This window comes from Hyperolius riggenbachi, chromosome 11, assembly GCF_040937935.1.
Source record: "Hyperolius riggenbachi isolate aHypRig1 chromosome 11, aHypRig1.pri, whole genome shotgun sequence".
Classification (NCBI taxonomy): domain Eukaryota; kingdom Metazoa; phylum Chordata; class Amphibia; order Anura; family Hyperoliidae; genus Hyperolius; species Hyperolius riggenbachi.
Genome location: NC_090656.1, coordinates 255,508,016 through 255,580,104, shown reverse-complemented (window position 1 = coordinate 255,580,104; position 72,089 = coordinate 255,508,016). Strand labels below are relative to the sequence as shown.

General features: G+C 44.7%; 1 protein-coding gene across 2 annotated transcripts; it reads right to left on the bottom strand.

Moving 5' to 3' along the window:
• Nucleotides 1-13,282: 13,282 nt before the first annotated feature.
• On the bottom strand, nt 13,283-62,416 carry LOC137538756 (receptor-type tyrosine-protein phosphatase H-like). Of its 2 annotated transcripts, XM_068261067.1 has the most exons (7): nt 62,361-62,416; nt 44,413-44,431; nt 20,237-20,464; nt 19,563-19,841; nt 17,143-17,391; nt 13,947-14,222; nt 13,283-13,716 (listed from the first exon to the last, which is right to left on the bottom strand). In XM_068261067.1, exons 1-7 carry the CDS (start codon nt 62,412-62,414, stop codon nt 13,712-13,714), a joined length of 1,110 nt encoding a protein of 369 aa, XP_068117168.1. In that variant the 5' UTR covers nt 62,415-62,416; the 3' UTR covers nt 13,283-13,711. The 2 variants fall into 2 exon arrangements, with proteins under 2 accessions (XP_068117168.1, XP_068117167.1); XM_068261066.1 differs by having other exon boundaries at nt 13,283-14,222.
• Nucleotides 62,417-72,089: the final 9,673 nt, after the last annotated feature.

Genomic DNA, 72,089 nt, shown 5'->3' with positions numbered 1-72,089 from the left:
GCCCTTTTGTAGTGGAATCAAAAACCTTGTAGCCTAACACCTTGTAGCTGAATAAAAAATATAGGCTACAAAGGGGCGCCCTACTGTAGCCGAAAACCTTGTAGCCGAATAAAATATGGGCTACAGAGGGGTGCCCTTTTGTAGACGAAAACCTTGTAGCCGAATAAAAAATATGGACTATAAAGGGGTGCCCTACTGTAGCCGAATTAAAATATGGGCTACAAAGGGGTGCCCTTTTGTAGCCGAAACAAAAATATGGGCTACAAAAGGGCGCCCGCTTGTAGCCTATATCAAAACTCGGGAGCCCTTTTCACCACCTTGTAGCCAATATTTGCAGAAATAACATTGGTGTCTATGGAGGAGCCCTTTTCAACTGATCCCGAGGTACCAGTCTGCTCTTAGGTAAACCACAGAGTTGGGTGTTACAGTAGTCAAGAGACAGGATAAGATTAGAGCATGTACAAGCATTTGTAAGCAGTACTGCAGTTGGTACTGCCTTAGTCTCAGCAGCTGGTGGCAGTGACTAAGAAGTTGCTGACGGGAATGGGAAAGACCAGAATAGAGGAGCCCTCATCTAAACAGGTCATGATGACAGATGATGATGCTAATCTGAGTGATACCTGATAACAAATTATACTGCGTGTTTTCATCTTTTCCTGCTCAGACTGGTTTTCTCTTTGTTGCTCCACAAATACCAGCATTTGTGTCATCAGTCTTGCTGGTTTCATGTGATTCTCTGCTCAGGAAAAGTTCTTTTTCATTTCCTGGGTAAAGGAAAAGCAACTTCACTCAAAATCAATTTCATGGCAAAAAAAGGCTACTTTTGCCAAGTTAGTTTTTGGCAAAGTGGGAGACCTTTTCAGATGCTTGACTCTTCAGTCTTAGAAAATGCCACATTTTACCGGGCATTTCAGTAGAATACATCAATAAAATGGCGTCAGGAAATTTGGGTGCAGGGAGAAGCCAAAAATGTCTCACCCTGCTCCTGCAAACGTCCCAGAGAGGTTATTTACTGTTCCCTTTCCTGGCCACCATGTACACATGTAGGGGAAAGATGCAATTTGGCTATTTGGCTGCCAAGTATTGCTAGCGGCCGAATTGCACAGTTTTTCTCATAATTTGGGCTCCATCTTTTGCTTGTGCCCAAATTACCCTCTGAGTGCTGCTGTACACGTAATTCCCATTACAGTCTATGGTGGCGGCACTGGATGTCCAAATATCCGGTGCCCTCATTGTCTGCCTTGCTCTCAGTCTAGCATTCTGGTACATGGATAATTTCTCAGTTGACAATTTTTTCGTGCGGGTAAAAAGCCAGGGAGCTCTAATGGGGATTGGTCAATGGCCAGTGACTAGTATAAATACCAATAGCATCAGGCAAAGAAACTGGGTCAATAAGGATGGTCCAGGAGTCATCAAGCTGGATTCGATCCCTCTTGAGGCTCTAGAGCTCTTCATCATTATAGAGCACTGCTATGGGGTCATTTTAGATGCCTATGACTATTTTTATTGTAAGACAAAATATGAAATAATTTAAAGGGGAACACACACAAGTCTTTTTTGAGGTTTGGTGTTACCAAAAATTTCATTTCATTTCAATTTGCAGCCATCTAAGAAAGTCTATATTCCATGGTAACAGTACTCATTCTGGAGTACAGACTGCCCAAAAACTCCCACTTTTCTGTAGGGTAGTTGATAATAATAATGCAAACATTTGTATAGCACTTTTCTCCTGTCAGACTCAAAATGCTCAAGAGCTGCAGCCACTGGGACACGCTCAAGAGGCCACCCTGCAGTGTTAGGGAGTCTTGCCTTGAACTCCTTACTGTATAGGTACTGACCCTAGTCAGGATTCGAACCCTGGTCTCCCATGTCAAAGACAGTGCCCTTAACCAGTACACTATCCTGTCACTAGTTGGCTGTAAACGCTTGACTAGCATCAAATTGATGGCGCTTCTGTCTGATAGGAATAGATGTTTAATATCCACAAAAAATGTTTTACCATTAATTCTTGCAATATACATAGGTTAACTAAATGAACGGTATTGTTTTTAAAAAAAAAGCGTATTTTTTTTAAATAATAATCCATTTTAAGGTGGCCACACACAACACAATAAAATCAGCCAATTTAACAGCAATTCAATAAAAACGATTGGTTGTCCTGAAAAACTGAATGCTTTTCTTTATCTTGAGCAAGAAATCCGAACTGATTTCCTCTTTTTTTTTCTATATAAGTCGATAGGGAGTGGTAGATTTTTCTGATCAATTTTTATGAAAACTGAATGGTGTAGGGTAGATTGTCAATTTATTAATGTATAGACCCAAGCAATTTGGTCAATTTATTAATGTATAGACCCAAGCAATTTGGACAATTTATTAATGTATAGACCCAAGCAATTTGGACAATTTATTAATGTATAGACCCAAGCAATTTGGTAAATTTATGAATGTATAGACCCAAGCAATTTGGTAAATTTATTAATGTATAGACCCAAGCAATTTGGACAATTTATGAATGTATAGACCCAAGCAATTTGGTCAATTTATGAATGTATAGACCCAAGCAATTTGGACAATTTATCAATGTATAGACCCAAGCAATTTGGACAATTTATTAATGTATAGACCCAAGCAATTTGGACAATTTATTAATGTATAGACCCAAGCAATTTGGACAATTTATTAATGTATAGACCCAAGCAATTTGGTCAATTTATTAATGTATAGACCCAAGCAATTTGGACAATTTATTAATGTATAGACCCAAGCAATTTGGACAATTTATTAATGTATAGACCCAAGCAATTTGGACAATTTATTAATGTATAGACCCAAGCAATTTGGTCAATTTATGAATGTATAGACCCAAGCAATTTGGACAATTTATCAATGTATAGACCCAAGCAATTTGGACAATTTATTAATGTATAGACCCAAGCAATTTGGACAATTTATTAATGTATAGACCCAAGCAATTTGGTCAATTTATTAATGTATAGACCCAAGCAATTTGGACAATTTATTAATGTATAGACCCAAGCAATTTGGACAATTTATTAATGTATAGACCCAAGCAATTTGGACAATTTATTAATGTATAGACCCAAGCAATTTGGTCAATTTATGAATGTATAGACCCAAGCAATTTGGACAATTTATGAATGTATAGACCCAAGCAATTTGGACAATTTATTAATGTATAGACCCAAGCAATTTGGACAATTTATTAATGTATAGACCCAAGCAATTTGGACAATTTATCAATGTATAGACCCAAGCAATTTGGACAATTTATGAATGTATAGACCCAAGCAATTTGGACAATTTATCAATGTATAGACCCAAGCAATTTGGACAATTTATGAATGTATAGACCCAAGCAATTTGGACAATTTATGAATGTATAGACCCAAGCAATTTGGACAATTTATTAATGTATAGACCCAAGCAATTTGGTCAATTTATTAATGTATAGACCCAAGCAATTTGGACAATTTATTAATGTATAGACCCAAGCAATTTGGACAATTTATTAATGTATAGACCCAAGCAATTTTGACAATTTATTAATGTATAGACCAAGCAATTTGGTCAATTTATGAATGTATAGACCCAAGCAATTTGGACAATTTATCAATGTATAGACCCAAGCAATTTGGACAATTTATCAATGTATAGACCCAAGCAATTTGGACAATTTATGAATGTATAGACCCAAGCAATTTGGACAATTTATCAATGTATAGACCCAAGCAATTTGGACAATTTATTAATGTATAGACCCAAGCAATTTGGACAATTTATTAATGTATAGACCCAAGCAATTTGGACAATTTATTAATGTATAGACCCAAGCAATTTGGACAATTTATCAATGTATAGACCCAAGCAATTTGGACAATTTATGAATGTATAGACCCAAGCAATTTGGACAATTTATCAATGTATAGACGCCAGCAATTTGGACAATTTATTAATGTATAGACCCAAGCAATTTGGTATATCTGCAAAACAATCAGAATAACATATGCCAGAATAGCTCCATAAGAATCCAAACCAATGGGCCAGGGCCAAAATAAACCAATATGAAACCCAGGACAACCATCCAGGTAGTCACGAGCCGGACATATGAACACTCAGTGTTGTGTGTGGAAATGTTGATAGGATAATTTTTTGTACTTTCCTACTTGCTGTATTTATTGCACAATTGAGATTGTGAGATCTCAATTGTGAAGTTTTTGAAGCAGTTAAAGAGCTGGACATAAAACTCATAGATCTACGGGATTATTCTTTGGGTACTACTCCAAGCCATATTTTATGTATTGATCTGTGGATGAGAAAGACAGCTTTATTCTCTATCGTAGAGCCAGGGATTCCTAGTGCTGGTCGCTAAAATTAAACAACGCTTTACATTGAAGATAACAAACAAAAATACAGTGTAGTCTTTCATATGTAAACACGTTAGGCTACTGTGAGAACGCGGAAAAGCCGCCGCGTGTGTTCAGAACTAGGCGGCTGATTCCGCGTCCAACGCGGCGGTTTGCACGCGTAGGCCTACATCTACTACTATGGCTGAATGCGGAGAAACCACTGCATGCCCTGATAGCGGTACGGCTGGTTCCGCATCCAGCGCAACGGGTGGTACACAACACATGGCTGGTGTGGCTGGGACTGATAGTCCACACAGGTTCAGAAGGACGCGCGCGCTGAGAGGCAGAACTTAAATGACAGCCAGAAGGGAGTCAGCTGACCAAGCCGGTCAGCTGACGGCAGTACCACTTCCCATTGGTCCAGCACTTAGGGGAGGCGCTGGAGAGCGCTGTGCTATATATACTGGGTGCTGGTCATTCACTGGTTGTCTGCCGTTGCGATCACTACGTGGAAGCACTCAGACCTTTTGTTAGATTCTGTGTTACCAGTTGTTATATCCAGACTAGTTCCAGGGTGTTGATGATCAAGGACCTCACACCCAGATTAGGGACTTTTATTACCATTCTGTTATACTTCAGACTAGTTCCAGGGTGTTGATGATCACGGACCTCACACCCAGACTAGGGAATTGTATTACCATTCTGTTATACTTCAGACTAGTTCCAGGGTGTTGATGATCAAGGACCTCACACCCAGATTAGGGACTTGTAAGTATAACCATTCTGTTATACTTCAGACTAGTTCCAGGGTGTTGATGATCACGGACCTCACACCCAGACTAGGGAATTGTATTACCATTCTGTTATACTTCAGACTAGTTCCAGGGTGTTGATGATCACGGACCTCACACCCAGACTAGGGAATTGTATTACCATTCTGTTATACTTCAGACTAGTTCCAGGGTGTTGATGATCACGGAGCTCACACCCAAGACTAGGCATTGTTTATTATCTGTTATGACCTTCTGCTTTCCTGACTACTCTTCTGATTACTGATTCGGTACTTCGCTATATCAGTTATTCTGTTGCCAAACTCTGCATGTCTTAGGATCACTGTATCTGTCTCCTGTCTTTGTACTTATCTGTCCGTGTGTTGCCGACCTGGCTTGCCCGACCTCGAGAGCTATCTCTGCTATTAAGAGATAGTCTCCAGACCAGATAGTGACATCCACCTTCAGGTGTCACTCACTCTTTGGCCTTCCCTATCTTCAGCCTGACTCCACCCCTTGAGGAGTCTCAGGCTGCTGAAAGGTTCCTGTGCTCTTAAAAGCAGAGTCTCTTTACTGTCGATTATCACCTGCTCAGCAGGTGCATTACTCAAAGTATTTACTGTTGCACCAAAACACTCATATCTCTCCGGTGTCCAGAGGTTAGTGATATATCTGATTATCGGTGATACTGCAGATCATCAATAATCAGGTATATATCTGTATTCTTGGTGATACTGCAGATCACCAATAATCAGACCCTCTCTGTGTTACACCGATCGTTACAGCTACAAGTTATGCAGGCTGCTTGTCAGTAGTGGAGGAGGACCTAATGAGCATGCAGGTCAGAATTTGTTCAAAAGAACTTTTTTGCTACTGGTACGCTCACTAAAGGTGGCAACTTGCCACAATATTTTTTTTTATATATATTTATTTTCAGTATGAAAATTAAAATAATTTTTCTGATTGAAACATTTAAAAAATCTGACACTTCCTGTTATGAAAAAAATATATATTGAAAACACTGAAAAAATTACTTGGGTCTATATAAGGAAATGGGCAATCTACAGTACCCTTCCAGAGTTCTCCAACCCTGTACTCAAGGCCCACCCAACAGGACAGGTTTTGCAGGAAACCACAAACATGCACAGGTGAGGTAATTAGTGTCTCAGCAGAGCTGATTAACCACCTGTGTGGATTTCTAAAAAACATGCACTTTTGGTGGGCCTTGAGGACAGGGTTGAGGAACACTGCCCTATACCATTCAGTTTTCATTAAAATTGATCAGAAAAATCCACTAGTCTTGATCTACATGTATTGAACAAAATGGGAAAATCAGATTTCTAGAACTATTGAAAAAACAACTTTTGTTTACTGTACAACCTATAATTTTTATTGAACTGTCATAAAACTGGATCATTTTATTGTATCGTGTGTGTGGTCACCTCTATACAAAAGCTTGAGGATATCATTGTCCTGGTAAACAACGAATAAACAAAAAGCATACAATACTAAACAAAAAATAACTCTAGTATAAATAAAAAAGAACAAGAAAATGAAATAAAATCAGGCAACGTGACCTACAGGCCAAAAGATGGTAGCATCAATCCATGAGCACAAAATGACAAAAATACAAGTTTTATTCAAAGATGCAACTGATCTTAAACAGTGGAATGCAAATAAATTCCCCGCCCCAAGCAATCAATTGCCAAATATTAAAGGAAGTCTCAGGGTCTCTAAAGGAAGGTCCAAGATAATAAGTATGGATGCAAATTCTTTGCGCAGAGGAATATATCCAGGTTCTCTGACCCCCGGTAGAAATGGGCTTGTGTAGAAGTGAAAAATAGAGATCTCTGTAGCCATCTGGAGCGTCAAACTACAAATGAAAAAAGAAGAAAACAATGTTAAAAACAAGAGAACACAACGTAGAACCGTAAAAAATAGAATGGAAAAGTATAGGAATGGCTAGAAAAAGGAATAAACAGAAGACTGGTATGGATGACGGTGTGTGTGTAGAAGTGGAAGACGAGAGGGAGTGAAGGATAAGGAAAGAAAAGGGGAGAGGTGGGGAGGTGAGAGGAATGAATGAGAGGAATGAAGAGGGGGAAAAGAAGAAAGGAAGAGAAGAAAATAAAAATAAAAGTGTCATGGCAACACAAACCAGAAGCCGAGTGACTTCAAGCATCTCACATGAGTGATGTCTTTGTGCTCCTCAATGCCATGTGTAGAGTGATTCAGACCTCAAGAGAGCTCAGAATATCTCTACCATGTGTGTACTATGTACACGTTGTAAAGCAACAACAGAAAAGTGTAAAATATGGTTAGCTAAAGATGTGAGAGTTCTCCTGTCTACTAAATATCAGAAATTAGAAATGTTTTGGATGCAGTGCCAAAGAACCTGGTCTGGACCAACATACAGTTTATAGCACTTTAACATCTATCCCATTCCTGGTACAGCAATTCATTTGCACAATTTTCTGGTAGGACTCATGTACTTGTCAATAGATTACTATGGGGGAAAGAGACACCCCAAAAAAGTATAAAATTATTTAAAACCAATAAAAAATAGAAAGGATTTATTCAATGGCTTTAGACAATGGTGATGCGTTTCGTTGGCTGGCACCCACTTTCTCAGGTCAAATTTGTGCCAAAAGCAATAAATAGTGAGCCGAGCTGGGAGGTGCTCGGAGCTCAGCTCATTATTGCTTTTTTTAAATCATTTTATACTATTTTTGGGGCCTCTTTTCCCCATTGGAGGGCATAGCTTTGGCGCCTAACACTGTTCACCAGGTTTGTGGCCAACACGCTTTTTACCAAAGTGACCTGCAGAAGTATCCGGGATACCCAAGTGGAGACAGGGCTTCTCCACATGCCTTAGCGGTTGGTTGCTTTCACAAGCTGCTTACCTTTAGGAGTAACTTTCTGACTCTCATATTACCGTATTTTTTGGCATATAAGACACACTTTTTCTCCCAAAAAATGGGGGGAAAAGGTCCCTGCATCTTATATGCTAAATACAGGAAGTCCCCAATTTGTGAACACCCGCCGATACGAACCATTGACCCGCCGCAACATCGGGGACTCCCTGTACTTTCCACTGCACTGTTTGCTCCCCCTCCTCAGCCCCGTGTATAGGTATGGAGAAGCAGCAGCTTGACTCACCTCATCAAGGTTCTAGCGACGAACACAGACCTCTGCTCTCCCACATGGGTCCCCCTAGTGATGGCTTCTGCAGATCACGTCATCAGCAGAAGCCATCACTAGGGGAGCCGTGCAGGAGAGGAGAGGTCTGTGTTCACCACTAGAGCCTTGATGAGGTGAGTCAAGCTGCTGCTTCTCCATACAGGGACAGAGGAGGCCAAATGGGGGACACACTGGGGACAGAGAAGGCCAAACAGGGGACAAAAGGGGACAGAGGAGGCCAAATGGGGGACACACTGGGGACAGAGGAGGCCAGAGAGGGGACAGAAGGGACAGAAGGGAAAGAAGGGAATAGAGAAGGTTAAACAGGGGACAGAAGCGGACACATTGAGGAAAGTGGAGGCCAAATGGAGGACAGAAGAGGACACACTGGGGCAGAAGAGGACACACTGGGTACCCATGGGGACAGAAGGGAAATGCTAGGGGCAGAAGGAGACACAGGAGGACACAATAATTGGAGGATAACATCTTTCCTTTGAAAGTGCCCTGATGATACCACAGGGGTCCCACCCCTCATGTCTGGTATCAGGGCGCTGGGTAAATCGAGACATACCTGAAAATGTTAATAAATCTGCCCTGACCTGTACGGTTCTGTGAGATAGAGCCCATATATGGGTAGATATGATTTCTGGTCCCCAGGACAAGGGGAGGGCTCATCTCCTCTTCTAAGGGGGTGTGTGGCTCCCCGCCCTCACTCCCTTCTACTGAATCAGGGGCATAAGAATGGCAGAGGACCCAAACTCAGTGTCCTCCACCCTGAAACATCTTGAACATTCTGCTGCCAGCCAGAGGACACATGGCTGGTGGCCATTTTGCTGAACTTTGAATGAAGCTCTGAAACAAAGGACACATGGGCTAGCGGCCATCTTGATTGGCCATCTTCTGTAACCTGGAACAAAGAATTCTGCTGAACTTTGATTGAAACCAAGAACGTTAAGAACTTGAAACCGTTTTACTTGGACTTGATGATTTTCCCACAAAAGGACATATTTCCACAAACCATAAGTATTTTCTCCCTTTTTATTTCATACTGCCTATTACTGTCTTAATAATTGTTGATTTTAATAATTGTCTGTATATATTAATTATTTATATTGCTGTGAATAAACGACTTTATCCAAGTCATTCACTGTCCGCTACCCTGCTTATCAGCACACACAGAACTGATCCCGGGTCTCTGAAGAGACGCTACTGTTTGTTTGTTGTTGGCTAGACAGAATACCGTGTGTTTAACCGTTTTATTCGCAGGACTAGTCAGTCAGTAAATCGGGTCCACTGGCCCCTACCAGTGGTGGTGGCAGATACCGTGGAATCGTGTGTACGTTGTAATTACCCGTATCTCACAGGCTCCCTTCTGGTTTGTCTGCGGCTAATTCTTAGCGGTTTCTGCGCATTGACTGCGACCAGAGTTCGCACGATCTGTGCGCTGGCACCGCTTAGAAGGCCAATTGCGGTCAGCCACTAGGGCTCCTGTGACAGTGATACAAGATACACCAGGTGTATTTTTTTTTTACCCGTTTTTTTTTAATTATAAGTAGAATGAACCTCACCAATTTATGAGTAGACCTAATCCGCCTCTGAAAAAGGATAGTGGGTAAGGTATTTCTGCTCCCCCCCCCCCCCCCCCGGATACCACTCCCTCAGGATAACCATGGACCTGTAAGATTAAGAGGCAGTCTGTGAAAGAGATGAACCTTCTTCTTAGCACATTTTCCAAATTCACAAGAATTGTCCAAACTGAATATTATTTCCTCAAGTTCTAAATAGAAAAACTATGTTAGTGCAGCTTTGATCACATCGGAGTTATCTATCGACTCGACTCTCGTAAACTGGGATATTATTTATTACAGGAATGTCACTGCTTCTCAGCAAGAAGAGAGCGTCAATGTCAAAATAATTAGATTAACGTAAACCTTCATGTTTTTCTAAATGAAAAGTTACATACTTACCTCAGGAGTTCCTTCACCTGGCAGCAATTCCATGACACACACGACATACTGCACACACCTGCAGTATCTTTCCCCCCTAATATAATGGTGGCATTACACGTTATAAATAATTAAACCTTTTCACATAATTATAAACAAAATAAAAAATGTAATCACGAAAAATGATAGCTGTTTAGGTTTTTCAGATGAAAAGCTGATTGGATGTGTTGTAAAAATCAGATAGAAAAATATAAAAACTAAATGTTTTATTCAATAGGTTTTCAGCCTTTTTTAATTTTCTGCAAAACGTGTATGATATATATTGGTTAAATTTTTCAAATTATTCAATTAAGTGATAAAATTAATCAGGTTTTCCTGGCCACAAAAAAAAAACAACAAAAACAATAAACTGAAGCGTGCATGGCCATTTTAATACTGACCCTTTCAGTTATTCATTCCTACTGGCACCACCCCATTTTACACCCAAAGTCTTCACAAAGTCATAATTCTACACTATAAAAGTGAATACACACATCCAATTTTGATTGACCAATTTTCACTGCAGTGGTAACAGTGTGTCTCAGTGGAAGGGAAAATATGTAAGTACCCTTGACTTTGTCTATCGGTTAATTTATTAGCTAGTGTCAAACAAATTTACTTGTGAAGTATTTGGTCAGGAGGAGCCCGGACACTGACCACTTCCTGCATGACAACCTGTCTGCCCTGTGGGCTGCAATCTTCTCACCAGATCCGGGCCGAGGCAGAGGCTGGTTGGGCTCCAGCCTCTGAGCGCATAGCTGCAAGGGCACAAAGAGGGGGGCCCCAAATCTATATCTAATTTCTCCCTCTCCTCTGCCCCCCTCCTGCAAGTTGTCTGGAGCATTTATCGCCCCCTCCCCTCCCCTCTTCCACCCCACACAGCATTCTGAAGCACAGCGCCGCAGTGGGGAGGATTTTAGGCAGTCCACACACAACCACCTCTCCTAGGTTCCAGGCGCTGGATGTTCCTTCTGTCTGCCCTGCAACACTGCTGTTCTGCTTCAAGTTCAGAGCGGTGGTGTTACAGGGCAGACAGGCGGAACCTCCAGCACCTGAAACCTAGGAGAGGGCAGTGTGCGTGGGCTGCCTATAATCCTCCCCGCTACGGCGCTGTATTCCATAACACTGCCAGGAGGTTGGGTGAGGCACCGGTGGTGAGTGCACACTGCTCAGCCTGCAGGAGTGGGGCCGACGATGAGAGGTAAAAGTTAGATATACATGTCAGCCCCCCCTTTCCCTGCACTTGCAGCCATGGGTGAAGAAGAGGGGGGGGGGGCGAGAGGAAGTTTTTGTCATCATTAATGTTGCCAGGGGAAGGGAGGGGAAGCCTATTTGGCAATTGGGGGGGGGGTTAGCACATCTGGCTATTGTAGTGTGGGGGGCACATTTTGCAATCTTAGTCTCTAGTGCTGGAGAATCTTGTCCCAGCCCTGCTTCTCACACAGATTTACACTGTCCTTTCCCCCTGACCGTCTGAACATTGAGGATGATGCAATCCAGGCAGCTGCAGTAGCCTCTTCCACAGAGCCTAAACAAAACTGACTCTGTACTTTACAGATTTTGGTCATGTAATCAAAATAACCACGTTTTTGGTAGCTGCAGATCACTCTTTTCACAAAAACAAGGTCATGGGAGCATTCAAATTACTGACCTATTACATTGTAGTTTTAGATCTGTTTCTGGAGATGGCCTCTAAAAGGAAAGGGAAACAGATTTTAAAAAAGTGACATAAATAATATAACAAAGATAAGGAAAACATGTTTACTTACCCATCATCATAGATTTTCCAGCTTCTCCTCTCATGCAGAAAGGTGCTGATGAGGGTGTGTATGGCGAGGCCATCCTAGATCAGTTCTTAAATGCACAATGGATGCAATAAAAACAGGCTGGAATGCACAATTTTGTATACTGAAAACTCCCTTTTCCAGTAATGGGGAGCTTTTATTTGGATATCATGGATGTTGCAAGCCAGAGTACCTGCACAGCGCCTCTGGTTGGTAGAAACCCGCCTCGGCCTTGAACCACCCTACCCTGGAGTGATGGGAAGGAAGCAGGTATGCTGTGCAGGGTGGCCAAAGAGGACCATGATGACCTACTACCACAAAGAACATAATAGGTTATGGATACGGCTTACCAAGTAGTCTGGCCATTACTGGAAACTGACAGAGATACACAGCTATGCCAGTCACTTCGCTGTGCTCGGGATATCATCATGGCTTCTATCTCTGTGATGTCCCCATTATTTTACATGTCGATGTAACATTTGTGTAAAGTTGTTTGTGTAAAGCATTTTCCTATATGGTGACGATTCCAATACTCTCCTGATCTAGAAAAGCCTTGCACTACTTAAGATCTGGAAAATGTGTGTCTTTTTAAAGAAAACTTGAGGCAAGGAAACTCTTCATATTTGAAACATACCTAAGTAGATGGAAGGGTCTGGATACCAGAGAACCTTTCCAATCTTCGGCCAGTCCCTTCGTTCCTCGGCTGTGCCCCGTTGTAGACATTTGACTTGCCAGGTCGAATAGCACTTTGTTACTCCTTAGCAGCCTTCAGCCTTGTATGTATCCTAACCTGGAGTGAGTTTCTTCATTTCAGAACAGGGCTGAAGCGATGCCAAGGATGGATAAAACTTGATTACAAGCAGATTAAATAGAAAAAAGTTGAGGTGGCTTACCTATCAAAATGAAATAATCAATTGTAAACAAGGTATATTTTATTTTGCACAGGCAACGCATTTCAGAGTGAGAGCCGCTCCAAGCTTTTTGGCATCTAAACTGCAGAACTGTTATTGGCCTGAGAAAGAGGGCTTGTACTCACGAGACCATTGCCAGTGCAAAACAAAATCTACCTTGTTTACAATTGATTGGGTCGTTTTCAGAGTTAAGCGACCTCCACTTTTTTTATATTTTATCTGCTTTAATCAAGTTTTATCCATCCTGGGTGCCTCTTCACCCCTGTTGTGGTAGTCTAACCTCCCCTTTTAAAAAGGGGGGGGGGGTTTACAGTCTACAGTGGCATCGCCACCTGCAGGACCAGTTCCTTTTCAAGATTGTGACCACACAGCTATTCCTGGAGGTACCCAAATGGAGACAAGCTAGCGTTCGCCACCTCCTTCATGTGGTTGGTTGCCCCATTTTGCAACCCACCTTTGGGAGTATATTTCCTCTAAGCGTTATTTTCTAAAAACACCAAATGACGAATTGCACTATTAGGCTCCCGTTGTCTCTGTGTTTTTTCCATGGTGTCCATCACCCAATCCTTTTGTCCTTCTTCATTTTAGGTTACCTTTAAAAGCATGTTTTCGTACCTGTGCCTGTTATAAAAAGTGGGATAGGATTGTGTCATGTTGATGATAATGTTCGGGGTAACGTTGTTCTGCCCATCATCCACTCACACTGTTCCATGGCTACACTAGAGGTAAAAAGCATATTGTTGACCTTGGTAATGGGAAATGTGTTTGTCTGAAATGGTTTTGAAGTTATGTGTGTAGTTGGTGGTGTTCTGAGTTAAAATTTGCATTGCTGATTACATTACTTTACATACTGTACATTTATCACACTGGTTATTTCTTCTAAAACACGCAGCCAAAACAGTGTAACCTGTCAGTTAGTTTTAACCTAATTTGGACAAAATGAACTTACGTATGAGCACCCATCTACTCACAGGGGTGCTCTGATACCCCTGCACACCGACTGTTACCACGGAGATGGTGTAGTTAGTCCCAGATGTCAGGTTCTGCAAGGTGATGCTTGTTGTGTAACAGGTCACCGTCCTCGTGTTGGTGAGTGACATGGAATTCCAGTATGTTACATAATAGAATTTTGTCACATTGGTCATATTTACTGGTTCTCCCCATGACAACGTGATGCTGATTTCTCCAACTTCCGTGAAGTCTATACTGCTTGGTGGGGAGGGATCTGTGCAAGAAAAAGAAAAACATAAACCATCAACAAAGGACGTATAATTGGAACAGCAATATAATCAAAATATCAACAAAGTAGATATGATTTGAACAGTTAAAGGGATAACTAAAGCGACATGGCTAAATTAAAGTTTTTTCTTTATTTGCTGCATAAAGTATCTGGAACACGGAATGTGTCCTTCTTTTCCCCCTGGTTGCCTCCAACTGTGGCGAAAAGTGTCCGGACCGGGCGCGGACCCTCCCCTGGGTTGCCATCCTTGCCCAAGAAGCAGTACTGCGAATTACATGCCGCGCCTGCGCAGCTTGGCAGGCTGCACCTAGAAACCCTCAGCCACCATATTCACACTCCCCGGCAGTCTCCAGGACTCCAAGCATGTGCGCTCACATCGCTGGCAGCAGTGCATCTGAGGCTGCACCTACTTAGCATGGACAGGATGCACTGAGAGAAAAGACTGGGCAGCCTCATTTTATACTGCGGCGAACTGTGCAGGCATGGCATGTAATGGACAGTACTGCTTCTAGGTCAAGTATGGCAATCCAGGGGAAGGTCTAGACACTTTTTGCTGCAGTTGGAGGCAATTGAGGGGAAAAGGAGGATGTGTAACCCGTATGAAACCGCTTGTACCAGGCTCTGGCTGAGTGGAATCCACTAGACACTGACTCAGATGAAATTATCAAAGATTTATTCACAACCGAACAGTGGTCAAGTCAATTGTTGTCAACCAAAACACTTCAATGTCAACACACTACTCCCTTGCACATCAAAGGTCAAAAGTACACAATATCTATGCTTTACACCCGGTGCACCGGTAATACCTGTAAAAGGAAACGGTTTGTTACACAGAAATTATAGTGAGCTACAATAGGTCTTCTTGTACAACAATCAACCACTTTACAGCGTGGGCTGGGGAAACGGTTGGTCTACTGAGCAATTCAGTCCAGTACCTAATAGTTCTCAATACCTTGCCACCAAGTCCAATCTATATTGCTCAGCAAAACCTTGGGGGAAACTTGTGACAGTTCGCAATATGGCACTGAATGGATGACAGTTAGATGGTTGGTCCATTCAGGACATTCACCTTGCTCCAAGATCTTTTAGACTCTTTAGTTTAATACCTCCCCTTAGGATTGGGCTCCCCAAAATAACAAACAAAATAACATATAAATCAAATAATCAAAAAAGCTAAATAAAGATAAATGAAATAAAATATAAAGTGACCGATGCACCCCTCTATACCATCAACACCACCCTCCTACAATACAACTTTCTTTAAGTGCACTTTGATGTTAAGGCTGAATAAGCTCTGAATTAGAGTTGATGCAAAGCTTGTAATCCAAGTAGGTTAACTCTGTATCTTGACCAGATTACAGTTTACTTTCTCTGTAGCACACTTAAGTATCACAAGATGCTAGGCAACTCCTTCTCTTCACTTAACTTGATAATACTGACAGGTTCTCTTTAAATATCAAACTCTTTGTAATTATGCAGAACACATTAACATATGACGTTTAACTCTTGACTTGAAATGGACTTGAAAGGGATAATGTCTCTATATAACAGGACCTCAGGCAATTAGGGGCTGTGTCAGCTTAGCAGGGAACTTTGGGTAGAAGAGAATGTCTTTCAGTGACAGTAGGGCATGAACTTTTTATAAGCAATAGCAACTTGTCTCACTTTAGATCTGCATCTTTCTTCTGCATAAATAACTGTATTCTCAGCACAAAGTCTCTGTGCCTGTACAGCACTCTTACATAGGCAGTCTTTAGCAATAGCACTCAGAGGTACAATCTGGGCCTCTCCAGGTTCTAGTTTGCTATCTTCAGCAAGTGACGCTGGACACTAGCTACTAACTGTACACACTTTATGGCTTAGATGTGGCTCTCAGGCCTATACTCATCTGATTGTGAATGTCTTTAGGTAGAAGTTTAGTCCGGGTCTGCCGCTCTGGCTCCGGGTAGTGTCCTGGCTGACCGCCACTGTCCTTACTGTGTGGCCGCCGGGTCCCCTTAGCTTCCGGGCGAATGCTATGGCCTTTCTCTGCGCTGGTCTGGACTCCCACCCTGCACCGCTGGCTCCTGCTCAAGTCCTCTCTCCTCCACATTCCCTCTCGATCTCCCGCTCTCTGGCTGGTTCCAACCAGCTACACCCCATCAAGCTCTGCCCCCTGCGCCTGCACTGTGTGTCTCTAACAGGCTGCGCGGGGCTTGGGGAAAGTCCCAGCAAATTCCCCTAATTTGCACACTGTGGTCGCTTGGCAACTGTCTATGCGACCTTCTCTTCACCTACTGGCCCTTCTCATGCGTCATTTTAGTTCCACCAACTTAGCTGCTCAGTGCTGCCATCTTGTGTCCTTTTTACAAAAAGCAAGTCTGCAACAAAAGTTAATATTAGCAGTTTCTGTAGGCTGACATAGTATCTCTGCCATTTAAGACAAAATTTAGACTTAACTAGTAAAATCACCACACACATAGGGATACATGAGTAAAGTTCTGTATCCTTTTTTTTTTTTTTGGGGGGGGGGGGGGGGGGGTACAGATGCAGTCCCTGTCCCAGATGCTTTATACAGCAAATAAGCTAAACACATTTTTTTCAGCCCTTTTGCCTTGATTATCCTTTGAGCAAATTGATCCTGAGGGATGATGTCATGGCTCTACAATGGGTTCTTCACAATGCAGAGTGTACCGATAACTGGCGAGCACCCTCTGTTTAGCAGTGTGATGTAGGAGGGGCAGGGTGATGGGGGAGGGGCTGGGTAAAGGCACAACCAACAGTTGGGTAGAACCCACATGAGTCTAGCTGGAGATCCTCCTATTTTTTGCTGGAGCCAACTGATAATTCCGTTTTGGTGAAGTCAGGAAAACGATTAGCATACAGAGAATAACTGAAATAATCATTGGACTCTGATCGTACTTACACGTGGCCTGTGCCACTGTAGTGATGTCACTGCTGCAGTTCCCAGTGACTGTCTGCACAGTGACTGTATATTCTCTGCCTGGGTATAATCCTGTGACAGTCACTTGTGTAGCGCTGGTGTGTATTGTGCTATTTACATCTCCTGTTATATTGACAATATAATAATCCACATTTCCTGCTGGGGTCGTCCAGCTCGCCACCAGAGAATCCACCGACTGGTTCACTGTGATGGAGGAGACTTGGCTGGGAACTGGAAAAATGGGGGGAAAAGTTTTCAGTATTGGAGAAATGTCTTATTCCATACTTAGCACATGAATAATAATAATAAACCAGTTTCAATTTCTATAGTGTAGTTATGAGCTTTATTGTAGCATAAATATTCACCCGTCGCACTATTCCAACCAGTTAGATGCAACCCTTCTTCCTTTTATCATCTTATACTTACAATTAATCCTAGTTTTGTGCATATTGAGGGGGCGGTCCCCTAAACACCATGGGTGATGCTGTAACACTGGTTTTGTGTTTTTTAGCAGTCGAATAAAGTAAAACATTATTTGGCTGCAGTGCCAAATTTTTCCTGCTGCTGAGGAAGTGTTTCCTCTCAGCGGGGATGAGCAGAAACTATGCCAGTGAGAATTTACAGCTCGTAGTTTGCATCTACGCATCGTAGTTCGTAGGTGGAGTTTCAAAACTACGCTTACGAATTTACGCGTAGCTGTACTTTGCTACGCGTAAATTCGTAAGCGTAGTTTTGAAGATCCACCTACGAACTACGATGCGTAGATGTGAACTACGATGCATAATTCGCACTGGCTTACGCCCACTATGCGTAGTTAACATGTGTATTGCGTCTAATTTTCCGCGTGCGATGGTATGCTCACAAATTTACGCATTGGAAAGGGGAATGTACACATAGAAGAGTTCCCGGTATAAGCTTTTTAAAGGAATAAATGCGTAAACTTTTCTGCATATGGGCATAAGCATCCGCATAACTACGCTTCACACTACGCGTAATTGCATATTTTAACGTGTAGTCTACGAAATGCATACGAAGTGAATATTTGATTTCAAAGCCGTAGTTTGGCAAAGCGTAATTGCATAAAACTACTTGTAGTTTCAGTGTAGCGAAGTTGGCTGACTACGACCATTCCTGCATCTCAGCCTGGCAGGCTAGGCAGGGTATGCAGAGTGAGCGGCTGGAAGCTCTCATACATACCTGTACAAGTTTGCCGCTCGGTCCTGCTGCCACCTCAATAGTGAGGGTCCCCTTTTACCCCCACCAACAAAGTGACTAGAAAAAGATTGATAGAGGAGCACTGGCAGTCAAGTGTACTAAAATCGTAGTTTTATTGTCATTTCATTAAATTCACTTAATAAGCAGTGTGCATCAATTTGCAACAAAAATCCATTCACCCTTCACTTATTCATAAATTGAGCCCCTAAAAAATAGTAAAAGTTTATGAATAAAAATCCTTTACAAAATACATGATGCAAATTATAAATTATAAAGTATTAAATTATAGCAGATTTACTTACCTAGGAGCTTATGTGTCCCTCGGCACAGCTCGGCTGTCAGCCGGTCTCCTGGGGTCCCTTCCGTAGTGGCTGCTAACCTGGGTAGGGCGCCAGGCCGTGGCTTCTGCGCATGCGCGAGCGCGTCGACGCCCATCCCTACAATACCCATATCTATACGCCTAACACTACCCCTATCTGCGCGACTAATGCTGGGCATACACGGCTCAATTTTTCATCTCGATTCTGTGCCTCGATCGTTTCGTCGATTTCTTTGGTCAATTCTCTTATCTTCCACTTGTTTTTCTTATCTTTTTCCATTCACTGCAATCCGGAATCGAGCGGTGAAACGATCGGGCAGGAGATCGGACATGTCGGCAATTATCTATCGAGCCATCTAAATGGCTCAAAAATGAACCATGTATTCCCAGCATTACACCAACCCCCTCCCCTAGAAGTTATGTTGGGAATACACAATGAGATTTTTCAGTCGATTTACTGTCCGATCTTATTTCTGATCGATTTTCCCGATCTATTTTCTTATCTTTTCTTATCTATTTCCATTCACTTCTATGAGAAATCGATCAGAAAAACGATCGAAAATAAGATTGGACATGTCGGAAATGATCGAACCATCTATCTGCTGAAAAAACGTATGGTGTATTCCCAGCATTATAACCTCCTTCTCTGCTACCTTATCGTCTAACACTAATCATCAAGGCTCAGCTACTGTACCTTTTAGTCAAACCTCCTTCCTCTCCCCTCACACTAAACTGCTGGCCATAAAGTACTAGGCCAGCCCTGCCAATGAGTGTAGCTCCAAAATAAGGACCTGCCACCCCATAGCCACTAAGTTGCATTGCGGTCCATAGAGGCGCAAGGAGGGAGCCATTCTCCAGCAGGACTCACCTGTGCAGGCAGTTATGGATGTTGGCTCTGAGTCGGTGATTTTATCTGCAGCTATGGTGTACACCTTGAAGGTGTAGGTCTCTCCCGCTGTCAGGTCTATTATTGTAGCCGATTCATTGGTCACAACTGTCCCATAATTGACCTGTGTAGATAGCGATGTGAGGTAGGTTTCCACCCTGTAGGTATAAGTGCTCTGATACTCCTCCGGCTGGCTCCAGTTCAGGGCGATGGAGCTGGTGGTCTGGCTGGCCACCTGCAGCTGCTGCACAGGCGTGGGCACTGGGCAAGAGCAAAGGGAAAAAAATATTTATATGTGTAGAAGAACAACAAAATGTATTATTGTAATGCTTTTAATGGTTTGGTGAAAGGGAAAACCTTGGGGCTATGGATAAAGACTCTCTAGAGTGATTTAACAGTTCCTTACTGCACAGTAGCACAGACCTACTCGGGCTTCAGTGGAAAAAGCCAATCCCAACCTACTGCACATGCACGAGCTGTCAACAAGGGCTTGTCCACGGTTTTCCAGAGGACACATAGTTGGATTGGGCCGGTGGAGGAGTAGAAGGTTAGGGTTAGGACAGGGGAAGCCTCAGCATTACCCAGAGGCTTCTCTTTATTGAGGTGAGTATCCAGTTGGGGCACTTTTTTCCCTACAGGTACTCTTTAAAACTTACTGGTAGTACAAGAGTAGGTGCAGCTGTAGATGATGTCTCCATAGTGGATGACATACTCTGTGCCAGACAAAAGGCTTGTCAGTGATGCGCTACTGTAGGTGCCAATAAACGCCTTCACCAGAGTCCCGTTCACATCAAGTATATACTGCAGATCGTATCCAGCTGCCAGGCCGGAGATGTTCATCTCGTGAGTGGAGACCACAACGGTGATTGCACAATCCATCAAAACTGTAAAAAAAATTGGAGAGTTATCTGTGGTTCCATCAGCACATTGTTTTGTGGCAGTAGCAAAGTTGTGGCCTGATATGCGCACCCACCAAAGAACTCCACTAAGATAAGCAGACCGAAAGCTCTGATAATGGCACGTCAGTAACGGAGACCCAAATGGGATGCTTCAACATACACTCCAATCAAAGTCAAAAATGAAAAGTGGTTGTCCATGAAATAGTAATATATGGCTGGACTCTGTGTGTCCAAATGACCCATAACAGATTTTGTCAGGTGGCCCCATGAAGTTTAGTTATGCCCCGTCACTTATAGTAACAATACGTGTCACTGAAAGACATAAAAAGAACATAGCCTGCCATCATGGCAGAGTATCAAAAACTTTAATAAGCCACATGATACAAGTAAAACCTACCCTACAAGTAAAACCTACCTTTATGAAGGGTGAAGTGTGAGTTCATCAGGACCGGGCTCCCAGGCGGACGCCGTGACCACCAGTGCTCTGCAACCAAACAGTTAATCCTGGGAACCCATCCACAAGCTCACGCTCCGGTCAGGTCAAGGGTCACAGTGCATTTCGGGGGACGCCCCCTTCATCAGGAGCCCGATTACAACTAATGCACACTTCACCCGTCATAGGGGTAGGTTTTACTTGTATCGTCGTGTGGCTTATTAAAGTTTTTGATACTCTGCCATGATGGCACACTATGTTCTTTTTATCTCTTTTATCTGTATTAGTGCTGCCTAAATAAGTGGACTTATAATATAACCACATTGTTAGCAGTTATGTGCATTTGGTTGTTGGCTTCTCAGTCCCTATATTGTGGATGCTGCTGAATCCAAGGTATTGGTATCTGCTGTAAGAATGTGGCACTCATTTCCTATTTTATATTTTAAAAATATGTGTCAACTTCATCAGCAAAGATACAGACTTGCAGGGGTCGAATGGGGCGTGGACACTGGTGGACGACGTCCACGTGCTTTTTTCAGAGGGTGGACCCTGTCCATCCTGGCATGTGTGGAGGGGAGCAGCGCAGTGGAAGGAGAGCTGTGTGGACAGCGGGGAAGGGCGGACATCCCACCCCCCTTCCCTCACCTTAGGGCTCTCCATCCCTCTCTCTCCCCTCCAGAACTAATGTGCGGCGGCTGGCAGTGGGCGTGACTCACCTCTTCCACGATCCCATAAAGGCAAAGGAGGCAGCTGCCCCAGGGCCCCAGAGCTTGTAGGGGCCCCCAGTGGCTACAAGAGGAAAAAAAATTTCAAATCGACCTTATACTTCTTGAGAAAATCGATTTAAAAGTTTCAAAGGAAAAAAAATGCACATTTAAAAACCAGCTGACTTTAATAGTTAATAGCAAATCCACCTTAAATTCTAGAAACCCTAAATTTGCAGGATATGTTAAGGAGATCATTGGGAAGAAGAGGAAAAAAACAATTTTTCAAAAATGCCAATTTTTGCTCCGGGGTATCTGTTGGGGGGGGGGGGGGCAGGTTTATTTTGCCCTGGGGCCCCATTGTTGCTTAAACCGGCCCTGGATCCGGGTAAGATTTGCATGCCGCTGCTCTGGTCTAGACCAGACCAGACTTGCGGCAGCGGATAGCTCCCTCTTGCGCCGGAACGAGGAAGAGGTAAGTCCCGCCTGCTGCCAGCCGCCTGCACATTAGTTCTGGAGGGGAGAGCGAGGGATGGAGAGCCCTAAGGTGAGGGAAGGAGGGGGGAGATGGCCCCCCCTTCCCCGCTGTCCGCATAGCTCTCCTTCCACTGCGCTGCTCCCCTCATGCTGGGGGGACACCTGAATACCTATTCTGGGGACATATACCCCTGCCTACATATACTGGGGCATATACCCCTGAATACATATACTGGGGACATATACTCTTGCCTACATATACTGGGGACATATACCCCTGACTACATATACTGGGCACATATACCCCTGGCTACATATTCTGGGGACATATACCCCTGCCTACATATATTGGGACATATACCCCTGACTACATATACTGGGCACCTATACCCCTGCCTACGTATACTGGGACATATACCCCTGACTACATATACTGGGCACATATACCCCCTGCCTACATATACTGGGCACATATACCCCTGCCTACATATACTGGGACATATACCCTTGGCTACATATACTGGGGACATATACCCCTGCCTACATATACTGGGCACATATACCCCTGCCTACATATACTGGGCACATATACCCCTGACTACATATACTGGGCACATATACCCCTGACTACATATACTGGGCACATATACCCCTGACTACATATACTGGGACATATACCCCTGCCTACATATACTGGGCACATATACCCCTGGCTACATATACTGGGCACATATCCCCCTGGCTACATATACTGGGCACATATACCCCTAGCTACATATACTGGGACATATACCCCCTGACTACATATACTGGGGCATATACACCTGCCTACATATACTGGGGACATATACCCCTGACTACATATACTGGGCACATATACCCCTAACTACATATACTGGGCACATATACCCCTGGCTACATATACTGGGGACTACTAAACTCCTGACTACATATACTGGGCACCTATACCCCTGGCTACATATACTGGACACCTATACCTCTGGCTACATATACTGGGGACTACTAAACCCCTGACTACATACACTGGGCACATATACCCCTGGCTACATATTCTAGGCAACAGAAATATAGAAAACAGAACAGGCACTACAGCAATTTAGCAGCAGCTGGCAGACAGCATTGTTAGCAACCATTCATGATGGAAATTCAGAGGCAGCAGATAGGGTAGTTGTATGCCAGAGAAAACGTGCTCAAGCCTGGGAGTATACAAACATCAATCATGCAGACAGGAGAAAGCAGGCTGGCACTTGCAAAGTTCAAAGCATAAAAACAGCTTTATTTCATCCGGCTGTTGGACTTTAAACATGTGAAGCATAAATCTAGGCAACGATACCTCTGGCTACATATACTGGGCACATATACCCCTGGCTACATATACTAGGCAACGATACCTCTGTACCTCTGGCTACATATACTGGGACTACTATACTCATGGCTACTTATACTGGGGACACCTATAGACCAGGCTACCTCTGCTGGGGGTACCTATTTTGGGGGAACTGCTGTCAGATTATCTGCATTTTTGTGGAACCGCTGTTATGTATTTTGGGGAACAGCTGCCAGATTATATGTATGTTAGGGGAACGGCTGCTGCCAGATTACGTGTATTTTAGGGAACTGCTGCCAGATTGTGTATGTTTGGGGGACCACTGCTGCCAGATGATATGTATTTTGGGTGTTACGTGTATTTTGGGTGATCCGCTGCCAGGTTTTGCGTATTTGGGGGAACTGCTTCCAGATTATGTGTATGTTGGGGGAACTGCTGCTGTCACATTGTCTATTTTGGGGGAGTCACTGCCATATTATCTGTATTTTGGAGGAACTTCTACCAGATTATGTGTCTTTTTGGTGAAATGCTGTCAGATTACATCTATTTTGGGAGGATACACTACGGCAGAGCTCAAACTTCCCCAGCAGACCTTTTCCTTTTACATCACTGCTAAGGTCATGTATATTTGGCCCTACCCATGACCATGCCCACGTTATGCTTGACCACGCCCATTTTTTGGCGTGGCGCAGGGTTTTTTAGGGTGAGTCCACTCACCTCTTTTTCCAGGACTTGACCCCTGCAGACTTGGACTCCACAGTTCATCACCTACTTCCCATGGAGTGCAAGTCTCTATTCCTCCTAACATATCCTCTACTGTAATAAAGGGAGGCTGGGAAATCTAGCTTGGCCTCTGTTGTTCTGCCCACTATGGGTGACACATGGTCACTCCTGATTGATCATTTCCTCCCCCATCATTCTCCCACTAGCTACACCCACTGGGAAGAAGAAGAGAGCTGCAACAGAGTTGGTTTGCCAATCACGTGTGGCTAATGAAACAAGCATTCTATCCACCACTGCACTCACTATATGGCCAATAATCACTTACCAGTTTAACTGCTTGTCGAGTTTGACCTGTTCAGGTTTGGTTTAATCCCAGTAAAAATGATGCCTGCAGCAGCAGCAGCAGCAGCAGCAGCAGCATCCAAATGCCCACATTTAATTGTAAACTACTAATACCAGCAGAAACCATAAATAGACAAAGAAAAGGTGCTGAGTGCTGGGAATGCCCTCATCAGTATTTGCTCCTTACAAAGTGCATGCATCCAGCAAGCAGTACCACGGACAGATATAAAGGGGTTAAGCTGCCCATACACTTATAGATTTCCACCAAATGTTCCACAATATTTAATTCTGGACTCTGTCCTGTCCAATTGATAATTATGATTGATTTTTTTTATCAAAAGTGATCGATCGATCAAAGTGATTGAATCTGCAGGAAATCGAATGGCAAAATTGATAAGTATATGGGCAGTAGAAATTGAGGACTGTAACGATCGGTGAAGCACAGAGAGGATCTGATTACCGGTGATCTGCAGTATCACTGGGAATACAGATGTATACCAGATTATAAGTGATCTGTAGTATCACCGATAATCCGATATACTAGCTAACCTCTGTTCACCTGAGTAGAGTGTAGTGTTTGGTGTGACAGTAACACTTTGAGGACTAGGCCTCAGTGCAGCAAAGAGTACTGCACAGATTCCTTCCGCCAGGGGCGTAACTAGGCCCCACCGGGCCCCCCTGCAGATTTTCTGAGCGCCCCCCCCGCTCGCGGCCGTTTTGTGGGTGCTGGAGGGGTGGCAGCATGAGGGGAAAGCCTTGCCCACAGTCGGCGGGGAGAGGGGTAGTTCCCCCCACTCCCTCACCTCGGGGCTCTCCCCTCTGTGCTCCCCTCCAGCTCGTAAGTGTCTGTGGGGCTGTGGTGGGCAGCGAGCGGCGGGCAGATACATACCTGCTTCCGTGCGTTCCATCGGAGACTTCTCCCTCTAGCGGCTGACGTCACTTCCGGAAGTGACGTCAGCCGCTAGAGGGAGAAGTCTCCGATGGAACGCACGGAAGCAGGTATGTATCTGCCCGCCGCTCGCTGCCCACCACAGCCCCACAGACACTTACGAGCTGGAGGGGAGCGCAGAGGGGAGAGCCCCGAGGTGAGGGAGAGGGGGGAACTACCCCTCTCCCCGCCGACTGTGGGCAAGGCTTTCCCCTCATGCTGCCACCCCTCCAGCACCCACAAAACGGCCCCGAGCGGGCCCCGGGGGGGGGGGGCCGGGCCCCCCCGCGGGCGCAGGGGCTGCAGGGCCTATTCCTACGCCCCTGCCTTCCGCAGACCTGAGCTCTCCAAGACGGGAGGAGTCAGACTGACAGTAGGAAGGATGTCTGAAAGTGACCCTCAGGAGGAAGGGTCGCTAACAGAGCGAGGAACCGCCTCTAACGGTAAGGTCGGTTCTCGAGGTCCTACAAGCCAGGTCGTACACACACGGACAGATACAGAACAAGATCAGGAGACAAAGGCGGAGTCAAAGTACAGGCAGGGTAGTACAGGCAGGGTTCAGCAACAGGGTATCAGAAATATCGAGGTACAGAATCAGGAGGCTGAGGCGGAGTCTAGAAACGAGCCGGGGATCGGCAACAGAGTATCAGAAATATCGAGGTACAAGATCAGAGTTCAGAAGGGTAGTCAAAGCAGGCAAAAGTCATAACAGATAATCACAATCAAACTAGTACTTTAGCTATCAACAGAATCTAGCTAAGTGTAGGATTACAGCTCCAGCTGGTCCCGGCACACTTGCGGATCTGACTACGGATCTGGGTGCTCCCACATATGTGATCGCACGCCAGACAGGCAGCAAGTGAACAGCCAGCAGTATATATACATGACCCTCTTCCCAGCACCTCCCTAAGTGCTGAACCAATGAGGAGGAGAGAAAGAGTCAGCTGACCAGCCTGGTCAGCTGACTACTTTTGGCAGCTATATTTATTCTGCCTTTCTGCGCGCACGCGCGTCCTCCTGAAACTGAAGGGACTACGAGTCCCAGCCACAGCAGCCCCGCTCTGCGGTGTCTCCGCAGCGGGGACATGTGCGCTAACCGCGGTTTCTCCGCGCTCCGTGCAGCCCTGTAAGGAGGCAGCCGCCTCACGCTGAGAGGAGGCGGCTGTCTCTCCGCACTCCGACCTGCCATTACGGGAAGCAGCCGCCCCACGCTGAGTGGAGGCGGCTGCCTTCCCGCAAAGCCTCACAGTACCCCCAACCCCCCGAGGAGTGGACTCCGGACAACTCCTACCAGGTTTCTCGGGATGTAAGGCATGAAACTCTCTCCTCAACTCATCCGCATGCATGCGACTCCCCGGTACCCACTGTCTCTCCTCAATGCCATACCCTCTCCAATGCACCAGATACTGTACCAAGCTCTGCACAATACGTGAGTCAATTATTTTCTCTATTTCGTACTCTGGTCGCTCCTCTACCATCACAGGAGGAGGAGTGGGACCCACCTGAACTGCAGGTTTAAGGAGGGACACATGAAAAGATCTTACGCCCCGCATGCTGGACGGAAGATCAATGGCATAAGTGACGTTGTTGATCTTTTTGGTCACAGAAAACGGACCCACAAACCTGGGGTCCAATTTGGCAGAAGGCTGCTTCAGGGTCAAGTGACGTGTGGACACCCAGACTAAGTCCCCTGGCTGAAACTTCCATTCCATGGAACGTCTTTTGTCCGCTTGACCCTTTTGACTTTGGAACGCTTTCTGTAAATTATTTCTAACAATTCCCCAATTGTCCCTGAGTGACCTCTGCCAATCCTCCAGCGCTGGGAACGGGGAAGAGGCAACTGGCAAAGGGGAGAACTTGGGCGACCTCCCTGTCACAATCTGGAACGGGGAAAAACCAGAAGAAGAACTCTTTAAATTATTCTGTGCGAATTCTGCAAAAGCCAGAAACTTCACCCAGTCATTCTGTGCCTCCGCAACATAACATCTTAAGAACTGTTCTAAAGACTGATTAATTCGTTCAGTCTGCCCATTGGTCTGTGGGTGGTAGCCTGACGAGAAAGACAGCTTCATGCTTATTTGGTGGCAAAATGCCCTCCAGAATTTAGAGATAAATTGGACTCCCCGATCGGACACAATGTTTTCCGGAATGCCGTGCAGCCGGAAAATGTGGACGATGAATAGGTCAGCCAATTCTTGGGCCGAGGGGAGTCCTTTCAAAGGCACGAAATGGGCCATTTTGCTGAAGCGGTCGACTACCACCCAAATGACCGACATGCCTTCAGACCTGGGGAGCTCACCCACAAAATCCATGGACAAGTGGGTCCATGGTTCACTCGGGGCAGGCAAAGGCTGTAAGGTACCGACAGGTGCCTGCCGGGAGGGTTTACTTTTGGCACATACCGCACATTCTCTAATTCGAAACATCTGGACAGGGCATCTGCCTTGATGTTTTTGCTGCCTGGAGTGTACGTGATAATGAATCTGAACCTCGTAAAAAATAACGACCAACGGGCCTGTCGGGGACTTAGTCTCTTAGCCCCCTCGATGTATTCCAGATTCTTGTGATCAGTATACACCGTGATCGTGTGTTCTGCCCCTTCTAACCAGTGACGCCATTCTTCAAATGCCAATTTAATGGCCAGAAGTTACCGGTTGCCTATGTCGTAGTTTTTCTCCACCGGTAAAACCTCCGAGAGAAATAGGCACACGGGTGCAACCTCCCCTGCAGCCCAGAGCGTTGAGACAGCACAGCCCCTACTCCAACTTCTAAAGCGTCAACCTCCACAATGAATGGGTACGAGGTGTCTACATGTCTCAATATGGGTGCAGAGCAAAACAATTTTTTCAAGTGAGAAAAGGCTGCCACAGCCTCAGGAGACCAGTGGTTGGTGTCTGCCCCCTTTTTTGTAAGACTGGTAAGAGGGGCAATCATCGTGGAGTATCCCTTTATGAACCTCCTATAGTAATTCACAAAGCCTAAAAATCTTTGCAGGGACTTCAACCCCACTGGCTGTGGCCATTCCAGAACAGCTGTGACCTTGGCAGGATCCATTGACAGGCCCGAGGTGGAGATCACATACCCTAAAAATGTGACAGTGGTCACCTCGAAAATACATTTCTCCACCTTGGCATACAGCCTATTTTGCCTCAATTTGTCCAACACGAATTTAACGTGAACCCTGTGCTCGGAGAGGTTGTTGGAATAGATTAGTATATCGTCAAGGTATACTAGCACAAATCTACCCAACACCTCCCTGAATACCTCGTTGATTGATTCTTGGAAGACGGCTGGCGCATTGCACAACCCGAAGGGCATCACTAAGTACTCGTAATGCCCGTCGGGAGTGTTGAACGCCGTCTTCCATTCATCGCCCTTTCTAATGCGGACCAGGTTGTATGCACCCCTCAGATCTAATTTTGAAAAGATCTTAGCATTCGTGACTTGCGTAAATAAATCGTCTATCAATGGTAGAGGATAACGATTCTTCACCGTGATTTTATTCAGGCCACGGTAGTCGATGCATGGTCGAAGACCTCCATCCTTTTTCTTAACAAAAAAGAAACCGGCCCCTGCAGGCGACCGGGAGGGGCGAATTAACCCTTTGGCTAAATTGTCACGAATGTACTCCTGCATCGCTATTTTCTCTGGTCCAGACAAATTATACAGGTGACCCCTAGGGGGCATACAACCGGCACGGAGATCGATGGGGCAATCGAAAGGGCGATGAGGAGGTAACTTGTCAGCAGCTTTGGGACAGAATACATCCGAGAACTCGGAGTATTGCTCGGGAACCCCCTCCACATGCAACTTGGTCTGACCTAAAGTCACCTTCCCTAGACACTGTTGGGAACAAAAGTCTGACCAACTAGTTAATTGCCCTGTAGCCCAATTAATCTGTGGCAAATGGAGCTGCAGCCAGGGTATTCCCAAAACAATTGTGGAGGTGGTCATGTGTAATACAAAGAAACTTAGACTTTCGTTATGCAGAACCCCAATAGTGACTTCCACCTCTGGTGTCTGAGACAGCGGACGGTCCCTTTGCAGCAGGGAGTCGTCCACCGCTGTAACCTGGATAGGTGGTTTTACTGGGGTGAGCGGAATGCCCAACTTTTCTGCAAACTCTGAACTCATAAAGTTAGCCGCGGAGCCCGAGTCAACAAAGGCCTCCGTAGCTTCCATTCTGTCCCCCCACGAAATCATACAAGGAAGGAGAAAACGTCTTTCTTTAAGGGGTGTGAGTTGGGCGCCCAGGGTGTCACCCCTTACAACTCCTAGGCGGTAGCGTTTCCCGGCTTAGTCTTATCTGGCTTAATGGGACAGTCTCGTACCCTATGCCCCCCTTCACCACAGTACAAGCATAACTGTTCCGTCATTCTCCGTCTTCTCTCCACTTGGGTCAGCTTAGACCGACCGATCTGCATTGGTTCAGGTGGAGGCATGACTGGAGGTGATGAGACTGAAGGAGACGGAGAAACCGGAGGTGCTGCATAAGATGTCACCCTGACCCGATGACTGCCCCTAATCTGTTTCTGATGATGTAGCCTGCGGTCGATACGAATGGCCGATGAGATGGCCTCATCGACTGTTTTGGGCTCGGGTTGACTTAACATTAGGTCAGACACTTCATCCGACAGCCCAGACAGAAAATAATCCAACAAAGCATATGTATCAAACCTGGCCGTAACTGACCACCGACGGAATTCCGCTGCGTAATCTTTGACCGAACCTCTGCCTTGCCGCAAAAGTTTGAGCTTCCGCTCTGAGGTCTTAGCAAGGTCAGGGTCGTCGTATATTACTGCCATGGCTTTAAAAAACTCCTCTACCGAGGTCAGAGCGGTATCTGTGGGAGGCAGGTTGTATGCCCAGGACTGGGAGTCACCAGTTAACAAGATTTTAATAAAAATGACCCGTTGGGTCTCGGTCCCCGAGGATCGGGGTCTCAACTCGAAATAGGACAACACTCTACTCCTAAAATTCCGGAAGTCAGACTTGTGGCCGGAAAATTTATCGGGTACGAACATACGTATGTCATCACTAGGTGGGGATCGCACCGAGTCAACTGACGTCTGAAGGGTTTGCACAGAGCCTGTTAGGGCATCAATTAAAGCTTTGTGCTGGCCCAGTGCTTGATGGATAGTATCCACCGAAGTGGCAAGCACAGTCAGAGGGTCAGTGCGTGCGTCCATCTGTTTATTGGTCTGGCGTTCTGTAACGATCGGTGAAGCACAGAGAGGATCTGATTACCGGTGATCTGCAGTATCACTGGGAATACAGATGTATACCAGATTATAAGTGATCTGCAGTATCACCGATAATCCGATATACTAGCTAACCTCTGTTCACCTGAGTAGAGTGTAGTGTTTGGTGTGACAGTAACACTTTGAGGACTAGGCCTCAGTGCAGCAAAGAGTACTGCACAGATTCCTTCCGCAGACCTGAGCTCTCCAAGACGGGAGGAGTCAGACTGACAGTAGGAAGGATGTCTGAAAGTGACCCTCAGGAGGAAGGGTCGCTAACAGAGCGAGGAACCGCCTCTAACGGTAAGGTCGGTTCTCGAGGTCGGACAAGCCAGGTCGTACACACACGGACAGATACAGTACAAGATCAGGAGACAAAGGCGGAGTCTAAGTACAGGCAGGGTTCGGCAACGGGGTATCAGAAATATCGAGGTACAGAATCAGGAGGCTGAGGCGGAGTCTAGAAACGAGCCAGGGATCGGCAACAGAGTATCAGAAATATCGAGGTACAAGATCAGAGTTCAGAAGGGTGGTCAAAGCAGGCAAAAGTCATAACAGATAATCACAATCAAACTAGTACTTTAGCTATCAACAGAATCTAGCTAAGTGTAGGATTACAGCTCCAGCTGGTCCCGGCACACTTGCGGATCTGACTACGGATCTGGGTGCTCCCACATATGTGATCGCAACGCCAGACAGGGAGCAAGTGAACAGCCAGCAGTATATATACATGACCCTCTTCCCAGCACCTCCCTAAGTGCTGAACCAATGAGGAGGAGAGAAAGAGTCAGCTGACCAGCCTGGTCAGCTGACTACTTTTGGCAGCTATATTTATTCTGCCTTTCTGCGCGCACGCGCGTCCTCCTGAAACTGAAGGGACTACGAGTCCCAGCCACAGCAGCCCCGCTCTGCGGTGTCTCCGCAGCAGGGACATGCGCGCTAACCGCCGCGTCCGCGCGGCAAAAAATGGGCGTGGCCATGCGGTGAGTGGGCATGGCCATGGGTGGGGCCAAATGTACATGAACTTAGCAGCGGTGTAAGCTACGGATAACGGGCCTGCCCATCGAAATATTGGACGGAGCCCCCTGTCCTTTATTTCGATCATTTACAATCAGTATAGGCATAGATCAAAGATGTATACGCACATACAATTTTGATTGGTCAATCACTGACCCCCAATTTCCCACCCCCGTGCAGTAAGTGGGCCAACAGACAATGAATTTTATGAACAGAGCTAAAATTGGCTAATCAAAATTGTATGTGTGTACCAGGCTTTACAGCTAATACTGTACATACTGAAAGTAGGAGGGATCAGCATACAATACAGCTGGTTTACAATCAATAAAGGCACAGAGTAGCACCTTACACTGTACACACTGGAGGTAAATCAGCACACAGTGCAAGCACTAGAGAACAGCGTATACTGTACATACTGTAGGCAGCAGAATTCAGCACACTGCAGCTAGCGTGCCAAAAATATGACGATCACGTTGTGCGGCGTGCTTATCGCGCCGCACCAAAAAATGGGTGGGCCATGGACCAGAATATAGGTGTGGTAACGGGTGGAGACAAATTTACATGAACCTAGCAATGGTGGGACATCAGATTAGGACAGTGGTGGCGAACCTTTTGGAGGCCGAGTGCCCAAACTGCAACCCAAAAGTCACTTACCGGTATCTATCGCAAAGTGGCAACAGCAATTTAAACTAAATACTGTACAAACGTTTTAACTCATACATGAACATTATGGAAAATCCAAGTTGAAAATAAACTGTGAAGATAAACAATTTCATCCATCCTACTCCTGAAAAATGTATTCTATTTTTTAGAACCTCCCAGTTTTATTTTCTGTTTTAAAACGCTAAAAAAGTAGGTTTAATGCTATTGTCTCATATGATAAGGATTCAGCTTTTCCCATAGTCTCGCAGTTAGCAATCATGTGACCCCCAACAAGACATATTCAGCAATCATGAGGCCCCCAACAAATCAGGAGGCCCCCAACAAGACAAATTCAGCAATCATGAGGCCTCCAACAAATCATGAGGCCCCCAACAAGACAAATTCAGCAATCATGCGGCCCCCAACAAGACAAATTCAGCAATCATGAGGCCCCCAACAAATCATGAGGCCACCAACAAGACAAATTCAGCAATCATGAGGCCCCCAACAAATCATAAGGCTCCCAACAAGACACATTCAGCAGTCATGAGGCACATAAATAGACAGCATTTCACATAAATAGGCAGAATGCCCCCTTAATATGGTGACCCCCCAAGTTAGGTAGTGAGTGACAGGGACCCCCAGGTTAGCTAGTGAGTGACAGGCGCCTCCAGTTAGGTAGTGAGTGACAGGGACCCCGATAGTGAGTGACAGGGAGCACCTTTAGGTAGTGAGTGAGTGCCAGGGAGCCCCTTTAGGCAGTGAGTGAGTGACAGGAAGCCCCTTTAGGCAGTGAGTGAGTGCCAGGGAGCCCCTTTAGGCAGTGAGTGAGTGACAGGAAGCCCCTTTAGGCAGTGAGTGAGTGACAGGGAGCCCCTTTAGGCAGTGAGTGAGTGACAGGGAGCCCCTTTAGGGAGTGAGTGAGTGACAGGGAGGCCCTTTAGGGAGTGAGTGAGTGACAGGGAGGCCCTTTAGGGAGTGAGTGAGTGCCAGGGAGCCCCTTTAGGAAGTGAGTGAGTGCCAGGGAGCCCCTTTAGGAAGTGAGTGCGTGCCAGGGAGCCCCTTTAGGGAGTGAGTGCGTGCCAGGGAGCCCCTTTAGGGAGTGAGTGAGTGCCAGGGGAGCCCCTTTAGGGAGTGAGTGAGTGACAGGGAGCCCCTTTAGGGAGTGAGTGAGTGACAGGTAGCCCCTTTAGGGAGTGAGTGAGTGATAGGGAGCCCCTTTAGGGAGTGAGTGAGTGACAGGGAGCCCCTTTAGGGAGTGAGTGACAGGGAGCCCCTTTAGGCAGTGAGTGAGTGACAGGGAGCCCCTTTAGGGAGTGAGTGCGTGCCAGGGAGCCCCTTTAGGGAGTGAGTGCGTGCCAGGGAGCCCCTTTGGTGAGTGAGTGAGTGACAGGGAGGCCCCCCCTCTAGCCGCCGCCGCTCCCCCCCTACCTCTCAGCAGACCTCAGGATCAGCGGCGACCCGACCAGATGTACGAGCGGGCGCTGGATGCACCCGCTCGATATGTGGAAGTGATGTCACTTCCGCATATCAGTGCGGGCGCTGGGTCCTAGCGCCCGCACGATTGGTCGCCGGCTCGCCGCCTGATCCTGAGGTCTGAGACTGTCAGTGACGCGGCGGCTGGAGGGAGCCGCTGAGTCTTGACAGAGGGGGCGGCCGGGCGGAGATCCGTGGCACCCCAGGAAAGATTGGGGGCACGTGCCCCCCTAAAACAGGGCTAGCGACGCCCCTGCAGCCCTGTAAGGAGGCAGCCGCCTCACGCTGAGAGGAGGCGGCTGTCTCTCCGCACTCCGACCTGTCATTACGGGAAGCAGCCGCCCCACGCTGAGTGGAGGCGGCTGCCTTCCCGCAAAGCCTCACAAGGACATTTTCAAGTCATTTCAGTATCTTTGTAATAAGTAAGGGGAAGGTTTCCTCCTTGTGATTCTTTGTTATATATATATTATTATATAAAGAGAACACACATTTCATGCATGTCCCCCCCCCCACAATCGATGCCTAATCCTTACCAACACCCTCCTCCCGCCACAATCTCCACTAATATCAGTGGTGCCTTCACCTCTATACTCACCCTCCAACTGAGGCACCTAATTGATGTTTATCAATAAAATAACCCACTGGACACCCCTATAGCCCCATTTAATATGGTGGTCTATGCGACGGCCATTTTACCAAAGCACCCAAAGTACCTGGTCGGGTACAGAGCTCCAATTGGCAAATTTACTTGTAGACTTAGCATGATAGTGTGACAGGATTAAACTCAGACCTCCAAACAGCACAATAATAAGGCTGCCACTAGATGGAGCTCTGCTAGGATTGCAATGTTCTGAGGAGATCCAGGGCCTGAGGCTCATATTAAAGTTGGACATCAACTGAGCCACATGTCTGTGTCTCTCCTCTGTTTAAAACAGGTTAGTGTTGATAACTATAGGGAGAATATTAAGGTCTAGATAAGATATATTTGTTCCTGTTGCTATGTTAGCTTATGGGTTTGTCTATGCTAGTTATTATAACTATAGGCAGAATATGTATGTCTAGGTAGAATATACTTGTTCTTTACTGTGACAGCCTATTGGTTTTTCTAGTCTGTATATCATTGCATTATGCTGATAGTGATATGATATTAAAGTTGGACATCAACTGAGCCACATGTCTGTGTCTCTCCTCTGTTTAAAACAGATGCTGCTGGCTGCATGGTGGCACTAGTCTGCACTTACACCACTGAATACTGGTAACATTTGGGGGCTCAGCCTGGGGTGGTGTAATCATCGTGCAAGACAGTCACAGGGAGAAGCTGATCATTACTAGAGATGGGAAGTTCGGATCTTTTCAATGATCCGGATGATTCGAATCGGATCATTGAAGAGATCCGGATCTTTCATCCGAATCTCGGATCATTTTACTACCGGAAGCATTGGGGGTTAAATGAACAGCAGGACAGGTCTGTGGACAGGAGAATGGGAGGGGGGTGGACACACAGAGAAGGGGAGAAGATGGACAGAGGGCAGGGAGTGGACAGAGAAGGGAGGAGGGACGAGCAGAGAGCAGAAATGTTTGCACGTAATACCCACATGCTGAAGTCACATGCTTTACATATATTTCACCTATATGCTCATCTGTACACTTTGAAAGAAAAGGTCGCACAGTGAAAGAAAGCATTCCCAGAAGATAAGTGCAGCTGTTTAGTGCCGAGTGCAGGAGGATTATATTGCCTTTCAATCACACTGTCTGCAAAGTTACTGAGCTGTGCTGAGCCAAAAGCTTCCAATGTGATCACTGTGCAGCACTACGGAACAGCCAGCCTATAATGAGCAGCACGTTATAGCCAGTATGTGTGCTCTACACATATCTGGCAGTGGCACCCATGTCCCCTCTCTCTCATCTACCTGTCCCCCTGCAAGGCTGCCTCCCTTCCAACAGAGCGATCCATCTCAGCTCTGCTTCCAGGACCCCGCTGCCCGCTGAGAGGGGGCGTGTCGCTCCTGGCCCCGCCCCTTTTGCGATCCGAATCACTCATTTTGATGATTCGGATTATCGACTCATAAAATAGATTCGGATCAAAGATCCGAATCGTTCATGATCCGGACAACACTAATCATTACAGTAAAGCGAGAGAGGGAAAGCTTCAAGCAAGCTACACAGGCTCTGAGATGGCTGACACTACTTCAGTGAAGAAGCTGCAGTGGCAGATCCAGAAGCTTCTGCACACTTTGTCTGAGGAGCAGTTGTACTCACTTGCTGTGCAGATTCAGGGAGATGCTGGAAAAGAAGTTCCCCAAGCTACAGGTTCAAGTGAGCAGGAGATCTGTGAGTACATTCTGGAACACTTACAGGGAGAAGCAGTGTGCAGCATGGAGGACAGTGGGGAGGCATATCTGCTGCAGATAAAAGAACTGGCTGAGTCTTTGCTAGGAGAAATAAACTCTGACACTCCTCCTGTAAGTGGGGACAGAGAGCACAGCATAATTCACACAAAAGACAGAACACTGCAAATGACAGAAAGTGGCTTTACATTAAAGGACTTAGCAGCTTACCTGCCAAGAAAAGAATTTAAAATTTATGGTGGTCAGATTTCAGACTGGGACTCTGAACTTACATATAGCAGTGTATGCAAACAGATTGATGAAGGTATACAAGAAAGATACTCAGAGTCAGAAATCATCAGAACTGTGCTGAAAGCTGTGAAAGCAGGAACTTTTAAGGAAATGTTGGTAAACAAGGAGGATCTTTCTGTTGCAGAGCTTAAAAGGTTTTTGCGCTCACATCTCCAGGACAGGAGCAGCACTGATTTGTTCCAGGAACTGATGAATGCTAAACAGCATGATAAAGAAACTCCGCAGCAGTTTGTGTATAGAATTATGGGACTAAAGCAGAAAGTTTTGTGGTCTTCTCAACAAGTTGGTGCTGCAGTTACTTATGACAAGAACTTGGTGCAAGGAGTGTTTCTGCACACACTATATCAGGGGTTAAGTGAGAAATATAGTGACATTAGAAGAGAGATTAAGCCATATATATCAGACTTATCGACAACTGATGATGTGCTCCTAGAAACAGTCACTAAGCTAGCCAGAATAGAAGCAGAGAGGCAAGTCAGATTAAGTGGCATAAGCAGATCCAAGCTGACTACCACAAATGTCATTCAGGCACAGGATGTAAGAGAGTCCATAAACCATGCTAGTGATACTCAAACCTCATTGGTAGAATTAACAGCACAAGTTGCTGCCCTTACAAAGAATGTACAATCTCTGCTACAGGCAGGTGCAGTAAAAAAGAATGAACCTGGGCCTGTGAAGGTTTTAAATGACAGTGTTAAAACCAAGACTGTGTATAAATGTAAACAATGTGTGCATGAAGGAAAAGATAAATGTTGGCATTGTTTTAAATGTGGTCAGGAAGGTCATAGTGCGCGTGGCTGCATGAAACAGAAAAGGTTCTCGGGAAACGAGGAATGGTCACAGGTGAGGGACAACCAGTGACCAGTTCTCAAGACAAGTCCCAAATCATTACAAAACCCAGTGAAATGCCTCACCCACCAAAGAGTTGGGACAGAAGAAAAGTAGCCAGGCTTATAGGAAATAAATGCTTGCTTACTTGTAGTTTGGGAGGTGTGTCCACAAAAGTACTAGTTGACACAGGGTCCCAAATAAGTATTGTGGCTGCAAGCTGGATAAAACAATACCAAAAGCACATTACAGTACAGCCTATTGAAAAATTGTTAGGAGAAAATGAATGCTTAACAATTAAAGCGGCAAATGGTTCTGTTGTTCCTTATGATGGGTGGGTTGAGCTTGAACTGAACATTGAGAATAATGGGAAAAAGGTAACTATGTTTGTACCCATGCTAGTTAGCCAACACTGCTCGTTCACCCCAATCATAGGGTTTAATGCAATTGAAGAAATTATTAAAGAAAATGCTGACAGTTGTAACTCTGATCAAAGTAGCGTCACAATACTATTAAGTGAGGTATTGCATGTAAGGAAATGTAAAGCAAATGCTTTGGTGGGTCTTGTATTGTCATCCATTAGTAAAGATAATGAGTTGGTACGTAGCATATATACCGGTAGTCAAAGCATTAGGGTTCTGAAAGGAAAATCATGTGAGATTCTGTGTAATATTCGTTCCTGGCCTGGAGAGGATACAGTGCTGTTTGAGCCACTATTGCCCAGTCAATTTCCTGAGGGTCTGGAAGCGTTCCCTATACTTGTGAAGATGCACAGGGGGCAAACAAAACAGATAAAGATTCCTGTTCAGAACACCACTAAGCATACTGTATATATTCAACCAAGGACTGTGTTAGGCATGATCTACCCAATTATGGAAGAGATCTCTGTGAATGATATTAAATCTGCAAAACAAGCGGTACAGAAAAGAAGTAAGAATGCAGTATCCATGATGCAAGCAAAGGCCCAAAGCTCCCAGGGCAAGAAATGGAATCCTCCAGTAAATTTACAGCATCTCACTGAAGAAGAGCAGACACTTGCTAAGCAGATGTTGTTCGAGGAATCTGACATTTTTGCAAGAGAGGAGGGAGAGATTGGGTATATTCCTAATCTGAATCTGCAGATTAATCTAAGAGACAAGATCCCAGTGCAGAAGTCCTACAACTCCATACCAAGACCCTTATATCAGGAAGTAAAAGACTATATACTGAAGCTAATGAAGAGGGGGTGGATACGCAAGTCAAAATCACCTTACTCCTCACCTGTGGTATGTGCCCGAAAAAAAGATGGCAGCTTGAGACTGTGCATAGACTTCAGGGAGTTAAATAAGAAGACTGTACCAGATAGGCATCCCCTACCACGAGTTCAAGATCTTCTAGATAATCTGAGTGGATTCTCATGGTTCTCAATCTTGGATCAGGGAAGTGCTTACCATCAAGGGTTTATCTCTGAAGAATCAAGGCACATGACAGCATTTAGTACACCATGGGGGTTACATGAATGGGTGAGGATCCCTTTTGGCTTGATGAATGCCCCAGCAGCATTTCAAAGGTGCATGGAAGAGACTCTGGAAGGTCTGAGAGATGAATGTTGCTCCCCCTATCTAGATGATGTTCTGTGTTATTCTAAGACATTTCCAGAACATATTGAAGTTCTAAGAAAGATATTTCAGAAGATGCGTGCACATGGAATCAAGCTGAGACCAAATAAGTGTGAACTTTTCAAAAGAGAAGTAAGGTTCCTAGGAAGACTTGTGTCGGGCAATGGAATCCGAATGGACCCAAAGGATACAGAAGCAATTCAGGCAGTCAGAGAGAAAACACCAAGGACAGTGGGAGATGTGAGAAAACTAGTAGGGTTCCTGAGTTATTACCGCTGTTTTATACAAAACTTCTCCCGAATTGCTAAACCTCTGTATGACCTGCTGCAAACAAAGAAGGAATCTAAGAAAATAAGTAAAAATGAATTAGCAAATGAGAGACAGCATGTGAAGGCAGGAAGAACACAGCAGTTACCCTCAGGAACTTCAGTTCAGTGGACAGCAAAGCATCAGGAAACTGTTGACAAGATAATAGTGTTATTAACCAAACCTCCAATTCTTGCTTATCCAGACTTTAATCTGCCATTTATCTTGCATACTGATGCATCGCAAGAAGGGCTAGGTGCAGTGCTTTACCAACATCAGGAGAATAAACTACGTATTATTGGATTTGGTTCACGGACACTGACACCCACTGAAAAAAATTATCACCTGCACTCAGGGAAGCTGGAATTCTTAGCCTTGAAGTGGGCCATTTGTGATAAGTTTCGGGACTATCTGTACTATGCACCCTCTTTCACTGTATTTACAGACAATAACCCACTGACCTATGTTCTCAGCTCAGCAAAACTAAATAGTGTGGGACACCGATGGGTAGGAGAGTTAGCTGATTTTCGTTTTGATATTAAATATCATCCAGGTAAGAAAAATGCAGATGCTGATACGTTGTCTAGAATGCCATTAAACACTGCTGAAGATGAAGATGAATTCATAAATGTGATGACACCACAGACTATCTCTGCTATATGGAAAGGAAGCAAGGCAGGGGTTGATGAAGCAGATCTTTGGGCCATGTCACTAGCCCTAGAACCACAAGTTGAAGAAAAATTTCAAGATATTGACCCTCAGGAAATTATTACAAAGGATAAGCTCAGAAGTGCTCAGTCAGAGGACAAAGCTATCCAAGTGGTAATGGATCTAAAAATAAAGAAGAAAGTTCCCTCAAAGGAAGACAAAAGGGGCCTGGACAGGAGAGGAAAACAACTCATACATGATTGGGGCAAACTGAGTGTGAAAGATAACATCTTACTACGACAGAAGAAAATAGTGGTTCCAGAGAAATTAACTCTGATAGTGTTGAAACACTTACATAATGACATGGGCCACTGTGGAGCAGACAAAGTGATGCAGCTGGCAAGAGAAAGATTCTACTGGCCTTTCATGCAGAAACAAATAACAGACTATGTTACTAAAAGATGTAGCTGCCTCAAACAGAAGCACCCGACAGTACCGGACAGGGCACCTATGGGTTCTATCAACACAAGTGCTCCTTTTGAACTTGTCTCTGTGGATTTCCTTCACCTAGAGAAGAGCAGAGGTGGCTATGAATACATACTGGTAGTTATGGATCATTTCACCCGTTTTGCCCAGGCATATCCTACTCGAAACAAAGCAGGAAAAACAGCTGCAGAGAAGATTTTTGACAATTTCATCCCTATATTTGGATATCCTGAAAAATTACATCATGATCAAGGTAAAGAATTTGAGAACCACCTTTTTAGAAGGTTGAGACAGTTGTCTGGAATAGCCCATTCTAGGACAACACCGTACCATCCACAAGGCAACCCAGTTGAGAGACTGAACAGAACACTGTTACAAATGCTCCAGACTTTAGAAGAAGAGAAGAAAGCTCAGTGGAAAGAGTATCTACCACACATTGTCCATGCATATAACTGTACCAGGCATGATGCAACTGGCTACGCCCCTTACTACCTGCTATATGGTAGGGCACCTCGTCTACCAATAGATTTAATATTTGACCTAGATGATGAGAATGGAGCGGCATCACCTCAACACTATGCTGAGAAATGGGCGTTAAAAATGAAGGAAGCTTACAGAATTGCCTCTGAGAATAGCCAAAAGTCATCTCAAAAGGGGAAAAGGTACTATGACAGGCATGTCAAAGGAATTGCTCTGCAGCCTGGTGACCGTGTTCTTGTAAGAAATCTGTCAGAGCGGGGAGGGCCAGGAAAACTCCACACCTACTGGGAAAAAGAAGTATGCAGGGTAATTGAACAGATAGGCCCAGAACATATTTATAAAGTTGAATCAGAGAAAGGTAATAAACCAACAAGGGTGATTCATCGCAATTTGCTGCTTCCTGTCAGAGATTTACCCCTAGAAAACAAAGCAAAGGAATCACAGAAGAGAACTCACACCAGACCAGCAGCTAGAGTTAAAGTAAACAACAATTCAGAGAGCACAGAGTCAGATTCCTCAGATGAAGGGTATTACTACTGTCCTGAACTTTTCCAATACAGTGAGCAATGTGTTACTCCTCAGTTAGGAGCTGAGGCTGAAGAATTTTATCCTAGGGACCATAATACCCCACAAGAACAACTGGAAAACCATCAATTGCCAGAGGAAAATGTTCAAGACCTGCCTGTGGAACTTACAGAAGAACAGCTGGAAAGCCACTGCCTATCAGATAAGGAAATCCAAGACTTGCCTGTAGAATTAACAGAAGGGACTAGAGCACCATCTTTACAAAAAGCAGATTCACAATGTGACGAGGACACAGTTACACCAAATGTCCCTGAAGAACAGAGAAATGACAGTCCTCCACCAAGAACAAGGAAACCAAAGGAGATTTTCACATATGAGACCCTTGGAAAACCCTCTTTTCAAAAATGGAATGTTCATGCAAATGTGATTGAACAGCACTGTAATCCCGCAGAGACAGAGAGGCCTATCGATATACCTTTAACAATGCCCTCATGTTCATACTTTTTGCCAGGAACATATGCAGATTGCTATGATCTGAACTATGATTACATTTCATTCATGAAATGTCAGGAGACATTTATTTAAAGAGGGGGAGTGTGTGACAGGATTAAACTCAGACCTCCAAACAGCACAATAATAAGGCTGCCACTAGATGGAGCTCTGCTAGGATTGCAATGTTCTGAGGAGATCCAGGGCCTGAGGCTCATATTAAAGTTGGACATCAACTGAGCCACATGTCTGTGTCTCTCCTCTGTTTAAAACAGGTTAGTGTTGATAACTATAGGGAGAATATTAAGGTCTAGATAAGATATATTTGTTCCTGTTGCTATGTTAGCTTATGGGTTTGTCTATGCTAGTTATTATAACTATAGGCAGAATATGTATGTCTAGGTAGAATATACTTGTTCTTTACTGTGACAGCCTATTGGTTTTTCTAGTCTGTATATCATTGCATTATGCTGATAGTGATATGATATTAAAGTTGGACATCAACTGAGTCACATGTCTGTGTCTCTCCTCTGTTTAAAACAGATGCTGCTGGCTGCATTGTGGCACTAGTCTGCACTTACACCACTGAATACTGGTAACAATAGCAAGCAGGGAATATGAAAAGTGGCACAGTCTGGACTTCTCTGATTGGTCAGTCTCTGCTTTGGATAGGGAACATCCCCTGGCCCTCCCCCAGTCCCTCCCCCTCTTATACACACACACAGTGTAGACCTTCACATGGAAAGGGTCATATTTACTTCATATATAATATTAGCTCCAGTGTTCCAGAATCAGTGTAGTAGGTAGAAAAATAAGTTTTGCTAGAGTAATCTGCTGAGGTAAACAGTTATATTCCTGGAAGCCCATGATCTTATTTTGGTTTTATTGATTAAAAATCTAGATATAAAGTTTTCACTGCCTCAGGTAAAATATATTTTTTTTCAGTCCCCGTACAGATAAATTATTGAACTTTGTTAGCTGTTCCTTGATCTGTTCCTTTTTTCAGTCATACAGAAGTTTTATGACCTCTAGTTAATTATACATGAGAGATATCTGTTCCCACCAATGAGAAAGTGTCTGTAATCTTAACCTTTACCGTGAGGGGACAAAAAGAGCACAGGCTAGTTCTATATAAGATTTGGACTGTATATACACGTTTAATGTTTTATCTCATCATGTTACATGTCAGTTCAGGATCCCTTTAAAGTGTACCAGAGGTGACATGACATGATGAGACAGACGTGCATATGTACAGTGCCAGGCTAAGCTGTGTTCCTTATTTTTCTTTTTCTGCCTCAAAGAGTTAACATTTAGGAATACAAGCGACAGTTTCTCTCCAGTCAGGAACCAATCTAACTATAGTGTAACCCTCCCTGATAAGGAAATACAGCCAAACAACTCTTTCCTGGCAGAGAACAGTTTCTGAGTGCAGGAGATAAATAAAAAAAATCAATAGTTCATACATTTTATCTTTCAGACACTTGAAAGACATCAGGCATCATTCACAAAGCTTTACCGCATGCGGTAATGCAGAAAACAGCTGATTTTACCAATCCTTTAGTGAAATGTCAATTCACTAATGCTGTTACCGCATGGCAAGCTAACATTTTTAAGCAATGAGGAAGATTACCAACTTTTGTGGTAAACACCTCCATAAATGCCAGCAAATGTTAATTCACAAAGATCTGAGCATGAGGCAAAGCCCAGAAACATGTGTGGTGATTACCGTCAGCTTTCAGGTGTCAAAAACCATCTTCCGCAATGCTTCAGAGTGGATATACCATGACTGGCATGAGCAGAAAGCCAATAATAACAGCCACTGCCTCCTGCAAGCCCCTGTCTCCTTGTTGATGGGACATCTTCTCGGGAGGGTCGAGCTTTTCTACCCCCAGGCGGTGGAGGTGAGAGAGCTGGAACAAAAGAGGTTTACCCTGAAGCCCTTCAGACGTTTAACCCTTTAGGTTGCTGTTTGAAGATGCGGAGGAGCTAGTGGGAAAATCACCTAAGCATGGCATGTGTAATGTCTCTTGGAGTTCATGTAAGCTGTGGCAATAAAATAAAATGTTAAGAAAGACTAATGGACAGATTCAGAGGGAGCAGAGGATCTATAACAAACGTACATTCTAAAGGGGAGTTGGGGATGCCTTTTACTATTGAAATGCCGAACAGCATGTAACAAAACAGAGACAACTCTACACTGCTCTGCTGTTACCAAACAGGTTTTTGTGAAAAGCCGTTTTTTTCGGTAAATTACCGATCCTCTACCGCAACTGTGAAAATCTTTTTGAATTGGGAAAAAGTCTAAAATACCAAATGCGGTATTTTACGAAGCTGATTTTTTTCATCGATCAGCCCTTTGTGAATGCTGGCCTATGTCATTAAGATGATAAAACATTAAATCTACTATTTATGTTTTTATATATTAAATAAAACTGGGATATCAAAGAAAAACAGTTATTTTTAGGAGAAGGAGGATAGATACAATTGTTTATCTCATCAGATTATTTTCATTTCGGGTTCACTTTAACTAGATTGCTGGATAACACAGCACAATGTCCTGCCACTATTAAACTGTGAAAAATGAAGAGAAGATAAAATCCTTACCATTTGCAGACAACACCACCTGCAATGAAAAGTAAAATGACAATAAATTAGCAAACAAAAAAATAGAACTTTATACATTGTCTGCAGTGAGACATAATTCTCTAAATGGAGAGCATAGATGTGTGTAGGGAGTGTCAATGAGATGCAAATAATTCCGAGTTGATGCAGGTTTATGCAAATTATGTATGCAAATGTATGCAGCTTAAAAATGGACTAATCCAATTCCACCTTAATAACAGTACCAGCAATTCCAGGTTGCATGCAAATTCAGTGCAAACTATTCAGCTTTGGATTGGGCTAATCAAATCCACTTCCATCTGATTAGGGCTGGCTCAATTCCAAGCTGCATACAATTTGCATTAAGTTTGCATGCAATAACTATTATCATCTCACTGTTGATTTGTAGTATTTTGCTTAGTATCCTGTTTGGAATGCATTAACCATCAGTTTTGAATGAATGAAACAGACTACTTTCCATCAATAGAGATGGCCCGAACGGTTCGCCGGCAAACTTATTCGCGCAAACAACGGGGGTTCGCGTTCGCGGCGAACCGTGAACTTTATGGCAGTTCGACCCGCCCCCTATACTACATCATTGAGTTAAACTTTGACCCTCTACATCACAGTCAGCAGACACATGACAGCCAATCAGGCTGCACTCCCTCCTGGAGGCCCCCCACCCTTATATAAGGCAGCAGCGTCGGCCATGTTCTCACTCTCTGTGCTGCTGTCTGTCTTAGTGAGAGAAGGCAGAGACATTGAAGAGATAGGGAAAGTGATAGTTAGGTGGTCTGTTAGCTTGCTCCTTGCTGAAATTTGTTGCTAAGAAGCACCAACAAAACAGCTTTTTTGAGAGCTAATATTCTTGTGATGTGTTTTTTTTTGTGTGTGTGTGCCACTGACACTGCATATACAGCCCTGTCTGTCGCAGCTGTCTCTTGCTAATTGCTATACTGTGCCAGGCCCAGCACAGTCAGTGCATACCTTTTCACTGCACCTGTGTGTTTGACAGCTGCACATTGTATTGTAATACCAGTCACTGTATTCCTTTCACTGCACCTGTGTGACAGCACACAGTTTTATATACCAGTCACTGCATACCTGTTCACTGCACCTGTGTGACAGCTGCACATTGTATTGTAATACCAGTCACTGCATACCTTTCACTGAACCTGAGTGTGACAGCATGCAGTTTTATATACCAGTCAGTGCATACCTGTTCACTGCACCTCTGTGTGACCGCATGCTGTTTTATATACTAGTCTGTGCATATCTTTTCACTTCATCCCCCCAATATGGACAAAATAACAGGCAGGTCTGTTGGAGGTCGTGCTGTCGTGATTTCGTGCGGCCCTCGACCAAAGTACAGTGTTCAGAAAAAGGTACGTGCCATCAACCCCCAATATTGTTAGCACGTAGTTGACTACTTAACACAGAACACCTCATCTTCTTCAGCTTCCGTACGGAAGCGTGACATATCTTCCTCCTCCTGCTCTGATTTTGGCACCCCACTTAACACTCAGTCGGCAGCCATCACCAAAGTGCCATCATCAGAGGGCTCAGCGGTGTGGAAATTTTTTTGTTTGTCTGCCTCAGATGAGAGCAATGCCATCTGTACTCTCTGCCACCGAAAATTGAGCCGTGGAAAGACCAAGGGACAACTACCTTACGAAGGCACATGATTACAAAGCACAAACTGCAATGGGATGACCACCTGAGGAAAAGCAGCACACAAAAGCAAAGCCACACAACGCAGTGGAAGATACCATGGCGCAATTATTTCTCAAAAAAGGCGATACCCAAACTGTACCGTGATATTAAAAGGCAAGTGGTGTCAAGGGTCCATTTGACCACAGATGCCTGGTCTGCAAAGCACGGTCAGGCCTGCCAGAGACAGTCCCCACACACAGCATCTCTGCCTGCACGCCGTGTGACTGCCTGCCCCAAGAATAAGTCGGTCCCCACACAGCGTCTCTGCCTGCAGGCCGCTTGACTGCCTTCTTCGCCACCACCAACAGGGTCAAGGACTCCAGGTGGATTCCTAAATTTTTAAGGCCGCTGCTAGCAGCGGCCACTATAATATTTTTTCTGGTGCGTGTACATGCCTGCCTAATTTTTATGGCTGCACTGCGGCTGCAACAACAAAACAAAAGGCATGTACATGTGTCAATTCCCCTTCGTGATTGTTACCTTGCCGCGGTGAAGGGGCTTGCGTATCACAATGAAGCAATGACCGGCTATATGAGTGTGTTGGGGGGGACACGGTGAGTTCACTGAACACAGAAGGTAGCTATGTGCAGTGAGGTGAGTTCACTCAACCCAAAGGTAGTTATATATGCAGTGAGGTGAGTTCACTCTACGGAAAAGGTAGATATGCAGTGAGGTGAGTTCACTCAACTTAGAAGGTAGTTATATGCAGTGACGCAAGTTCACTCAACACAAAAGGTAGTTATGTGCAGCGAGGTGGGTTCACTCAACACAAAGCTAGGTATATGCAGTGATGAGGTGGGTTAAGTAAACACAACAGGTACTGGGTATATGCAGTACTGGGTAGTACAATGTGCAGCTCCCTGTCACATGCACAGGTGTCACTGAATGTGCTGCTGAATGCTGGTGGGCTGCTGGCAGTGGTAGACACACATCATGAATTAGCAATGCTGTCTAAGCAACACAAGTGTATCACACACACAGGTAGTCACTGAATGTGCTGCTGCTGCTGGCAGTGCCAGTGGGACACACAGTATGAATTAGCAATGCTGTCTAAACACCACAAGTGTCAGTTTCAAACACAGAAAAACAAAATTGATCACACGAGCAGGATGAGCTCTGAAAAGAGCTTTTCTGGGGCGCTATTATAGCAATAAGATTCAGCTAGGAGCAAGCTAAGAAGGCAAGAGCCTGACTAATCTGTCCCTAGAAGAACAAGTCTGCAGCAGCTGTCCCTATTCTGTCTCTAGCAGGCACACGAGTGAGGCTAATGGCCGCCGGAGCCTGCCTTGTATAAGGGGGGGTGGGGCTCCAGGGCTTAGCGTAGCCTGATTGGCTACAATGCGCCTGCTGACTGTGATGCAGAGGGTCAAAGTTGACCCTCATAGAGGATTATGGGGCAAATCGAACTTCCGGGAAAGTTCGCCGGCGAAGGCGAAGGCGAACCACCCAATGTTCGCCTGGAACCGTTCGCCTGCGAACCGTTCGCTACACCTCTAGTGGCTTGTGCCACCCCCGGATTATACTCAGTTTTAAAGATAAAAGTTGGGGGGGGGAGCTTATAGGTGAGTCGGCTTATACTATAGTATATACGGGTATTTAAATGTTATGTGTAACGATCTGCTAGTGTATGAGGGCACTAGCAGACAGACAAACAATAATTAGTACAGACAGTGACAGTAGATGGCGCTACTGTCACTGGTTCAGATGTAAAGAATGGTCAACAGGCAGGGTCGTTAACAGATCTGACAGATAAGGTACAAAATCCTAAGGCAAATCAGAGTGTATATTCAGGTAGAGGTCGGCAACAGATCAGATAGGCAAAAGTACAGAATCGTTAGGCAGAAGAGTAGTAAGAGGCAATGCAGAGGCCAATAATACAATCACAATAATATATTTATTCCTGAGCTAAGTGCGAATCCCCAGGGTCCTGCCTGTTCAAGAACACACGGATCTGACTAAGGTCTGAAGCTGCCACTGCAAAGTGTTAGCTAAGAGAGACAATGTGAGAGTGGCAACACAGGGCTTTAGAAGCACGAGACGGCAGGTAAGCCACGCCCCCAACCTCCCCGCAATCAGGAGCTGGAGATGCAGCCCTGCGTGTCAGCTGACCGGACCCAGACCCGGAAGTCGCAGCTGCGCTGTTGATCGCTGCCGCAGAGGTAAGCTCCGCACGCCTGACATTATGTTATTATATTATCATTTTATGCAAATTTGTGCTGCATGGGATAGGACCAATTCATGCAGTAGCTGATGATTTGTTAAATTCTGGGCTGCATACATTTGTGTAAAATTAACCACTTCCACAGGTTATTTTCCTTTAACGACCAGCACCACCACCCATTCATTCAGCAACAGCTTAAAGGGATACTGTAGGGGGGGTCGGGGGAAAATGAGCTGAACTTACCTGGGGCTTCTAATGGTCCCCCGCAGATATCCTGTGTTGGCGCAGCCACTCCCTGATGCTCCGGCCCCGCCTCCGGTTCACTTCTGGAATTTCTGACTTTAAAGTCAGAAAACCACTCCGCCTGTGTTGCAGTGTCCTCAATCCCGCTGATGTCACCAAGAGCGTACTGTGCAGACACAGACCATACTGGGCTTCTGCTATACACTCCTGGTGACATCAGCGGGAGTGAGGACACGGCAATGCAGGCGCAGTGGTTTTCAGACTTTAAAGTCAGAAATTCCAGAAGTGAACTGGAGGCAGGGCCGGAGCATTGGGGAGTGGCTGCGCGGGCACAGGATGTCTGCGGGGGACCATTAGAAGCCCCGGGTAAGTTCAGCTCATTTTCCCCCGACCCCCCTACAGTATCCCTTTAACCTCTAGCCAGCCGCATCACGCCGACGGGCGTGGCCGCGGCGGCAGCCCGAGGACCGTCTAACACGGATCGGCGTAAAGTCCTGGGGCTCTGTTTCGCAGGAGATTACGCGCAGGCTTGATGGGCAGACTATTAGACGCCGTCTAATTTACCTGTACAGTGCTGCGATCTACAGCAGCGCTGTACTGGGGACAGCCGTGTGATACGGCTGTCCCCTCCAGAGGCACAGAGGTGATCGGCTGTCATAGGCTGAAGCCTATGACAGCTGATCACGGGGATAGGCTGGCGGGGGGAGGGGGTTGTACTAAAATAATAAAAAAATAATAATAAAAAACACAAATAAACAAAAATAAAGAAAATACAAACATCTGGGGGGCGATCAGACCCCACCAACAGAGAGCTCTGTTGGTGGGGAGAAAAGGGGGGGTGTATCACTTGTGTGCTGTGTCGTGTGGCCCTGCAGCTTGGCCTTAAAGAGACTCTAACCAAAATTGCATCCTGTTTTTTATCATCCTACAAGTTCCAAAACCTATTCTAATCTGCTCTGGCTTACTGCAGCACTTTCTACTATCACCGTCTCTGTAATAAATCAGCTTATCTCTCCCCTGTCGGACTTGTCACCCTGTGTCTGGAAGGCTGCCAGGTTCTTCAGTGTTGTGGTTCTGCTATGCACTCCCCCCTCCAGGCCCCTCTATGCACACTGCCTATGTGTTATTTAAATTAGGGCAGCTTCTCTCTTATCTTTTACAAGCTGGATAAATCCTCCTCTGAGCTGGCTGGGCTTTCACATACTGAGGAATTACAAACAAGGGCAAAGCTGTTTGCAGGAAGAAACGAGCAGCCTGAAACTTCCGTGCATGAGAGATGCAGGGGGAAAGAAACACACAAATGATCTCTTGAGATTCAGAAGTAAGGCTGTATACAGCCTGCTTGTGTATGGATGTATTTTCTATGTGTGGACATACTGTACATCAACCTACTTCCTGTTTTGGTGGCCATTTTGTTTGTTTCTGAACAAACTTTTTAAAACTGTTTTAAACCACTTTTAATGCGGCGAGGAGCGGCAAAATTGTGACAGAGGGTAATAGGAGATGTCCCCTAACGCACTGGTATGTTTACTTTTGTGCGATTTTAACAATACAGATTCTGTTTAAGGCCTCTTGCACACTGCATGCGATTCCGATTCAGATTCCGCTTTTTAATCTGTTTTTACATCATGTGCAGGGAGCAAACTGCAAATCTAAATCTGAATCTGAAGTAAAAACTGATTAAAAAGCGGAATCTGAATCTGAATCGCGTGCAGTGTGCAAGAGGCCTAAAGCAGTAGTGGCCAATTTAATGAAAAATGGCCTGATCTTTAGGGGGGTTTAACACTGCGGTCCTCAAGTGATTAATCACTACTTATCACACCTAAATGGTCTATATATTGTTTTTGTGGGGCAAACTAGGCTTCCTTTGGTGGTACTTTTTGCTAAGAATTATTTTTATTTTGTATGCATTTAAAAGGAAATAAGAAGAAAAAAAGTAATTATTTCTCAGTTTTCAGCCATTATAGTTATTAAAATAAAATATTTTAAAATATAGTTTTAAAATAAAACGTAGCTAAAACCCACACATTTTTCTTTGCCTGTTTGTCCTGGTTATTATTATTATTGTTTATTGTATTTATAAAGCACCAACATATTACGCAGAGCTGGACAATAAATATATACAACTAGCTGATTGCCCGGCGTTGCCCGGGTATGTATTTGGCTGGTGTCGGCTCCACCCACTTTTTCTAACCCTAACACACAAATACTCACTGACCAAGTTTGTGAGCTTTTCGGTCTTTGGTATCAATAATTTTCATTGAAATGAAAAAAATCTGATTGGCTGTTTGTGGCTCCACACCCTTTTCTGAATTTGAACCCCAGTCACCCAATAACCAACTGTACCAGGTTTGAGGCCTGTGCCATTAACAGTGCAAGAATGGTAGCAATTAAATATTCCCCTTGAAAAGCAATAGGTGAAGTTTGATTCACTTTTGTAGACTCCACCCACTTTTCTGAATATTAATCCCAGTCACCCAGTGACCAACTGTGCAAAGTTTAAAAACCCTGCCATTAACAGTGTAAGAATGGCTGCAGTTTACATTTTCCCAGTGAAATTTGTATTTGTCTCCACCCATTGATGACCCGGCATTGCCCGTGTATGTATTTGGCTGGTGTTAGCTCCGCCCACTTTCTAACCCTAACGCACAAACACTCAATGACCAAGTTTGTGAGCTTTGGGGTCCTTGGCATCAATAATTTGTATATTCCCATAGAAATTAAACAAATCAGATTGGCTGTTTTTGGCTTCACCCCCTCTCCAGCATATGAACCCCAGTCACCCAATGACCAACTGTAGCAGGTTTGAGGCATCTGCTATTAACAGTGGAAAAATGGCAGCAATTGAAATATTCCACTTGAAAATCAACAGGTACATTTTGATTGGCTATTATAGGCTCCACCCACTTCCCTGAATATTAATCTCAGTCACTCAGTAACCATCTGGGCAAAGTTTGGGTACCCTGCCATAAACAGTGTAAGAAGGGCTGCAGTTTACACTTTCCCAGTGAAATTTGTTTTTGGCTCCGACCACTTTTTGTAACCTGGACACAAAGGCACTACTCCATGCCCAAGTCTGTGAACTTTGGGGTCCTTGGCATCAATAATTTGTGTTTTCCCATGAAATTAAACAAATCTGATTCACTGTTTGTGGCTCTGTCCCCTTTTCTGAATTTGATCCCCAGTGACCCAATGACCAACTGTACCAGGTCTAAAGCTTGTGCCATTAACAGTGCAAGAATGGCAGCAATTGTAATATTCTCCTTGAAAAGCGACATGTGATTTTTGATTGGCACTTTTAGGTTCCACCCACTTTTCTGAACATTAATCCCAGACACCCAGTAAGCAGCTATGCTAAGTTTAAGAAACCCTTCCATTAACAGTGAAGAAGGGCTGCAGTTTACAATTTCCCAGAAAAATCTGTTTTAACTCCACCCACTTTTTGTAACCTGGACACACAGTCACTACACAATGACCAAGTTTTTGAGCTTTTGGGTTCCTGGCATCAAAATTGTGGTAATGGAAGCAGTTTATCCAGCAAAGAAATCTGGCTGTTTTTGGTTCTGCCCCTTTACTGAATTTGAACCCCAGACACTTAACGACCGACTGTAGCAGGTTTGAGGCCTCTGCCATTACCAGTGTAAGAATGGCTGCAGTTGCAATATTCTCCTTGAAAAGGTGAATTTTGATTGGCTGCTGTAGGCTCCACCCACTTTCCTGAATATTAGTCCCAGTCACCCAGTGGCCAACTGTGTCACGTTTGAGAACCCTGCCAATAACAGAATGGCTGAAATCAATCTAACAAATCTGATTGGCTGTTTGTGGCTCCACCCCTTTAGGGAATTTGGACCCCAGTCACCCAATGACTGACTGTATCAGGTTTGAGGCCTCTGTCATTAACAGTGCAAGAATGGTAGCAATGTGAATATTCCCCTTGAAAATCAATAGGTAAATTTTGATTGGCTGTTGTAGGCTCCACCCACATTTCTGAATATTCTTCCCAGTCACCCAGTGGCCAATTGTGTAAAGTTTGGGAACCCTGCCATGTTAAAAATTTAGTTGTTGGCAGTGGCACCGCCCACTTTTTCTAACCTTGACATACAGTCACTCAATTATCAAGTTTATCAGCTTTGGGGTCCTTGGTATCAATACTTTATATATTCCCATTTAAAAATAAACAAATCTTATTGGCTGTTTGTGGCTCTGCCCCCTTTCTGAGTTTGGGCCCTAGTCATCCAGTGACCAACTGTACCAGGTTTGAGGCATCTGCTTTTAACAGTATAAGAGAATGGTAGCAGCTTAAACATTCCCTTTGAAAATCGAAAGGTGAATTTTTATTGGCTGTTGTAGGCTCCACCCACCTTCCAAAATCCTAATCTCAGTTACCCAATGACCAACTGTGCAAAGTTTGAGAACCCTGCCATTAACGATGTAAGAATGGCTGCAGTTTATATTTTCCCAGTAAAAGCTGTTTTTGGCTCCACCCACTTTTTGTGACCTTGACACACAGTCACTCAGTGACCACGTTTGTGAGCTTTCAGGTTCCTGGCATCAAAAATGCGTGAATGGAAGCAGTTTATCCACCAAGGAAATCTGATTGGCTGTATGTGGCCCCGCCCTTTTAGTGAATTTGGTCCCCAGTCACCCAATGACCGACTGTAGCAAGTTTGAAGCCTCTGCCATTAAAAGTGTAAAAATGGCAGCAGTTTAAATATTGTCCTTGAAAATAAATAGGTGAATTTTGATTGGCTGTTGTAGGCTCCACCTATTTTCTTGAATCTTAATTGCATTCACCCAGTGACCAAGTGTGCCAAGTTTGAGAACACTGTGATTAACAGTCTAAGAATGGCTGCAGTTTACATTTTCCCATTTAAAATGAACGGCTGAAATATGATTGGCTGTTTTATGCTCCGCCCATTTTTCCTGGATTTGTAACCTCGGTCACCAAGTGACCAACTGTGCCATGTGTGGGGACTCTGGCTTGATTACTGTGAGAATGGCAGCCTTTTACATTTTTTCCATTGACTTGGATGGGTGAAATCTGATTTGCTGTTTGTAGCTCCGCCCAGGTGTGCAGGGGGGCCACGAGACCCCCAGAACATATCATCCCAGGTAGTAAGGGATCTGTATACCAAGTTTTGTTCAAATCAGTCAAGCCGTTTTCGAGTGATTGCGGCACATACACACACACACACACACACACACATTCGATTTTATATATATAGATGATACAAGAAAGACAGACGTAACAAGGTTATACAACATAGAACAAAGTTATACAAGGCAAACAGTACAAGATACATGATCATGTGATTTGGACTGGTTAGGTAGGCCCAGTAAGGCCCCATTCACACTAGAGCGTTTTGCCGGCGATTTCAGCAAACCGCTCAAGTGCTAGCGCTTTTTAAAGCACTAGTGCTATAAAACCCTATGGAAAAATTACTCCCGCAAAATGCCAGCATTAATCGCCGGCGTTAAGCGCTTTCAACTGTGTGAATGGGGCCTAATACAAGTACGAGGCAGTGATATGAAAGGAGCCTAGGATCATGTTGAATACACTAGGGAAGGGAGGATCCTGCCAGAGGCTTACAATCTAATGGGGGGGGGGGGGGTGGAAACACTAGGTAGGGCTGTGAGATAAATATTCAGTAGAGAATTACTGTGTGGTAGGGGGTGGGTCGGCCATCTTAAAGAGGTGGGTTTTGATAGCTTGCTTGAATGTCTTGAAGGAGGGAACAAATCTGATGGGCGGTGGAAGCCAGTCGGTTTCAGAGGGTGGGGGCAGCTCTTGAGAAATCCTGCAGGCGCGCATTGGAGTGGGAAATGCGTGGTTACTTTTAAATTATGTCCATAGTACAATGTATGGTGACAATATTTTATCTGGAAATATAGATGTATTTTTTCCATTTTGTGTTTTGTTGTACTCTATCAATAATTACAAGCCCTTATTTGCAAAAATAACAGTAATATACCATCATGACATACATATTAAAAGTCCCTACGTTAACTATTTACATTTTTTATTTTGTAAAAATAGGGGCAGAAAAGGTTAATCTCTATAGGAGATGTATATTTTTAATGTCTATTTAGTGCAGTTTTATTTTGTATCCATTAGATGTCTCCACACACTTTATCATGTGTACTATTCTAAAGGCTCATACACACCTACCAACAATCTGTCCAACTATCTTTTAAACTTCTCTGTTGGAAGATAAGTTGGATGTGTGTATGGCTGACAAACAACCAGATGACCAACTGATAACAGGTTGTTTGCCAGATCTAACCGGTGAATCAATTTGACCAACTATCAAACAGGTTGGAATGTGTGTACAAGTCTTTTGAACAACTTTATTGTTTTTGAATGAGGACATGTTGTGAATTTTTTCATTTAGTTTGCACGCATAGTATTTACGTGAGTTGGTTGTTTAGTTGGTTGGCGTGTGTGTACGTGCTTGTTAGGTAAACAACTTGTTGTGCGGTTAATTATGTTGTGCGGTTGGTTGTGCATTAAGTTGGACGTGTGTATGATCCTTAAGTTAACAGAAAGCGTGTTTGGGTTGTGTTTAATCTTAGTGAATGACCATGGTTTCTAGCTGAAGCTGATCATTCATTCATCAAGCACTTTGATTGGCTTTAGGAACACACATTCCCATGCACGGGTGTAAACACAATCATTTGTGGTGATCTTTAACATGATGATGTGCGTGCTATTGCTCCGTCTTCTGACGGCACCAAAGTTACTGACTGTGCGCTGACATAGCCGTAATTTCTATTACGGTCTATGGTGGCGCCGGCTGCACCCAAATCTCCCAGGAGGTTGAACTGCTTTACAAACTAGCAGTTCAGCCACCCGTGGAAAAGATGCCTAAGGGTTGTTTACACCTAGGGCGTTTTCACCTTTTTTTAGGCATCAATTTTTAAAATGGCCCTAGAAGTGCTTGTGCAATGATTCCCTATGAGAGAGTTCGCATCTGAGCGGTTCCATTCCGATCCGCTCACCAAAGCGCTGCCTGGACCATTTTTGGGGCGAAGGTATAGGGAAATTTGCAAAATGCTTGAAAGCACTTTGTATAGAGATTTCCCCAGCGCTTTTAAAAATAATTACATTGTATTTATTCATTTCCGGGTCAAAGAGTTCACTTCCTGACGCAAAATTAATTGCTCTGCAAAAAGCGCTTAGAAAAGCGCTTTACAAAAAAATTGCATCGTGCAGGCAAGGCGTTTAAAAAAATCAATCACAAAATCGTCAGGGATTTAGATGTGAACAAGGTCTCAGAATATTCGGGTGAACAAAATACAAAAAAAAAGTTCAAGTATAATGTGAAGGATTTACAGGAAGAATGTGATCCGGCAGGTCAGGACATCTGGCAATCTATGTCATTGTTTTGGAAATACTTACAGTACAAGATAGTCATTGAAAAAAAAATGAAGATTTTCCTGCTGCGCAAGAAATAAAAAAAAGATAAATTGCACTTTTAGCTTATAAAAAGCATCCATTCAGATAACATTTCGCCTGAGTTTTGTCTCAAGAGATTTTTTTTTATCTGTAAAATCGAAAAAGTAGTAAAGCTTATATTATTAAATTATTATTATTATTATCTTGGTTTAATTATTATTATGTGAACTTAGAATCTTATTAAAAAGTAGTAAGGCTGGGTTCACAGCGGGACGTTGCTTTCTCTGTATAACAGGAACACCAGGCAACAGTATGAAAAAGTCGTAGCACATGTTACAGCCATGTTGCCTCACATACAGTAAAGTACGGTGAAGCATAAAGCCCAACGGAAAGGATGCTTCACTGTCTGTGTCAACGTGCGCGCTTTGCAGTAACGCAATGCAGTTGTTACACCGCTCCTCAATGCACCACTGTGAAGTGAACATCGGCTTTTTAGGTGATTTCAAAGCTATTTTAAGTGTTTTCTTTCTTGCCGGGTTTCCACTACATTTGATAGAAACGACTTCTGATCGATTGATGGCTGAAATTGACCAGTGTATGGGCCCCTTTAGGTTGGATATGCGCTTTTAACATACAATTGTCTTCTGTAACTGCTCAGCAATATATTTCTGAACAATGATTCCACAAAGGAAATTGCTGCCCAGCTACTGGCCAAGCAAAATCTAGTGTGTGTATGTCTAGTGTGTGTATGTCTAGTGTGTGTATGTCTAGTGTGTGTATGTCTAGTGTGTGTATGTCTAGTGTGTGTATGTCTAGTGTGTGTATGTCTAGTGTGTGTATGTCTAGTGTGTGTATGTCTAGTGTGTGTATGTCTAGTGTGTGTATGTCTAGTGTGTGTATGTCTAGTGTGTGTATGTCTAGTGTGTGTATGTCTAGTGTGTGTATGTCTAGTGTGTGTATGTGTAGTGTGTGTATGTCTAGTGTGTGTATGTGTAGTGTGTGTATGTCTAGTGTGTGTATGTCTAGTGTGTGTATGTCTAGTGTGTGTATGTCTAGTGTGTGTATGTCTAGTGTGTGTATGTCTAGTGTGTGTATGTCTAGTGTGTGTATGTCTAGTGTGTGTATGTGTAGTGTGTGTATGTGTAGTGTGTGTATGTCTAGTGTGTGTATGTCTAGTGTGTGTATGTCTAGTGTGTGTATGTCTAGTGTGTGTATGTCTAGTGTGTGTATGTGTAGTGTGTGTATGTGTAGTGTGTGTATGTCTAGTGTGTGTATGTGTAGTGTGTGTATGTCTAGTGTGTGTATGTCTAGTGTGTGTATGTCTAGTGTGTGTATGTCTAGTGTGTGTATGTCTAGTGTGTGTATGTCTAGTGTGTGTATGTCTAGTGTGTGTATGTGTAGTGTGTGTATGTGTAGTGTGTGTATGTGTAGTGTGTGTATGTCTAGTGTGTGTATGTCTAGTGTGTGTATGTCTAGTGTGTGTATGTCTAGTGTGTGTATGTCTAGTGTGTGTGTGTCTAGTGTGTGTATGTCTAGTGTGTGTATGTCTAGTGTGTGTATGTCTAGTGTGTGTATGTGTAGTGTGTGTGTGTCTAGTGTGTGTATGTCTAGTGTGTGTATGTCTAGTGTGTGTATGTCTAGTGTGTGTATGTCTAGTGTGTGTATGTCTAGTGTGTGTATGTCTAGTGTGTGTGTATGTCTAGTGTGTGTATGTGTAGTGTGTGTATGTCTAGTGTGTGTATGTCTAGTGTGTGTATGTCTAGTGTGTGTGTGTCTAGTGTGTGTATGTCTAGTGTGTGTATGTCTAGTGTGTGTATGTCTAGTGTGTGTAGTGTGTGTATGTCTAGTGTGTGTATGTCTAGTGTGTGTATGTCTAGTGTGTGTATGTCTAGTGTGTGTATGTCTAGTGTGTGTATGTCTAGTGTGTGTATGTCTAGTGTGTGTATGTCTAGTGTGTGTATGTGTAGTGTGTGTATGTCTAGTGTGTGTATGTCTAGTGTGTGTATGTCTAGTGTGTGTATGTCTAGTGTGTGTATGTCTAGTGTGTGTATGTCTAGTGTGTGTATGTCTAGTGTGTGTATGTCTAGTGTGTGTATGTCTAGTGTGTGTATGTCTAGTGTGTGTATGTCTAGTGTGTGTATGTGTGTATGTCTAGTGTGTGTAATGTCTAGTGTGTGTATGTCTAGTGTGTGTATGTCTAGTGTGTGTATGTCTAGTGTGTGTATGTCTAGTGTGTGTATGTCTAGTGTGTGTATGTCTAGTGTGTGTATGTCTAGTGTGTGTATGTCTAGTGTGTGTATGTGTAGTGTGTGTATGTCTAGTGTGTGTATGTCTAGTGTGTGTATGTCTAGTGTGTGTGTGTCTAGTGTGTGTATGTCTAGTGTGTGTATGTCTAGTGTGTGTATGTCTAGTGTGTGTAGTGTGTGTATGTCTAGTGTGTGTATGTCTAGTGTGTGTATGTCTAGTGTGTGTATGTCTAGTGTGTGTATGTCTAGTGTGTGTATGTCTAGTGTGTGTATGTCTAGTGTGTGTATGTCTAGTGTGTGTATGTCTAGTGTGTGTATGTCTTTGGACATCATAGAACCATCCTATTGACTAACGTTGGGGTTTTAAGATATAGGCCCAGGGGCAAACGCAGGATTTTTAAGGGGGGGGTTCCTGAAAGGTCCAGAAGCACGTATGTCCCGAGTGCTTCCGAATACAGGTGGCTCCATACTGCCCATGCACAAAAGTGCGCTGGCGTATTACGGAGCTGCCTATCTTTGGAAGTACTCAAGGACACGAGTGTTTCTGAGGGCTTCTGGTAGCAGCAAATGTGAACGGGGTACAGCGCTGGAACAACTCCCCAAGAGAGGAACAGGAGATAGACTTAGTTTGGACAATTCAGTGGAATATGCTACATAGTGTCACATAGCGCAAGCGATACCCATATGATGCAGGGATATATGCATCTGCGGAAGATGGCGGCGCTATATAAATACTAAATAATAATATTTTGCCTCACCAGGATTGCACTTTTATTTAGCTTTCCTGTATGACAAGAAGACACAGCCAGCTCTAGGGGAAGAGGGAAACAAAGGTGAATGAAGGAGGCTGCTGCACACCAAGAGGGCTTCTGAGCGTTTTTCAAATCAACAGTGATTTGAAAAGCGCTTGGCTAATGTTACCCTATGTGGGTGTTCCCACAGCAGCGTTGTGATTTTTTCAAAATCGCAGGTATACTGCATGTAGCATGTTTTTGAGCAATTCATTCAAAAATCGCTCTGAAAATCACTTCACAAAATCACACTCACAAATTGCTAGCGATTGCTATTGTCATTTTGGCGTTGCACTAGCCCAGAGAGAGGAGTGGAGAAATTGAGAATAGCCTGAGATGGAGCAGAGAACGTATCTGTATTGAAGTCCCACATCACACAGGCTACTTGCCTGTAATCAGACTCCTGTCCCTGTCAGTCTCTCACACAAGTCAGAAAGAAGCCCTCCTGGAGTCTAGGGACTGTCAAAAACTTTTCAGCTTGTTATCCACACCTTATCCACACATGCAGTCATTATAACAATGGGGAGAGACCAGACAGATGTTTGCCCACAGACCCTGAGTCCAGGCAAGCTCTGCATCATGCTGTGTATATTTACCAGCTTGCCTGCACTCTAATTTCAACATGTCTGACACTTCTGTGCTGTGGAGAGTCCAGGACTCCATAATCAACATTCTCTCACTGCAGGCTGCATCTTCTTGTGAGGGTTGTGAGGGGAATCTCGGCTGCCTCTCTCATTCTATTAGCTGGAGGGAGGCACCAGAAGTAAGAAGGGAGGGAGAATGAGGCTGTTTATATTATGCGGGCTTCCCTGGCTGAATACACAGCTCAGTGCAGGGGGGAGGTTCCAGACACCCGGAATAGCCCCCTGAGTTCGCCAGTGAGGCCCAGATGCAATTCACTTTTTCTCCTGAGTTTTCTCCAAGGTGATATTTTCAAACGTCAATAAAATGTCTTTTAAACCCCTAAACAGCAAATAAATACTCAGAATAGCTTTGACCGTATTTTTTTCACCTGCTTTTGGGAACTTTTTTCCGTTGCAAAATGCTGAAAAGTTATTTTCGTAATTAATTGAAGGTGAAAAATATCTGCTGGGAGAAAACTCAGGAGAGAAACGTGAATTGCATGTGGGCCAGAGTGTGATTTAGTATGTGGAAATGAGCATGTGCTCTCAGCCAAAGGCCCCGCTCACACTTCAGATTGCATTTTTCGCCCGCTATTTTTAAGCGATTAATGCACATTTTTCACTGGACATCACAACATCACTGCCTTATACTTAAAGGGATACTGTAGGGGGGTCGGGGGAAAATGAGTTGAACTTACCCGGGGCTTCTAATGGTCCCCCACAGACATCCTGTGCCCGCGCAGCCACTCACCGATGCTCCGGCCCCGCCTCCGGTTCACTTCTGGAATTTCAGACTTTAAAGTCAGAAAACCACTGCGCCTGCGTTGCCGTGTCCTCGTTCCCACTGATGTCACCAGAAGCGTACTGTGCAGGCCCAGTATGTTCTGTGCCTGCGCCGTGCGCTCCTGGTGACATCAGGGGAAGAGAGGACACGGCAACGCAGGCGCAGTGGTTTTCAGACTTTAAAGTCTGAAATTCCAGAAGTGAACCGGAGGCGGGGCCGGAGCATCGGTGAGTGGCTGCGCGGGCACAGGATGTCTGTGGGGGACCATTAGAAGCCCCGGGTAAGTTCAACTCATTTTGCCCCGACCCCCTACAGTATCCCTTTAAAGAGGAACTATTAGCTAAAAAATGCCCCCCGCCCAAAACACATATATAAGCAGATAAATACTTGCTCTACTTACATAATAGATGTATTGTAGTGTCCACTTTTGATTCCTGTGATTCCTTTATTGTTAAATTAGATGACTCCTGTTGCTGGCAAGGGCCATCTTGTGTGCTCTGGCTGGATCCTTCCCCCCCCCCACATCCCCCTCTTCCCTGCACTGTTTCTTTGGACAGCGGGGAGGAATAAATGCAGCAACAACAGACTCACCTAATAATGGATCCAAGCGCTGCCGTTCCCATGTATTCTCTACACTACCACCAGAGGCAGTGCAGAGAATATAGAAGGATACTGCAGTGCCTGGAACCATTATTCAGGGACTCTGTGTGCGCCGCCTTTTACCTTCCCCGATGTTCAGTTCGGGGAAGAGAGAGAATGCGGCGGCGGTGGGTGGCAGAAGGGCTGAGGGGGGGGGGGGGCGCAGACATGCTACAGGAGGAGGGGGGCAGGGGGCAGGGGACAGTGACAGTAGATAGCCTCTGGTCCCCCTCCCTTCGCTCATGCAGCGGCTGGATCCACAGCAGTGAAGGGAAGACCAGGTGGCCAATCAATAGAGGAGAGAAGTGAGTGACAGAGGCATCAGCCAATCAGGCTGATTCAGCATGCCTGTCACTTCTCTTCTGCGGCTGTGCATATGCTCTTAGAGCCTGGGGGCATGAGGAGAGAAACTGCACATGGAAAAAAAAAGTAAGGATGATTTTAAACTTGTCAATTTCCTGATTAGCATCCTTTCTACTAATATATCAGCCTGCAATGTAGAACTAATTGTGTATTTTATGCCTAACAGTTACTCTTTAACAATGCACTGGCACTTTAAAAAGAGCTAGTGATCGCAGGGATTCAGCAATTAGAGGTAAACACCCACTAATTGCCTAAGTGTGAATGGGCCCTAAGTGAGGAGAATTGTGGAAAAGGGCTGTAGAGGATTGTAGAAAAAGCATTTTTTTGGCCCAGTGCACACCAAAAACCTCCAGCAGTTCTGCAAAATGCTAGAGGTTTTTGAAGCAGATTTCAGAGCGATTCTAGGCATGTGCCGAGTGAGTTTCTAAATATGCCTAACATTTTTTGGAAAGTTTTTGTGTAGCAGATTTCAAATATTGTGACAGTAAAGTTGTTACTGAACAGCTTCTATAACAAAAACGCCTGGAAAACCGCTCTGAACTGGCGTTTTTCAGAGCGGTTTTCCACTTTTCTATACTTTACATTGAGGCAGAAACGCCTCAGAAATCTAAAAAATGCTGCAGCCCCCGAGTTTGTGTTTGTGGAAAAAACGAGCCGCTCTGGTGTGCACCAGCCCATTCACTTTCATTAGCCAAGCGGTTTTCCCCTGCAAGCGTTTTAAAAACACTCCAGAACCGCTCTGGTGTGCACCAGCCCTTTAAAAGATATATACTCTATATCTATTACAATAAAGATAAATTAATTAAAAGTTATAAATTAACAAATGTCATATGCATTGCCCTATAGTTTGTTTGCTTTTGTGACTGTGCACATTCTAACTTATGCAACTTATAATTACTCATTGAGTAAAGTAAAACTTATTGGTATTACATAATTATATTTTAAATAACAATATTTGAACACATAAAACTTTATATGAATGAGACACCTACCTTGCCACCAATGATCCCACAAAAGCAAAGAAGACGTAGAAAATTCTGAAGCATTGTGATCTATTCCAAAAACGTTCAGAAAGTTTTTTGTATAACGTTGACAAGTGTCAGCTTTCTACTGGTCCCATTCAGGATCCCATTAAAGGCAGGATGGAAAACCTTTGTCTATTAACATTTTGTATGAGTTGAGTTAGGTGGATAAAAAAATGTCTAACTTTTTAGTCTTTTGGATGCTAATTTTTAAATGTATTCGGTGTGAAAATCCATCAAAGAGTCCTTCAATGATGTATGAAAAGGACGCAAGATTTCACCGTCATTTTATAGCAGTCTGTGTCCTTTTTTGGGGGGAAACAACATCCTGAGAAACAGGTTAAACAGGTAAAATGATATGTGATTAGGTAACCAATTTGTGTGTTCTGTCACTCTCCACTTATGTCCAAACAACATTCTTCTGCATCATGTTGCATGATGGTAAAAAGATAATAAAATACGGTTTATCAGTGGCGGTGCAATATACCCGCATAAAAACAACTTATGAATATTTCAACACCTCGTATTTCAAAGTCACAATATTCTGAGGAATATACAAAGGGAAGGGAGTTATTCTGGAACTGTCAGTATTGTGTCTGAGGCAAAAATGACTCAGCGCAAATTCATTCATCCAGTCACCAGTAACAACTGATGACATTTTCTGGAAAATAATGAACCTTTGAAACTCACTGAATACTTTTAACAGGGGAGAAAAATGGAACTCGGGAATCTATGATATCCACAAAAGTGTAGATTTTAATCAAATATACAAAAATGACTTTTTGCTCCATGAGACTTGCCTTCCTCCCCCACAAATGTGTTTAGGAGAGGGGTGACTTTCGGACTGAATAATACATTACAGTAGGGCCAATGCCAAGTCTACCCCCAAGCTGTATCCTCCTCCCCAGCTAGTAGTGATTCCCCCTGACTCCTGCAGAGTATAGCGTCAGTAGAGGGCACTCACCAGGGGGGTAGCAATAGGGGTTGCAGAGGTTGCGAACGCATCGGGGCCCTTGGGCCAGAGGGGCCCCGAAGGGCCCTCCCTCAACTACAATATTAGCTCTCTATCGGTCCTGTGCTCATAATAATCACTTCTATAGATGCTTTGAATAGTAGTAATCATTGACAAACTGTTCCCCATCCCCTTCTTGCACCTCTGACACTGTAGTTGCCATTGGCAGGTTTTGGTGCGCCTCATTAATTGTTATGTATAGAGTGCTTGGGAGGCCCCATTGCAAAACTTGCATCGGGGCCCACAGCTCCTTAGCTACGCCACTGGCAATCACCTGTCCAGCCAGTGTACTTCTTCCTGTATGAGTTCCTTTACTGGTGACCTCATGTGCATACTCACATACATGCCCCTGGATTATTGATGGTGCCAGTCAGGGGCATAGCAATAGCCAGAGCAGCCACAGCAGCTGCTATGTGGCCCTGAAGCATAGGGGGCCCAGGTGGTACTTAATGTATTCACGACAGGGCCGGATTTACCATAAGGCACTGTAGGCACGTGCCTACAGGCGGCAGATGAAGAAAAGGTGGCTCACTCCCCTCCCCAAAAGTGCCCTCCTCCTGCTTTACCTATCAAAAGTCCCGAGCGAAGCGTAAATGAAGGGTTTCTCACCTGTTTCTCGGCATTCTACTGAGCAGATTGCCCTTCAAGGGCACCTCTAGCTACTTAATACTGAGTGTACCTCTGGCTACCTAATACTAAGGGACACCTGTAGCTACCTATAACAGGCAAGGGAAGTAAGGGAAAAGTGACAGCTGGGCCAGCCAGCTCACTTGTGGTGCAGTTTGGTGAGTGTTTGTTGGTTCATGGAGGGCGGAGTCTAGGGTGCCAGGACATCTGTGCCTATAGGCTCCTATAATGTAAATCCTGGCCTGATTCACAATTAACTTTCTTGTGTTCCTCCACCCTCTGACTATCAGTGCCCATGGACTATAAGCAGTGCAAATTGCACGAGAATGTAAATTGCCAGTTAACTCAGATCCATAGGGTAGGGGCAGGTGGCATAGCAAAAAAGGGCCAATATCTGAGGGCCCCATGAAAGTCTTGTTATGGGGCCCCATATTCTCTAGCTACGCCTCTGGTGCCAGCGACAATGAAGATAGATGGACATAGAGAGAAAGGAGAATGCCATCCAGATAGGTGAGTGTGTTTCGCTGCTGCTACTCTGCAGGGGCCTTGGGGGAGCACTGTTAGCTTGGGGGGATGCTCTAGAACAGTGGTCCTCAAACTAAGGCCCGTGGGCCGAATGTGGCCCCCTGAGGCTTTTTTACTGGCCCCCAACACACAAAATGTATTATAGATGCAGTCAGCTACATCTTTAAATATTGATGGTCCGCATATAGAATGAAGCCAGAAAGCAGTAATTCGCTGGTTTCCAATCAAATTCCACATCAGGCGACACTGTTATTCAATTGGACTGAAGGTTGTCACTTAAGTGTGCATCACTGTCTGGCCCGCAAAGACTTCTACATCATTTTGTGTATACTCCGGACCCCAACAGTCTGAAGTATGTTGACCCGGCCCTCGACCCAAAAAGTTTGGGGACCCTTGCTCTAGAAGATGCCTCTGCACTCTGTAGACCTATAGACTCAGCACATTTAGATTTTTGTTTTTGCTGGGTTTGCCCGTCCTCTAAACTTAGCTGCGTCAGGTGCATCTTATGGAACCAAAAATACGGTACTAATATATATGTGTGTGTGTGCGCGCACGTGTGAGCACGTGTGAGAGCGTGTGTGTGTGTGTGTGTGTGCGTGCGTGTGTGAGCGTGTGTGTGTGTCTGTGTGCGCGCGTGTGAGCACGTGTGAGCGCGTGTGCGTGTGTGTGTGCGTGTGCGTGTGTGTGTGTGCGTGTGTGAGCGCGCGCGCGTGTGTGTGTGTGTGAGTGTGTGAGTGCCTGCGCGCGTGTGTGTGTGTGCGCGTGTGCGTGTGTGTGCGTGTGTGAGCATGTGTGTGTGTGTGTGTGTGTACACGTGTGAGTGCGTGTGAGCGCGTGTGTGTGTGTGCGCGCGTGTGAGCACGTGTGAGCGCGTGTGCGTGTGTGTGTGAGCGTGTGTGTGTGCGCGTGTGTGTGCGCGCGTGTGAGCACGTGTGAGCGCGCGTGTGAGCGCGCGTGCGTGTGTGAGCGTGTGTGTGTGTGTGCGCACGCAAGAGCGCGTGTGCGTGTGTGTGTGCGTGTGTGTGTGTGAGCGTGTGTGTGAGCGTGTGTGTGAGCGTGTGTGTGTGTGTGAGCGTGTGTGTGTGTGTGAGCGTGTGTGTGTGTGCGCGCGCGTGTGTGTGCGCGAGCGTGTGTGTGTGTGCGCGTGTGTGTGTGTGTGTGTGTGTGTGTGGTATGTGTGTGGTGTGTGTGTGTGTGTGTGTGTGTGTGTGTGGTGTGTGTGTGTGTGAGCGTTTGTGTGTGTGTGAGCGTGTGTGTGTGTGTGTGTGTGTGTGTTCAGTGTTTGTAGAAAGCAACAATATGCATATATATACAATAACTACAAAACATAGTATCACACAAATATCAACATGTATAAGAATGTGCGCATCAGTCTATCGCACAAGAGGGGAGCAAAGAACAAAACTACAACAACAGCCTGTCGGAATTAGCCATCACACAAATACGGTACTAATTTTAATATTAAACATAAAATAGCATAAACTTTATAAGTATGGGATGGGAAACCTACCTTCTCAAACACAAGCAATTTTCTTTTCAGAATCAATTTATCGCCAAACACAATTGAGTGGATTTGGCATATACATGGCTCAGAGTAGAAGTAACAATATACAGTAACTAATAAGATACAGTGCTGCCCTTAATTATTCATACCCTTTGCAAATTTTGACTTAAAGAGACTCTGTAACGACAAAAAGATCCCCTGGGGGGTACTCACCTCGGGTGGGGGAAGCCTCAGGATCCTAATGAGGCTTCCCACGCCGTCCTCTGTCCCACGGAGGTCTCGCTGCAGCCCTCCGAACAGCCGGCGACTGTGCCGACTGTCAGTTCAATATTTACCTTTGCAGGCTCCAGCGGGGGCGCTGTGGCTGCTTTCGCTCCGAAGGAGGCGGAAATACCCGATCTCAGTCGGGTCCGCTCTACTGCGCAGGCGCCGGAGACTTGCGCCTGCGCAGTAGAGCGGACCCGACTGAGATCGGGTATTTCCGCCTCCTTCGGAGCGAAAGCAGCCAGAGCGCCTGCGCAGGAGCCTGCAAAGGTAAATATTACGTCACGGCTGTACGGAGGGCTACAGCGAGACCCCCGAGGGACGGCAGACGGCGTGGGAAGCCTCATTAGGATCCTGAGGCTTCCCCCATCCGAGGTGAGTACCCCCCAGGGGACGTTTTAACGTTACAGATTCTCTTTAAAGTTACTTTTATTCAACCATCAAGTAATTTTTTGACGGGAAATGACAGAGGTGTCTCCCAAAGGATAATAAGATGATTTACAAAACGCAGTATTGTGGGGGGAAAAAAACATTTCTCAGCTTTTATTTACATTTAAGCAAAAAGAGTCCAGTCCAAAATTATTCATACCCTTCTCAATAATCAATAGAAAAGCCTGTATTGGCTATTACAGCAAACGCTGCCTATAATTGCAGACCAGCTTTTTGCATGTCTCCACAGGTACTTTTGATCATTCATCTTTAGCAATGAGCTATAAATCTTTCAGGTTGGAGGGTCTTCTTGCCATCACCCTGATCTTTAGCTCCCTCCACAGATTCTCAATTGGATTCAAATCAGGACTCTGGCTGGGCCACTCCAAAACATTATTGTTGTTGTCTGCTAACCATTTCTTCACCACTTTTGCTGTGTGTTTTGGGTCATTGTCGTGCTGCAATGTCCACTGGTGGCCAAGGCCAAGTTTCTCTGCTGCTTGCCTGATGTTGTCATTGAGAATCCTCATGTATTGCTCTCTTTTCATGGTGCTGTTTACTGTGATTAGGTTCCCTGGTCCATTGGCTGAAAAACACCCCCAAAGCATTCGGTTCCCACCACCATATTTGACAGTGGGGATGGTGTTCTTTGAGTTGAAGGTTTCTCTTTTTTAAGCCAAATAAAGGAAACATCATTGTGACCAAACAATTCAATTTTTGATTAATCTGATCATAACACAGAAGACCAGAAGTCTTCTTCTTTGTCCAGATGAGAATTTGCAAAGGCCAAGCAAGCTTTTGTGTGCCATATCTGTGTGTCCTTCTTGTACTGCATCCCTGGAACTGTAACCCTCTAAAAGAGGGTCCCAAAAGTTTTGCTAATGTATTTTTATGTGTGAGGTAACTTTAGCATTTAAGGCTAAATTTGGCCTTAGATGCTTGCCTGTGGAACTAAAACGGCGCATGGGAGAGGAGAGGAGGCACTGTAATGGTCGCATAGACTGTTGCTAAGCGACCAAAGCACACAGAACAGTGGAACTTTCCAGAAGCCCTGCGCGGCTTGTCTTTCAGATACTACAGCGCAGGCACAGAGAGGCAGAGCTAGAAAGGTGTAGCCGGAGGGAACTGGCTGAAACTAGCCAGAGCGCGCCAGAGAGAGAAGGAGAGCAGAACTTAGCCAAAGTCAGGAGGTGGTGGAGAGAGCGGGGAGGAGGCCATTAGGAGAGCATCCGCAGCAGTCACCCCAGAGTCTAAGAGGGGACCCGGCGGCCACGCAGCAACCTGAGCAGAGCAGAGAGACAGCGGCAACCAGGCCAGACAGTGACCGGAGACCAGAGGCAGTGTACACAGAGCCAATCTGACCTAGCCCTGACAGAAGAGAAATCCAGTAGTCAGATAAGTATGGGCCCTAGGGCCAACTACAAGTACAGTGTGTGTAAAGTTAGTAGCCTGTGTCCAGTGGAGGCTTGCTGAGATAGAAATATAGCAACCCAGAACCTGGAGAGGCCAGGCATGTTCATATTGCTGTTACTAGAGACTGTCTGTGTGCAAAGGCCTTGAATATACCGAGACATTGTGTTAATGATACAGTTGTTGCTGCCATCTAAAGTGAAGGAATCTGCTTCTGACTAAGTGAAGTGTATTGAGTGTGAAGTCTTTGCTGTTACAAGAGACATTATCAGCCTCCATTGAGTACCCCGCTGAGCTGACACAGCCACCGCTTGCTTTAGGCCTGATTCAGAGATGGTGTGCCTGTCAAGTCCGTTTCAAGTAAAGAGTTGAAGTTCATGTGTTCTTCTGTGCTATGTTCTGAAGTGTTACAGAGAGAGTAATACAAGAAGTGAACCAAAGTGTGATTTATGCACATTACCTGAGTACACGGTCCTAAAGAAAGAGGAGATAACTAAGGCCGTGATTGTAAAGAGAACCTGTCAGTATTAAAGAAGATAAGTGAAAAGAGGAGGAGTTGCATTGCATCTTGTGATACTGAAAGTGTGCTACAGTAAGAAGTGAACTGACATCTGACCAAGATACAGAGTTAACTTACTTGGAGTACAAGTTTTGCAACAACTCTAAATTAGAGCTCATTCAGCCTAAAAGTCAAAGTGCACTAAAAGAGAGTTATATTGTGGGAGGGTAATTCTGGTGGTATAGCTGGGTGCATCGGCAACTTTATCTTTTATTTTGTTTACTTTTATTTTCCTAACCTTTTTGTTTATTTGATTTCTATTGTATTTTCTTTGTTATTTTGGGAGGCCCTATCCAGAGAGGTGTGTTAAGTGTAAAGTGGGTTTGGGGTAGATTATCAAGGGTAAAGAGTCTGAGAGATCTTTGAACAAGATGAACATCCTTTTGGGATCAACCAACGAACTATGAAACTATACAGTACCATCTTAAGAACTGTCAAGAGTTCCCCCATGTTTTGCTGAGCAATATAGCTTGGACTTGGTTGCAAGGGACTGAACTGTTTAGGAACTGAAATTGCTCAGTAGACCGTTCCCTTCCCCAGCCCATGCCCCAACAGTGGTACTGTGATGTAAACATGCTGTAAAGTGATTGATTGTTGAACAAGAAGACCTTTGTAGCTCAATTTTCATATATAATTTGTATGTAACTTAACCTTTTTATTCCGAAGCTTTTACAGGTGCACTGGCTGTGAAGACTAGAAAGTTGTGTATTTTGACCTGTGATGTGCAAGGGAGGTGTATTGTGTAGTTGAAGTGTTACGGGTTGATTGAAGCTACCAGTGACCACCATTAGGTCGCAAATAAATCCTTGATAATTTTATCTGAGTCAGTGTCCTGTGGATTCCCCTCAGCTGGGGCCTGGTGCTTACAGAACCCAGCAATGGTTACAGATCCCAGCAATGTGCAATGTCAGTTGGATTGTCTGCCTTGTGATATTGCCACCAGCAGAGCCCTGATTCACTAGGATGGCCTTGGTGGTGATCCTTGGATTCTCTTTCACCTCTCTCACTATCCTCCTGGCCAGCACAGGTGTCACTTTTGGCTTCCGACCACATCCTCTGAGATTTTCCACAGTGCGGAACATCTTGTATTTTTAAATAATACTTTGCACTGTAGCCACTGGAACGTGAAAACATTTAGAAATGGCCTTGTAGCCCTTTCCTGACTTGTGAGCAGCCACAATGCGTAGCCACAGGTCCTCACTGAGCTCCTTTGTCTTAGCCATGACTGTCCACAAACCAACTGCAGAGAGCTGCTGTTTTTAACCTATTGAGTTGATTAAAACAGCTATTCCCGATTAATCAGAGTAATTAGGATGCTTTAGAACAGCTTGGATTATTTGGAATGGTATAGAACTTTCTATTTTCCCACAGACTGTGACAGTTTGTGAAGGGTGTGAATAATTTTGGACTGAACACTTTTTGCTCAAATGTAGATAAAAGCTGAGAAATGCTTTTTCCCACAATAATGCCTCTTGTACATCGTCTTGTTATCTTTTGGGAGACACCTATGTCAATTCCCGTCAAAAAATGACTTACTGGTTGAATAAAAGTAACTTTAAGTCAAAATTTGCCAGGGGTATGAATAATTATGGGCAGGACTGTAAAAACACAATAGCAGCAGTGACAAGATACATCTAAACAGTGTTTAGACCCGAGTCTGAAACAGTCTTGGACCATCAGTGGCGTAGCAATAGGGGTTGAAGAGGGCTCGACCGCACCAGGGCCCTTGGGCCAGAGGTTTCTCCCTCAACCACAGTATTAGCTCTTTATTGGTCACACTGTGATTGTCCTTGGCCGGATTTGGTGCACCGTATCAATTGTTATGTATAGAGTGTTGGGGGGGAGCCATGTAAAACTCGCACAGGGGACCATAGCTCCTTAGCTACGCCACCGTGTAACATAAAACTAACTTCAAACTGCATGGTAAGTTCATGCCTACAGACACCATCCCGGCAATCAAAAGTTTCACCTGCACTATGAAATCTGAAGTAGGCCAGACATCAAAGACCTGCTCACCCAGAGATAATCTTTTCAGGGGTGAAAAAATGGGTCATTAAATCACTCATAAAGGATAATAAAATCATAATTAAGCCCGTGGACAAAGGTGGGGTGATTGTAGTCATGGGCTACACTAATTACTGAACAGGCAGGCTGGACATCCTTGACAATGAAACCAGTTACAAGGTGAGACCAAAAGACTCGACACCCCTCATCAACAACCAACTCATATCGCTTCTGGATCTGGCCTTTGAAACGCCTGAATCCCTCCAGATAAATATGATTTCCTTCTACCCGAATGGCCACAGACAACTGCCTTTTATGGACTCACAAAAATACACACGAGAACTAATCCCTTGAAATTCCATCCCACTTCAGCTGGTACGGGTTACATACATCATGCAGTTCCTTGCCCGGTATCTTAACTTCCTACTGCATCCATTGGTGAAAAACTTACCAGCACACATAAAAGACCCAATACCCTTTCTCACAACTTTGATTGCTTAACACCAATAATATTTTTCCCTGTATTTATCCCCAGTGAGGCAGGGCTAAGGATGTTAAGACAATTTCTCTAAAATTCTAATTAACATCTAGTACCGAGTGAATTTGTGTTGAACTTTCTAGAGCTTGAATTAACCAAATTTTTTTTATTTATTTTAAACATACACGGTTTGAACCATGCAAGGGGACTGCAATGGGCTGTTCCTCAGCATCATCTTTCACCATCCTTTTTGTTGGTCTTCTCAAGGAAGAGGCTGTTTTCCCATGACCTGTGTAAGCTCCCATGTTGGCCTCTGGGTGCAGTATATAGATGATATGTTTGTGTTGTGGGCAGGGAAACACAAGAAAGGTTTCTATAGTTTGTTGGCTAAAAACAAACAAAAAAGCGCTCTGAGACCGACAGTAAGTTGCAATCACACTGTCCTATCCAGGACAGGTCTCACCTGGAATGTAGTGGCTGTCAGTAAGGATCAGCATGAGTCAGCTTGTGTCCCTCTTAGATGGGCTCTCCAGTCAGCAGCGGGCACCAGACCTCAGCGAGGAGTCCAGGATGCAGGAAGGGAGGCGTGGTGTAGCTAGACGCGACCATTGATCTCCTTGGAGGGAATCCACAGCAGAGGGAAAGGTGTCAGCCTGTCTCAGTGCTGCTGGTGGCTGTAAAGAGGGCTGAGAAGTCATGCAGTTACAAGGCAACGCTTACCGTGATTATATCAAAGGACTACAGGGGAACAGACTAAAAGTCTCTTTATTGGGCTAACAGACGTTGCATTTCCCAGAGGAGACACCCTCCATTTCTTCAGGTCAAGGTCAAGGGATACCGTAATCTCATCTAAGAGGGACACAAGCTGACTCCGGCTGATCCTTACC

Bases quoted from the DNA above. Each gene is read 5' to 3' on its own strand.
- LOC137538756 (XM_068261066.1), bottom strand. From the start codon at position 62,414: ATGCTTCAGAATTTTCTACGTCTTCTTTGCTTTTGTGGGATCATTGGT. The intron at 19,842-20,236 runs GTAAGTTTTAAA...GCTCTTGCCCAG, and splicing joins CACCTACTCTTGTACTACCA to TGCCCACGCCTGTGCAGCAG. The intron at 17,392-19,562 runs GTGAGTCCTGCT...CCATTTTTCCAG, and splicing joins ATCCATAACTGCCTGCACAG to TTCCCAGCCAAGTCTCCTCC.